General features: G+C 44.9%; 1 protein-coding gene across 1 annotated transcript; it reads left to right on the top strand.

Annotated features, from left to right (window-relative positions):
- Window positions 1–26,371: 26,371 nt before the first annotated feature.
- Window positions 26,372–68,462, top strand: pip4k2cb (phosphatidylinositol-5-phosphate 4-kinase, type II, gamma b). Its single transcript, XM_051673185.1, is given in 9 exon segments — window positions 26,372–26,383; window positions 26,688–26,837; window positions 29,496–29,579; window positions 29,582–29,647; window positions 47,962–48,025; window positions 54,338–54,426; window positions 66,704–66,968; window positions 68,075–68,178; window positions 68,379–68,462. Coding segments are annotated over 9 exon segments (918 nt in total).
- The last annotated feature ends 3,627 nt before the right edge of the window (window positions 68,463–72,089 follow it).

Below are 72,089 nucleotides of genomic sequence, written 5' to 3'. Positions count from 1 at the left end.
AAGTGATCCATAATGCAGCAGCATGTCCAGTCTTTAATGAACCAAAGAGAGCACGTTACACCACTTCTAGTCTCTCTTCACTGGCTGCCAGTTGATGCACATATCAAATTCAGATGCTGGCAACAGTTACTTGGTCTGCTCTAGCGCACCTAAAATCATTTCTGCAGAGCTACGTTCCCACCAGAAGCCTGCGGTCAGCTAATGAGCGGCACCTTGTTGTACCAACACAAAGAGGCACCAAAACACTTTCCCGGACTTTTGGTTTCACTGGTGGAATGACCTTCCCAACTCTATCCGTGAAGCAGACTATATATATTCTTTTTGCACTCTAATCAGTCTTGGATACTACCATTATGATGTTAGTGAAACTTTGTAATGCTGCACTTTTCATACCACTGTCTCCTTAAGATGAATCACTTATGATTTATTATTCCTCTTTTGTAAATAGTTTTGGATAAAAGCATCTGCCAAATTAATAAATGTAAATGTAAATGTAAGCAGAGAACCCGACTAGTAACTGTCACCTTTCATTACCAGACGAAATTAACTATCTGTACAACATGGATGCCTAATGTAGGGCATAAGAGTCCTGGAAGAACTACACACTGGCCAACCTGGAATTGTCTGAATGGAAGCCATTGCTTGCAACTATGTATGGTGGCCGGGTCTCGATGATGACATCGAACTGCAAGTAAAAATGTGTCAGTCTTGTTAAAAGATACAGAAAATGCCATACCAAGCATTTGGGAGTGGCCAAGAAAACCATGGAAAGGCATACATGTGGACTTTGCTGGGCCATGTGAGGGTCATTTGTATCTGGTCATGGTTGACACACATTCAAAGTGGCCAGAGGTTCAGATAATGAAGTCAACAACAGCAGAAAGGACCATCAAAGTCCTACAGAACCTCTTCAGTCATTACAGAGTGCCTGAAGTCCTTGTGGATAATGGACCACAGTTTACTGAATAAGAGTTTGCAACTTTCCTAAGGGCCAAACATGTGAAACATATCTGCTCAGCTCCATATCATCCAGCTAGCAATGGGCAGGCTGAAAGGATTGTACAAACTCTAAAGCAAACACTCTTCTATGGGCTCATCCACTATTCAGAGATGGCTTGAAACTTTTCTGCTAACTTATTGCAACACACCACACCCAATGACAAAGTAGTCCCTTACCCTGTTGTTTTTGGGTCGCCAGCTGTGTACACGGCTGGATGCCTTGAAACACAGTGTAACATCTACTGTGAGACTCACACAGAAGCAGAGACAGTTTGCAGTTGGTGACCCTGTGGTCGCTTGAGATTACAGGGGAAGTGAGAGATGGACACCAGGTGTATTAACTGCTCAAAGTGGTCCAGTCTCTTACACTGTGAATGTCAGAGTTTCCAAGGACTAGAGACGTCATGCTGACCAACTCTTATCTACACCAAATCAAACAGCTAAAACACAGGTGACACAACCACCTGACGCCATCTCTGTGCCCACCACTGTACAGACCTCTGTAAGTGTCACTTATCCCATGCCAGAAAAAAGGAGCAACGTGTTCCTAGAGACACACCTGTACAGTCTCAGACAACTCATAATGTACCTGACACTCTATCAGCACAGGAGAGACATTATCCTGTTAGAATAATCAAATCTCCAGACCGCCTGACATTATAGGATTATGCTGTGATCACAAATCATGCTGGACTGAATGAATTGTAATTAGTTATGTTAAGCTGGCATCTCACTAGCTGATTTTTCCAATGATTTTCAGGTGTTAGCTTAATTAAAATAATCACCAGCCAGGCAGAGGGAATCGATGCGTGCATTAGCACCTCTCAACGGGAGGTGTTAATCAATTGTCTGTCAGGACTCCCTTCTGAGTTAATGGTTTCAAGCACTGACAAAACACATCCATTTTGTTTGAAAAAATCATTCTGTCACTGAGGCTCAGATAATGATGTCAACAAGAGCAGAAAAGACCATCAAATTCCTACAGAACCTTTTCAGTCATTACGGAGTGCCTGAAGACCTTGTGGATAATAGACCACAGTTTGAATTGGTCTTGTGTTTTCCTCAAGTGACCAATGCATTTCTTCTTTTACTGAAGAACTGACAAGATGTCAACCGGACCTGAACTTTTTTTTATTGCACTCAGCTGCATATCATCACAAATGCTGATTGAAATCCATAGTGATTCTGTCACCATGCGGTTTTCCTGCCTTTTTTTCCTACACTAAAATTACATCAGAATGCAGTCACAACAGTCTGTTTTTATTGAATAAAATGTATTTTTACATAGTGAATGAAAGCTGGACATAGGTGCCTCGATGGGATAAATGCACAATCACATACATTCACAAGGTCTTCAAGATCGTGTCACTCTTTTGGATAGTGGCAGAAAAATTAATCAATTGCTTCTCTCCATTCCTCACTCATGTAGGACAGCTTCAGCAACTTTTTGACATCTAAGAATGTGGCTTCACTCTTTTTGTGTGTATGTGTGTGCAAGTGTGCAGCAAGCGAAAGAAAGCCCTGTGACCATGAGAAAAGGTACTTTAAAATGCAGAAATAATGCAAAAGCAAAATGACAGATAAAAATAACCATGACGGACATTTTACAATTTTGTGCATTTTAAAATATAAGCTTGTGAAAGCCGACCGAACCATGACAAAATTGCAACATTGTAACAATTTCAGCCCCTGTTTCGGAAAAAATTAAGCAAGCTATAGGTCTGAAAACTCCACAAATCACTATTGCAATTGTAATTTTACTTACGTTTTTATTTTGGCGAGTTCCACGTGACAGGGATCAGAGAGAGATAGTTGCTATGAGTTGTTATGTGTGTCACTCCTCCACCATTTTTAATCAGCAAGTGTGTCATACCTCTGACTGAAGAGAGCAAGATCTCAGCAAAACATCTTTTAGTGTTAAAAGATTATAGATTAACCCTCTGGGGTCAACGGACGCGCTGGCACGTTCTACTGGATTTGTTCCTCATAACAGCAGAAACAACTTAAAATACTCGGTCAGTTTTGGGCATACAGATAAGTGTAAGACATCATTAGAAACTATAAAGGGTCTACTTTTATGTGTGTACACTCACAATAACAACAAAACCTTGTGCTTTTGTAAAATAAAGAAAATAAACAGTGCGCCGCATCTTTCTGAAACACGTCACAAAAATGAATTGAAACTCCATGAATACTTATCAGACAAACATGAAACATATGTCTAAAAAAAGCTTAAAATGTCTACTTTTAAATAAAACAATTCAAATTTAAAACAAATATTCTCCTGCAATGTAATCTGTATGAAACTAAAGAGATGTACAGTTTCTCCTGGCTCAGCTAATTATCGCTAATGTGATCACACCCATGTGCAGAGGGCGCTATTCATATGGTAATGTGCTGAGACAATCTATGCAAATGGTAAATGCCCCCAACAGTGCCTTAAAAAGCATCAAGTTCGTTCACTTTCCTGCACGTTTGGAAGATGGCATGCTACACAGGTGAGGAAGCTTCTGGATAGTGATGAAGAGTTCACATTTTCCTCAGAAGAAGAGCGGGACTCCGACGATGAATGTTTGCATTTTGAAGAGTGACTTGATCCAGCCGAGGATACAATTTCGGATGAGTAAGTCATTTAGTTTTACTTACATATTAGTTGACATGCTATTTTATATAAACATGTACATATTTTTCTAGTTGGACTATTTCCAGACTTGCCAGCCAGTATTCAGAGTATTGAAATTTGAAGTATGCCCTTATAGGCAAGTTTTAGTTACATTTCAATGTTGTTTAAGCTAAAGCAGGTATTTAAATTGTATGCTGTATGATATAAATATGATATGTAATATGATATAAAAGTAATATGAATGTTTAGATTATATTTTAACTAGTGTTTAATGCTGCCTCATTATCATCAACGAAGCTTGTGCCTGCAAATTAATATATTTTAAAATGCAATTTATTCGTATAGCTGAATTTTCAGCATCATTACTCCAGTCTTCAGTCACATGATCCTTCAGAAATCATTCTAATATGCTGATTTTCTGCTCAAGAAACATTTATTATTATTATCAATGTTGAAAACAGTTGTGTACAATTTTTTCAGGATTCTTTGATGAATAGATAGTTCAAAATAACAGCATTTATCTGAAATAGAATGCTTTTGTAACATTATACACTACCGTTCAAAAGTTTGGGGTCAGTAAGAAATTGGAAAGAAATTAACACTTTTTTCAGCAAGGATGCATTATATTGATCAATATATGCAAGTTGCCAGCGTGATGTTGGGCCTCATGTATTCAGATAGAAGACAAAGGCAGGCCTAACACAAGTCGTAAAACCTAACTCAGCCCCCACATTCCATGTCGTAAATCTTACTGATAAAAATCGCGCCAAAATCAAACAAAGGGAGTCCAAAACAGACTACAAGTCCATGAAGCCTTGCTCACTAAAGGATCGAACTCTCAACTCCTATTGGGTGAGGCACACAACAGAACGTCCCTCAAACATGACATCATCAGCAGTTGAAATACCTCTGAAATGTTTCGTGAGTTGCTTCCAGCGACTTTGTTTGCAGTGTGAAGACGCAGCTCTTTGCTGCTCTCAGGTGCAACCTCGTGGCACAAGGAAGTAACGTCCGACTTGAAACTGTGGCCATACAATCTCCATCTCGCTGGACGAGTTGAGATTACTCGGTGTTCAACCAAACACTCTAACGGATCCGAAGGAGACCGCCGAGCAATTCGCATCTTCATCCATTTGCCTACAGAAGTGAAGAGATAAAGATTTCTCTTCCATCTTCAATCAAGTCGACATTTCTGAGTTCTCCGCCAGCCCGCCGAGAATCAACAGCCGTATCACTGTTTAGTTTGTAGTTGTAAGTCGGAAGTTTATTGACTGCATTGTATTAATTATTAATTGATTTTACTGCATAAATAAACTTTGTTTATATTACAAAGAGAAGTGTTTTGGTTTGTTTTGCATACACCTGTGTCATGCTGATGGGATGTCAGTGCTCGGATTGAAACCTTCATTCATTGTCTTTTTCCCGAAAATCGATATACTTCGGATGTCGATTTTCCTAAGAAAACAAGAATTATTTTTGATGATCGAATTTGAAGGATCAATATGCTAGTATTAATTTTAATGAATGTTTCATCAATGTTAACAATTAACGATTATCTTTGATAATTGTTGATTTATAGGATTTAAAAAGCTAACATTGATTCTCATCAATGTTCTATTGATTTTAATAATTAATAACTATCTTTGATAATTATTAATTATTGCTAATAACCAAACTTGCTCCTAAACGTAGCGCACTGCATTTACTGGAGCCCCATATGAGGTTTTAATGAGTTAGATTCAATTGATTAATTTAAATATTAATTAATAACTACAGAAATAATTATTAATTATTTCTGATAGTATCCCTGATCTAAACAACCAGTAAAGCCCTACAGTGACCACACACTATATCATGTTTTGGTCAGTGTGGTGATGGGGGCGTGGCCAAGCAACATCTGTGCAGAGCAAGGCCGATAGAATGAGTGCGGTATGGGTTGGCAGCTGTGGGAAATCACCTATAACAGCTGTTTTGTGTTTGCAGTGAGAGCGGAGGGTGATTTAAAGGGCGATCCAGACTGCCGGAGGGGGAGAGAGAGAGAGCGACACGCGATCCTGACTGTGTGCATGTGTGTTTGCTGGAAAGCAAAAGCTTTAGGATACACTGGAGTGGGTAGAAATAAAGATTGACATTGACTGTTCACCTGGCCCCGCTTACTCCTTTGTACAAGAGCTATAGACTTGTCACAGTGGTGTCGAAACCAGGGAATTTGTTTGGAGGAAGGAAATGTCATCATGGAGTCCTTGCTGCTGGACGAACTCTCGAAGACCCTCGCCGGCATCCACCAGGCTTAAAATCAGGTCCTGCTTGAGCTATACATGGAACAGGAGTGGCGTTTTCAGGTGCTGGTCCAGGCTCAAGTGGAGGACCGGCAGGTGTTACAGAGCTTAGTACTCCAGGAAGGATCATCTACCATGACTACAGCCATGCTCACGAAGATGGGATTGCGAGATTACTGTCGAGCTGTTTGAGCAGACAGCGGAAGCATGGAAGTGGCCGAACTCCCAGCGGGTGGTTCACCTACTGCCGCTGCTGATGGGGGAAGCCCAGCTCAAGGCCCATCATCTTCTAGTCAACAACCTCCTGGTGTATGATGATCTAAAAAGAGCCATCTTTCAGTGCGTTGGCCGTAGCCAGGAGCAGCATCGCCAGCGCTCCTGGACATTGACACCTGGGGAGCTCGGCCGCCCGTTAGCCTTCTCCCGACAGCTCTGTGATGCCTGCCGAGGGTGGATTCTGGCTGAAGATCACGAAGCCGAGGAGCTACTCGATTTGGTGGTACTGGGGCAATTCTTCGCCTGGCTACCGAAAGGCACAGCGGAGTGTGTCCAGTGCCACCAATCGGCATTGCTGGATGGGGCAGTCCAGCTGGCTGAGGACCATATGGCGGCATATCTGGTGGCCGAGCCCTCTTCTCTTTCTCTCTCTCTCTCTCTCTCTCTCTCTCTCCCTTCCCTCCTCTTTCCCTCCCCCTCATCCCGTTCCTGTTCCCCGGAAATGGGGAATTCCTGTTCCAAAATCCATTCCCCGGTCTTGTGGTATGTTCATCCCATTGGCTTCCCCTAATCCTCTCCATTCTCCCCCACAGGCTGGTGAATCCACTGTTGCAGGTGTGGGCGTGAAGTCTGGGACATTTCCTGGGAGCTGCGGGGAACCTGGGCATTTCCAGGACCGATGCCCCACGATGGAGGTGGAGTCATTGGTCAAGGTCCCGGACACACCACAGGCCACCCTGATCGAGCAGGAGCATACTGGATGCCGGTGTGGATAAAAGGGGGGTACATATCAAGTCTTGGTGAATTCAGGTTGTAATCAAACCTCCATTCACCAAAGCTTGATTCAATCCGAGGCTTTGGATACAAGCTGCCGGGTGAAGGTAAGAGAATCCCCCAGTTTAGCCAAGAAAGTCATCTGCCTTCTCTGGGGAGTCACAAACAGTCATGGTACCATTATAAACAAAACTCAGTGTGGCCGGGAAAGACATTCTGAACTTTAGGTTCCATTTCTTGAGCTTTTCGCAGACAGCATTAAAGCCCCGTCTTTTCTGCTGCACTGTCTGAGAAAAGTCCTGTACAAAGGAAATTTAATTCCCCTGGAAAAACAGCGGACCCTTCGTTTTAGCTGCATTGATGATCTTACCCTTTTCCTGGAAATAATGTAGTTTCATTATCACTGGTCTCAGACGACACCTAGGCCGCTCAGGCTGCTGCGAGCTGGGCCTACCCAGTCTGTGTACGCAGTCCAGGCGTGTCAGCTCCAACTCTCCATCCAAGCCCAGGAAAACAGGTAGCCAAGACTGAAAATAATTGATGGGATTTGCGCCCTCCAAACTTTCAGGAAACTTTTGAATGATCAGGTTCTCTCATCTGGATCTATTCTCCAAATCATCCACTTTGGCTGACAGCTCGTCTAAGCATTGTAAAGCACTCCTTAATTTCATCTTGGTCGAAGCAAGTTCGTCCTCTTCTCCCGAAACTTGGGTTTCGACTTCGTCAATACGCTCTGCGTTGTCCTGAATTTTGTTCGTGATGTCCTTCATTTGGCTTAAAAAAGTATCAAACTTATTGTCCATGGCGGCGGTTATATGTCCTGTTATTTCAGCGACAAGTTTAAACCCCTGTTGGGCATGCTCGTGAGCATGTTCGCCTCTTCCACGTGCATTGTCTCCACTAGCCCGTTGCCTTTTACATATTCGTTGTTTTACCCATCTTTTCCACATTTTGGAGATTACTAGACATTGTTAGCAATTGTTTCATATAAATTTGTCTAAAAATATGAGCAAACTATGCTTTAAAAGGGTAGTGTGAGTGGGAGAGTCGTGGATCGCTCCTCTCAGATAAGTGGCATCACATGACACCCTTTACGATCTTTTTCAAAAACTTTTCCACCATGCAAGCGTTATATTCCACTGTCCGGTGGGCACGAGCTCAGTGAGACTGGTTGTTCATTGCAAACTCATGAGACTCAAAGATGCTCGCTATCAACTAACCTTCTTTCTGAAGGAAGATGCCGAACCATCTCCCTCCCACAATACTCCTTCTGTGGCACCTAAGGGACCACATGAGGAGGTGTGCAAGGCTGGGAAACAGAGTGCCGAGATTTTGAGGAGGAATTGTTGCAGGCACAAGTCTTGCATGCCTCCCCATCTACATTTCAGGTGTCTTTGCCTGTGGAATGTGCCTGTGATGACCTTTGCACCACGGTTGGGAAGCAGGGCACAATCATGTTTGGTAGTCAAGATGGGGATGGTGATGCACAGAGTCTCACTTGGCCAATGAGCTGGCCAGTATTTCCCCCTGCATTGTCACTGACACTGAGTTGATGCGGGTTTTTTCTCAGGCAGTCGATTAACTCAGGCTTCATTGGTCCCCCCCAAGCGAGCCAGAGTGATTTCGAATTGATGAATGGTTTCTACCAAATCAGCGCGACTCCCTGTCTCACCGGCCGGTACCATTTTTCCCAAGATGTACGACCAGCTCACCAACATGTGGCATTCGCCTTACTTGGTACAAACTCACATCTCTGGTGCGGCGGCCTTCTAGATGCTCAACCACACAGAACAAAAGGGCTATTCAGTGATTTCCCCGGTTGAGAAAGCAGTAGCAGCCCATTTATGCCTCTCCTCTGCACTGGAAAGGAAAGCCTGGCTGGTGCATCCATCTAAGCTGTGTAGACTCACATCCGTGCTTGCGGGTAAGGCCTACGCAGTGGTGGGTCAGGCTGGATCGACTATGCACTCCATGACGGTGCTGTAGGTCTATCAAGCCAACCTTCTAAAGTGATTGATGAGCAAGGGCCAGACCACGTGCTGTGCTACTGACTTGGTGCTCCGGGATACTAAAATCACTGCCCAGACCATCGGCACGTTGATGGGTAGCCTGCGGTCTTTGGTGCGCCATCTGTGGTTAAACCTCAGAGAGTGGCATGACAGAGACAAATCTTCTGTTCTTGACCTCCGGTGTCGCAGAAAGGCATGTATGGTGACACCATGAGGGCTTTCACCAAAAGTTTCCAAGCAGCTAGTTAGCAGTCACAAGCAATAAAGCACATTATGTGAAGCGTGGTGGCTCTGCTGCTCAATTGACATGATTGCGTTCTTCCTCGGGGCAGTGCCCTTCTATACTAAGTCCTCCAACTGCAGCTCCTAAGCAGAACATGGAGGGAGCGGTTAGGCCTTAACGCCCGTGGCCTAAGTGTAAGGTTCCGACACCAGACCTGATTCCTTCTGTGCACGGTACAGATGTCCCTTAACAGCCAGCCAGAGCTTAGCACACTACATCTGTCCGCTGGTTTTATTGACAAGATGACGTCATCTGTCGTAGGCCGCTTTCGACCAATGGCGTTTGAGACTGGGTCCATGGGCGGGACTTCGCATCCAGTTGTGAATTTGTGAAGGATCCTGGGAAACTGAGTTCAATGTCTCTCCTTTGATTATAGAACAACGTGCCATGAGGTCTCTGCTGCCATTTTGAGTGGGCCAAGGCCCTACACCACCCCCCCTTTGGTCATAATGTTGGGGTTCCTGCCACAGTCCTTGAGAGCAACCCAAAAGTTGAACAGTTCAGTCCTTGAGGACAACCCAAAAGTTGTACAGTCCATGTGTCCTGGGTTTGCATGAGCTTAGTTCCTGGAAACATTAACAGTTCATAAAGGCTTTCGACACCTGGGCAGTCATAGTAGGTAACATCTGGGCAGATGAATTCTAACTAGGCTAACTAACATAATTTCTATCAAAACATAGCACTTCACATCAGTAAACACATCAAACATTGCAACAACCCTTTGTTATCCCTGAGTTTTCAATGATTATGAAAAGGAAAATGGTAAAGATTGTTACAGTTAGTATAACTGTTCCTAGGCAGAGTTAGGAGCAGTCAGTGGTAGAGGGGTAGACAGGAGCTTGAAAAGCTGTGGAATGAGTATCATAGCATCCAGTCTAGTGTGTAGTGTTTGGGTGTGTCTGTACATGGCGTATGCTATACCTGCCATGATGATCCAACCACTGAGGAGCCCAATTGCAGTCAAACTGATGGGGTGTTCTTGATAAGCCGATAATTTTCCTATATGATTGAGAAATGTAGTCATGAGCCCAGTCGATTTGAGACTGAACTTTACTAATTTGGTCCCTTCAGCTAGAAGCTGTTGTTGAAGGGTATCATCAATAGTGAGTTTGTGGCCTCTGAATGCGTTCATCATCTCAATCTCTGAATTGTGTCTCTCTGAACTGAGATGGTGGAGGACAATGTTGGCTATATGTACAGTGGCCCCTTGTGGGACCTTCAAGAACACCGTTTGGTTTGGGATTGTTAATTTAGTGTTTGTGTCATGACGGTCGTATGACATTAGGATCTTGGTGGCAGGAATACTGACAAGCCATTGACTACCAGCTCTTTCTACCCTAGATTCTGTCCCTTTGTCTTTATCAGACATACTAGCCTGGCATTTTTGCTCTGGGGTGTCAGCCCTCAGACCGCACAGGTGGTCGGTTATATCTCTGATAAAGGGGTTGCTGGGGCAAACCCAGTGTATGTCCTTGGTGTTCGTACACATGCTCAGATTGGGAATAAGGTAGAGAGAGGGGTCATCATCGTGGTAGGCGAGCACAGGTGGTGTTTTGATATGTACATGTACATTATTCTTCCAAAACCCAACGTTCAATATGGATTTTAGTCAGTAAATGTTCTGTTACTCTATAATGGGTAAGTTAAGGATGAATCCTATCTCTAGGTACTGAGGATTTACATGAATGGGGATTGCACTGCCAAGGCTGAATGCCAGATGTATCTGAGAAGTTTGCACAATGGTGGTAGTGGCCGATCTAAGGATTTGTTCAACCATGTTTAGGGGAACTAGGTAGGATGGGATCTTTCCACCACTCAGGCTGTTAACTGACGTGCCAATTTCCCTCACAAGGTCATGCAATAGATCTCTAACTATTCGCACATATGTTATGTCTGACCTCACAACTTCTGACAAGGCATCCAGAGCATGCAAAGTGTTATTTAGAATTGCAGAATGCATGTTTACAGTTAGTATGGTACCCTGCAGGGTTTTACCCAGATCCTGTAATTGTTCTTGTTGTAACAGGAGTTTCTCTTTGTCATACCTCTGTGCCAGGGCGGCGCTAAGGCAGTGGGAGGAGAAGCTCACCTCTAAGTGAAACTCCTTATCCTTGTCTGGGTAGGCAAGGCAAGGGGCTGAACAGAGCTTTGCTTTCAGTTCTCTGAAAGCCTGCTCTTGAGGGTCTCCCCATTCAAAGACCTTGTCTTTCTCGAGGAGCTCGGTAAGGGGCCTGGCTATCTCCACATAGTCACCACTGACCCTTGGAGAGGGCCAGCTTGGCTCCTGTGCTGGAAAGCTGGCTGAGTACGTATTGTATTTCGGTCAGGTGTGCTTCAAATGTCTGACTTCGCATGAGGATGTCATCCGCATAGATCAGGTTGCTACAGGCAGCAGCATCACTCATGGCTTTGTGCAAGAAGATATGAAACTCAGCTGGGGAGTTTGAATATCCGAATGGGCATCGGTTCCAAGTGAACTGTCGACTGCAAAAAGAGAAAGCCAGCTTGTACTGATCCACTGGGTTGACTGTCATTGTCCTAAACCCATTGGACACGTCGACGGTCGAAAAGAAACTCTTTTCACTTTCACAAGTTCCTGATCCAGGTGGATCATGGGCCATCATGAAAGAGGGACCTGTTTGTTCAGTTGTCGATAGTCAGTCGTCAAGCGCCACTTTCCATTTGGCTTCAACACCGGCCACAATGGTGAGTTGTATGTGGAGTTACACTCCCGAATAATGCGTTTCCTCAGCAACGTGTCAAGTATCTCTTGGATTGACTCGTAGATGGCTAAAGGAATTCTGTACTGGCGTACGAATGTGGGTGGTGCATTTGGGTCAGTTGGGATACGAACTGTATGTAGTTCGGTGATTCCACAGTCGTTGGAATCCCTTGAAAAGATATGTTGGAAGTTCACCCGAGTGAACAGCGAGGACATACACAATCATGTCCGTTTCCGTGCCCAAGGCAGTACTGCAGATTTCTTTATTGTGTAGCACCTCATGACAAGCAACAGTGATCATTTTGTTTGGGAAGGTGAGAAGGAGGGGTTTGAGGTTCTCCCCCCTCATCAAGGATGGAGACAGCTCTCCAATCACAGGCACTGTCAGCTCGAAGTCATGAAGTGAGCTGTCGATCAGCAACCCTAATGGTCTACGTGCCGTCACAACAATTGGAATGTTTGTTAGGTTCTGGACAAGCAAGTAAGCTGAGCGGTTGTTGAGCTCAAGCAGAGGTGTACCACAGATGGTCAGGCTGAGTTCCCAGAAGTATGGCAAGGGTTGGAAGAATGCCTGTGAACCAGTATCATCTGTCCCTTGAGGATCATGAGGTGGACAGGGGCACCTGCAGTTCTAGCTGGGATAGTCAGGTCAAACTCGCTTGCTGCCTGACACGCTTGAGGGATGGTCTGATCAGACAACATGTGTTCTGGATCAACTGCAGCCAGATGGTTTTCAATGCTTGCCTGAGACCATAGGACCTGGTTGACAGTGTCCAGCAGAGCACCTAACCTAACAAGGATATCGGCCCCCACGAGGAGTGAGGGGTCAAGCTGGGGAATCACACTCATGAAGTACGTAAACCTCTTCTTTACAATTTGAATGGAAAGAGCACATATCCCAATAGCCTTAATGGGCCTCTGCGGTGACTCTGCAGAAAGAAGGCGGTGACTTTTGTGCACGAAAGACAGAGAGGAGCTGTTCTGACACAGCTTGTCGTACAAAGCTTGACTAATGGCAGACTTTTCAGACCAGAGTGCGACAAGCACATCAGGTACCGAGATACCATTAGCATGCATGCCTCCATCTATGCAGGGGCTATACAAAGCTGGGTTTGAGTTTTGTAGTGAGCAAAGGAATGATTTGTGGGTGCTCACGGGTCCGCCAAGCTGCGGTGTCGGTGGAGTCACAGATGACTCAAGAGGCTCAGAGCCAAGATGAGTCTGGATGTCTGGGTAATGACAAAGCGCTGACTCAAGAACAGTGTCACAAGTGGTCTCTCCTGACTCTTTGATATAAGTGACTCGGTCGTCTGAAGCGTGATGGCTGTGGGCTAGACGGACTGGATTCAGGGTTGCGACCTGGGCCCACATGTGCCCGCGAAGGCAGTTGATCAGCGGGGCCAGTCGGTCCAGCAGGTCGTGGCTGATTAGAAGTTGTTCTGTGTCGAAAGCACAGATGTAGATGGGATGATTGAGGGTCATCTCCTGGAAGGTGATATCAAGCCAAGCGCACTTTTGTGATGGGGGCTCTGTTTTGTGTGTAGCTGACAAGGCTCACATCACAGGGACCTGTCTGCAGTGGTTTACCAAGAGAGAGCATTGCCCTGGTGACTTCTGCAAAAGTCTCCTCGCACATTAGGCTGATTTCAGACCTAGTGTCCTGTAACGCATGGATGTCTATACACCTTCCTACCAACACTGAGGTGTATATGTGTCTGGCATTACCCTTGTCTCCCAAGGTCTCCCAAGAACTGAAAGAGCGGAGCATGGGTATTGGGCATGACTTCCACTGGGTGCGTCTGGGTCTTCCCTGTGTTCTTCTCCCAGCCTACAAAGTAGACTCTGGGGGAAGGGGGGAGTGTATGGCCTAGTCACGCTGACAGACTGTCACCATCTGGTTTTTTGTGGCCATCGTCTGGCCCTTCGATGTGCTTTGTCACGTCCGCTAGGCTTTTCTGGATGAGGCTGAGCTGATGCTTCAGATCACTCTTTCCGGGAGGCTCCGAATGATTCCCTTTATTTCCATTCCACTGTCTGGGGTTTTTCACAAACCCAACATTCCTTTTCTTTGGAAAGGGATTCTGTTTTTTCTGTTTTTTCTGACCCTGGGAGGGACCCTTGTGGTCATTCCCTTGGTTCCTCCAATGCCCTGTGGGTGGTTGGGCAAGTGTTTTGGGGCTGCCGCTTCATAGCTTACTCTAGGTTGAGGTATTTCATAGCCCTCGAGCCCTAAGTCTGCCCTCTCTGAAGACTGGATGTCTAGGACTCTGACATTGTCTTCTGGTTTTTCAGTCAGACACACGACTGTTTTCCAAGTCATTTGGGCCATCTTTCTAATTCCCTGCATGGGTAACGTGGGTTTGCACGCAGGGGTGGAGGTTATGGAGGAAGAGAGATCTGAAACATCGCTCTTCTTCCAGACCTGGCTCATTACTTCCTTGGAAGTATGCATTCCTTAAACGCCTGTAGTACTCCCTAGGAGGCTCCAACCGCTTCTGTTGGAGGCAGATGGCACTGAGGGTGGCTGATATTTCATCAGTATATGGCGAGTACTCCTCGCACAGAACCCTGCAAAGCCTCGGGTAGCTGTCATGAATGCGCAGTGGTTGAGTCTCGACGAAAGCGTGGATGCTTCTGGAAGTTGTTTTGCAGATTTTCAACTTCTCACACGCCGAGGCATGAGGCAAGTCGGCAAGATAATGTTCGATTTCCCTGAGGTAATCGCTGACATTTGAATCTCGGCTTGCTGGGTCAAAATGTTCTATGTCCTTTGCAAAGGAGTCAAGCTGGCGCATGCGTAGACCTGTGTCTTGGTCCCGTTTGTATCCATCTGACTCGTCAGAGGATGAGTACCAGTGCCTGCCCCCATTGCCATGGCGTTGGGTGAGACCACTTCCTCCTTGTGGTGAGGAAGGTGTCCTGCTGGGGTGGGGCCTAAAAGATGCCTGAGGCCCCGAAATGTGGTGGACTCATGTTTCGAACAGGGATGCGCTCTAGCTCCGGGAGTTGGAGCAATAGTTTCGAAATACTACCTGAACCAGGGGTGGGGTATTTTGCCATCAGTGCCATCCTCTGAGTCCTCTGCCCCACTCTGGTCAAAGGTGGGGTAGCGGAGAGCTTCTTGAGCTTTAGCCCGTATGTCTCAACTCTCTTGCCGGACTCGGTCATCAGTGACCTCTCGGCTTTCTTTTTCAGCTGACTGGAGTCTTTATACACACTCCTCCAGCATAGTATTTGTAGTCTGGAGGTCTCGGTGTAAAGCGCGATTGCTTGCATCAAGCCGACTTCACTGGGCTGTAAGTGTCTTTACCTCATCCTTGAGTGTTGCTATTTGCAACTGGGCCTTGTGGTGGTAGAGTAGAAACAGCCTACCAACTACCTCCTGGATAGTGGTTACCTTCCCTTGAGGATCGTGTGCATTATCTACCACGGCAGCCATTTCAGCGTCACACTGAGATTGTGTGTAGCTGTTAAGCTCCTCCCTTTCTTCTCTAGAGACAAGGAGGAGGTCAGCGACCCAGTTGGACAGTGAGGTTTCCTCACCTGACCTGGGAGCTTCAGCTCCGGATGCTGATGGGGACTGGCAACTCATATCTCCCTGGTTAGACAGGTGAGAGGGTGATGTCCAGTGGAACCCTATAGGAACTCTTTATGAGTTAACAATTCTGAAACCTTAGCTGAGTTTTCAGGGTGGTGACTTACGACACCCGTTGCTCTGTGGGAAACACTGACGCACCAGTCGTTATCCCGAGAAAAGAATGCACAGGGGGAACCACTTACCTGTCACTCACGAGCAACTGAGTGACAGGGAAGTATTATTAACTGTTCCTTGAGCTGCTAATTTAGGTGTTAATAATCACAGTATGACTATCAGTACGTCAGACTACTTTGTTAGTATCTAGCGACTGAATCTCTCAAACACAAACAGAAAGAGTAATGAATTAGTACCAAACTAGCAACCACTAACACAACACTTGCAATGATTCACAACCACAACCGGCCTTGTGCCTTTGCAGTTTGAACTCCCTGGAGAAAAAGGAAGCCAAGAGGGGAAACCTTTGGCTACTCTAAAATATTTAGGAGTTATTTGCAATAATACTGGAAACAATTATTATGTAGGTGCTACTGGTTGTTTAAATCAGTTTTACTATCAGAAATAATAAATAATTAATTGTTATTAATTATTGAATAATTAAATAATAGAATTTAACTCATTAAATTCTATTCTCAGGGCACCACTCAAGAGAAAAATGATAGAAAGTTACTGATCGAGTCTCATAAAAACAAAATCTACCCTGAAGGTATTGATACAGTGATATATTTTAATTTTTGACAATTTTATTTGTTCAATTAATATGATCTTCCTAAAGAAATTCAGTTATTTTTATTTATTTATAAACCTATTTCCCCTATCACCTTCTTTAACATACACTTTAATTGTAATAATTATTATACCGCATACGTGTACAAATTTCCTATATGCTGTCAATTTACTTTTAGGATCACTATCCAAATAGTGCCAAACCACAATAACAGCTACTTTTTCTTAGATAAGATGAATCCTTATTTCTTTATTTTATTCTTTATTCTTTTTTTCCTTCCAAGTTATTTTTACTTGGCACACAAAGAATGAAAGATTATTTTATCACCCTTCATTTAGATAAATCATTACATTTAGAAGATGAATGTATATCTTACTATTTTAATTTATTTCCTACTACAATAATCTGTAAAGCCAACAATTTTTCTAATTTCTTTCACCTTCACTTTTTAATACACAGCATTCATACAAGTCCCTTTATTATTTTGTGGGGCTCAAATTCTCATACATACATGTCCCCTTTTTTGGGCTCATACACTCATTCTTTGTCCTTTTACTTAAGGCTCATTCTCTCATTCTTTGCCCATATTATTATTTAGGGTTCAATCTCTCATCCACTCCTCTCAAGTATGACAATAATTGTGCCCTCTGTTGAATCACACTTACATGACAGTCCAGAAAGCACCCACTGTCCACAAGATACAGAGTTTATTTTCTCATACAGCCACAGTCACAGATATACTCACACAGACACAGACTTAGTCACAGACACTTATATATACACTTTTTACAAACACAAGGCATTTATAAACACAGAGCTCTCAAAGAATACAATACAATTCTAAAATGCAACTATTCTACCCCCCTCTTAGGTGACTTGCAGGATTTGCCTTTCTTGCCTTCCTGGCTTTTTTTTTTTTTGATTTACTGAAATTCATCATGGCCCCCTTAACAGTAAAAACAGATAATTACAGGATTTGCCTACCTGGTCAAAAACCTGTCTCTCTGTTGTGGCTTCTGCCGCCTTTATGAAGAATCACTCTCAAAGTCTTAAGGTTTTGATGCCAGAAGATAGACTTTATTATCAGAGATAGCAAAGCCGAGTCAGTCTGCAGACTCCAGTAAATGGGTTCCTTCCCACTTATATATGATCTACCAAGGCATGGCCAATACATTCCATACATGTCACCATTATACATCGTCCTATTCTTTGACTCCAGTCCATTTATTTTAAGAAATGGACAGGAGCCACCTGTGAAGGAACTTCACCATATATTTTCTCAGCAGTCATGAGAGCAGTTTTACCCTATGTGAGCACATTCCATTACTATACGGGCTGCTTCATACACACACACTAAAATTCATGCTTAACCTTCGGAAATAATTGAAGAATAAAATGGCTATATTTACATTGATTATACTTGATTAATTTATACTCAGCTTGATAAAAATATTCTACATATCCCCCCTCTGAGACTTAAATAAGTCTCACCTTCACTGTCCTTATTTAGAGTGCAGTCTCATAATTCAGTCGCCTCAGTTATGCTATCTAGTGACTAAGTTAAGTCACACAGCCTCATTACCAGTGACCAAATTATGCAACCGCACTCTGGTGGAGATTACAGAACCAAACGTCTCCATTCAATTTTGATTAAGAACGGAGTAAAAGATTCTGTTCCCTTATATTTTCATTCAATAATTGAAACATTTTAGCATGTTATAAACATGAGCATGCAATTGGTTCAGCCTTGCCTGTGGTTGTCACAGTCATGCAGAGTATATCAGACATAAAAACAAAATATTCATCATAATATTAAGAGTTCTTTTTTGTAGTGTAGATATCTTCAACCCAGATACTTTGCGCATCGTAGAGGGTCACCCTTTGGGGAGAGGTTAGGCTAGCACTTACACCCAGGGTGTGGCTCATCATTATTCATCTTCTTCATCTTCATTTGAGGTACTTGAATCCTTATCCAATGTTTGTGAATCCCAATTTTGTTTATACAACCAATCCTGATTATATACACTTTGGTTACCCTCTAAAATCACTTTCCCATTATCTTGACATCTTAGCATTTCCATTTGCTTAACCATGGCTTTGATAACTAGTGACCTTAATAAAGGAAGTACACAACAAAACGTCATGGTTACTTGTGTAACCTCCATTCCCTGATGGAGGGAACGAGACGTTGTGTCGATGTAATGACACTAGGGGTCACTCTTGGGAGCCCGAGACACCTCTGGTCTTTGATAAAAGGCCAATGAAAATTGGTGAGTGGTATTTGCATGCCACTCCCCCGGACGTTACACAAGTAACCATGACGTTCCCTATCTGTCACTCACTTGACGCTGTGTCGATGTAGTGACACTAGGAGTCACTATACGTAATGCCACAATTGGCTGAACTGTGTTACATGAACTGGCGGTGTGTGGTGGGCAGACTACTGTGTGCCTCATAGCCAGCACACCAGGTCGACACGTAACCTCCCCCAATATAGTTATGAGTGTCGAACAGCCCTTTGGGGACAAGTCAACTACCCAAAAGATAGACAGGCTAAACCAGTCGTGGCCTCTTTTCCCCTTCTTTTTTCTCACTCTCTAAAAAAGAAAGGGGATTATCCGACTGGGCCGCCAGGTCTAGTCGGGGGGTGTCCCTCCCAAGGGGAAGACACCATGAAGACCACACCTCGCCCAAAGAGAGGGGGATATTTAAGTGGAAAAATACGTCACATGGTCTTTCCAACCATGTGGAGAGTCTTCAAGGTAGATCCTACCCAACGGGGAGGAGTTACTACAAACATGGAGACTGGGGCAGAGGGGCTCTGCCCAAGGAAGACGCAGTTTGCCAACAGGGAAACGAACTAGTGGAAGATATATAATCGCATGGGGTTAGCCTTACAGGGAACAGCCATATGCGGAGCACCTACCCCAGAACAGGACTCTTAGTTAGCACGTGTACTGGGCCAGCAGCGAGTCTCTCCGAAAACTCGACTGCCACAGGGCTCGGAGGAAGTCAACCAGGGAACAAACTTGAGAACACTACTGGGAATTAATGCCGCACGTCTTCAGCTCAAAAGGAGGTGGAAGGCGCTATTTGCAAGCGATACACCCGGCCGGCTATCCCGGGCTTATCCGCTTGTGTTGCGTGCCACTACCAGGGATGAAACCGGTTCCACCCGGAGGTTGTAGAACCTTGCAAAGGTGTTGGGTGTTGCCCAGCCCGCTGCTCTGCAAATGTCTGTTAGAGAGGCACCCCTGGCCAGGGCCCAGGAAGCCGCTACACCCCTGGTAGAATGGGCTCATTGCCCTACCGGGGGCGGCATGTCCTGGGCGTGTTATGCCATAGTTATGGCGTCAATGAGCCAGTGGGTGATCCTCTGCTTGGAGACAGCGCTTCCTTTCCGCTGTGCACCAAACAGACAAAGAGCTGCTCAGAGATTCTAAAGCTCTGCGTGCGATCCAAATAGATGCGTAAAGCGTGCACCGGACACAGCAATGACAGGGCTGGGTCTAACTCCTCGTGGGGCAGTGCTTGCAGGTTCACCATCTGGTCCCTAAAAGGGGTGGTGGGAACCTTGGGCACATAGTCCGGTCTGGGTCTCAGGATCATGTGAGAGTAGCCCGGACCGAACTCCAGGCACGTTTCGCTGACAGAGAATGCTTGCAGGTCTCCTACCCTCTTGATGGAAGTGAGCGCAGTCAGGAGGGCAGTCTTCAAGGAGAGTGCCTTAAGCTGGGCTGACTGCAAAGGCTCAAAGGGGGCTCTCTGTAGACCCTGAAGAACTACAGAGAGGTCTGATGAGGGAACGAGGCGTGGTCTGGGGGGGATTCAGCCTCCTGGCGCCTCTTAGGAACCTGATGATCAGGTCGTGCTTCCCTAAGGACTTACCGTCGACTGCGTTGTGGTGTGCTGCTATGGCGGCAATGTACACCTTCAAGGTGGAAGGGGACAGTCTCCCTTCCAACCTATCCTGCAGGAAGGAAAGCACTGATCCGACTGCGCATCTCTGGGGGGTCTTCCCGTCGGGAAGAACACCACTTAGTGAACAGATGCCACTTAACAGGCATACAGGTGCCTCGTAGAGGGGGCCCTAGCCTGAGTGATCATGTCTACCACCGCAGGCGGGCCAGTAGGGTGCTACCAGGATGACCTGCTCCTCCTCCTCCCTGACCTTGCACAGGGTCTGTGCAAGTAGGCTCACTGGGGGAAACACATATTTGCGCATGCCAGGGGGCCAGCTGTGTGCCAGCACGTTTATGCCAAGGGGGGCCTCAGTCAAGGCGTACCAGAGCGGGCAGTGGGGAGGATTCTTGGGAGGCAAACAGGTGCGCCTGTGACTGTCGAATCGACTCCAAATCAGCTGGACCACCTGAGGGTGGAGTAACCTGTCGTGACAGCGCATCCGCTGTAGTGTTGAGGTTGCCCGGGATGTGAGTGGCTCGGAGACGGCGGGCGAGTTGTGACATACAACGAGAGCCTGTCTGTCTGAACTAACATGTGCTTGCCCTGGATCAACGGCCGAAACCTCCGCAGGGCGAGCAGAATTGCCAACAACTCGAGACAGTTGATGTGCCAATGCAGTCGCGCCCCAGCCCATTTTGGAGGTGTCCGTCGTGACCACGATGCACCTGGAGACCAGTTTTAGCGGAACACCTGCCCATAGAAACAAGAGGTCGGTTCAAGGGCTGAAAAGACAGTGACAGACCGGTGTGATGACCTCACGATGTGTCCCGCGGCGCCATGCCCATCTCGGGACTCGAGTCTGAAGTCAGTGCTGAAGCAGTCTCATATGCATCAACCCGAACGGGTGGCCACCGCTGAGGATGCCATATGCCCCAGGAGCCTCTGAAAAAGTTTCAGTGGAACTGCTGTTTTCTGTTTGGATGCCTTCAAACAGACCAACACCAACTGGGCGTGCTTGTTCGTGAGGCGTGCTGTCAAAGAAACTGAGTCCAACTCCAAACCGAGAAAAGAGATGCTCTGAACCAGGAGGAGCTTGCTCTTTTCCCGGTTGACCCGAAGCCCTAGTCGGCTGAGGTGTGAGAGCACCAAGTCCCTGTGTGCGCACAGCATGTCCCGAGAGTGAGCTAAGATTAGCCAGTCGTCGAGATAGTTGAGAATACGAATGCCCACCTCCCACGTCTGTACACGTCCTTCAGGTCTACCGCCGCAAACCCATCTTGATGCCGGACGCTCGCCAGAATGCGTTTTTGTGTCCGCATCTTGAACGGGAGTCTGTGTAAAGTCCAGTTCAGTACTCACAGGTCCAAGATTGGCCGCAACCCACTGCCTTTTTTTGGTACGATGAAGTAGGGGCTGTAAAACCCCTTCTTCATCTCGGCTGGAGGGACAGGTTCTATCGCGCCCTTCTGTAGGAGGGTAGTGATCTCTGCGCAAGGTAGCAGAGTTTTTGTCCTTCACCAAGGTGAGGTGGACACCGCTGAACCTGGGTGGATGCCCGGCGAACTGAATCACGTAGCAGAGTCGGACAGTCCGGACCAGCCATCGCGATGGATTGTAAAGCGCAAGCCATGCTTCCAAGTTCTGCGCAAGGGGGACCAAAGGGTCAACGTCGTTGGACGTACTGGCAGGTGGGGCCTCATGGTGGGGCGGTGCTCGAGGCAAAGTCCTTGATGGTGTCACCGAATAGGCCAGCATGGGAGATGGGGGCAGCAAGGAATCGTGTCCTGTCGGCCTCACCCATCTCGACCAGGTTGAGCCAAAGCTGGCACTCCTGGACCACTAATGTGGACATCGCTCATCCTTCGCTCGGAGAGCGAAGTCGGTCGCGGAGCGCAATTCCTGCATCAATCCCGGGGCGGAACTACCCTCGTGCAGTTCTTTTAGCGCCTTGGCGGACTTGCAGGAGAGCCATGGCGTGCAGGGCGGAGGCAGCTGTCCAGTGGCACCATAGGCCTTGGACGGGGGCTTTGGGCACCCGTGCCAGGTGGCGGCACTCTGCGGGCATAGGTGCACTGTGAGCGCCTTTATCCACCGGGGGATTGCTGAATAGCCCTTGGCCACCCCACCATCGAGGGTAGTGAGGGCGGGGAAGCTGAAAAGATCGGGACCGGGGCAGTAAAAAAGTGCCTCCCACGACCTTGTCAGCTCTTCATGCACTTCTGGGAAGAAAGGAACAGGGGTGGGGCGTGGCTTTGAGTGGTGCTGCGAGCCCAGGAACCAATCATCGAGCCGCGAGGGTTCAGAGAAGAGCAGAGGGTTCCACTCTAGCCGACACTCACGGCTGCCAGGGAAAGCAGGTCGTCTTCTCTGCATCAGCCTGTGACTGGGCAATCGTCCCCAAGGGAGGAGCCCATATGAGGCTTCCGCATCCGACTGGACGAGCCCGCTCTCCGATGCTGCGCTCGAGAGCTCATCACTTTCACGGGCTCCGAATAAGAGATCGAACTCGCCGTGAGACGAGCCGGCGGACTCATCCGGAAGCCCGATCGGGGCAGACGAGCATGCTAGGGAATGGGAGGTCCGCAGGGGGATACCCGGTGGAGGCGGTCCCATTGGGGTCCCCAAATCGGCCCCAGTGCTAGCCGCACTGGCCTCATACCCATGGGTAAAAGGACCGAGGCGAGGAGCCTCTGGAGTGGCTTGCTTTCTTACGAAGGCGAGCCGCGACCGCATCGTTGCCATGGACATGTCCTCGCAATGAGTACATGACCATCCACGAATGCTGTCTCCACGTGAGCAGTGCCCAGACACGGAAGACAGTGATTGTGACCGTCAGAAGGCGAGAGATAACGAGCGCAACCAGGAATAACACACAATCGGAAAGGCATCTTTAAAAAGACGTGTCTTTAAAAAGACGTTCCGTGTGTGCTGCTCTTTTAGAGAAATATACTCTTATTTCTGCCGAAGCGCCCAGGGGCATTCTCTGCAGTGCACCAGAGCAGAGGAGGGAGAAGCCGCTGAAATGCGCCGTCAGATCCAGCAGAGGTGAATGAACAGTCGTGGGAATTCAGCTTAGTGAGCATGACCGTTTGGCTCCAAAGAGAAAATCTGAATGAGTGGTTGCATACCAGCTCCTTTTATACCCGTATGTCCAGGGGAGTGGCATGCAAATACCACTCGCCAATTTTCATTGGCCTTTTATCAAAGACCAGAGGTGTCTTGGGCTCCCAAGAGTGACCCCTAGTGTCGCTACATTGACACAATGTTGAGTGAATGACAGATAGGGAACAAGGGCTTAAATACACAGGGGCAAACAAGGGAATGAGGAACACCTGTGGAAACAATCAGGGGAGAACCAATCATAAAATGAAACTACAAAGGACTACAAACTAACAGGAAACAGGAACATGGGAACTAAACAAGAATTTCAACATAAGTCAAATGCAAACACAGGGAATACATGACAGAGCCCCCCTTTTAAAGAGTGGATTCCAGATGCTCAAAAAAAATTTGTCCATGGGGTGTGGGGGAAAACAGGCAGTTCGAGAGGGCTCAAGGGGCAAGGGGGGCAGAGGGACTAAGCAAAGAGAGGGAGGCTGAGGTGGAGCTGGGGGCTCTGAAGACCGAGGCAGAGCTGGTGGGAGTGAGGACCATGGAGACAGAGCAGATCAGGCGGATGGCCAGGAGACCGAGGAGACCAGAGCAGATCAGGCGGACGGCCAGGAGACCGAGAAGACCAGAGCAGATCAGGCGGATGGCCAGGAGACCGAGGAGACCAGAGCAGATCAGGCAGATGGCCAGGAAACTGAGGAGACCAGAGCAGATCAGGTGGGCAGCCAGGAGACCAAAGAGATGACCTCAAGGTGAGAACTGGGTCAGGAGTCCTGGTAGGTGGCCGCAGGGCCGAGACAGGGTCAGGAGGCCTGGGAGTTGGCCGCAGGGCTGTGACAGGGTCAGGAGGCCGGTGAGGTGGCCGCAGGACAGGGATTGGGTCAGGTGGCGGAGCCACTGTAGGTGGAGTCTCTGGGGGTGGAGCCGCTGAAGGAATAGTATATGGGGGCAGAGCAAATAGTCTCTGGGGCGGATCCACTGGAGGAATAGTCTCTGGGGCTGGAGCCGCCGGAAGAATAGTCTCTGGGGGCGGAGCCAGGAGAGGCTCGCGGGGCGCAGCCATGGAAGGTGGAGTTGTGGGAGGCTCGAGGGGCGAAGCCAAGGAAGGTGAAGCCATGGGAGGCTTGAGACAAAGAGTCCTGGATGACTGGGAAATGACCTCCTTGGTCACGAACATGGGAAGATACTCGGGAACAACCTCTGTGGTCGTAAACACTGGCTGAGACTCAGAGATGACCTCTGTGGTCGTGCGCATGGGAGGAGACTTGGGAACAACCTCCGTGGTCGTGAGCTTGGGCAGAGACTCGGGAACGACCTCCGTGGTCGAGAACATGGGCAGAAACTGAGAAATGACCTCCGTGGTCGTGTATATGGGAAGAGACTTGGAAATGATCTCTGTGGTCGTGGGCATGGGCAGAGACTCGGGAACGACCTCTGTAGTCGTGGGCATGGGCGGAGACTCAGGAACAACCTCTGTAGTCGTGGGCATGGGCGGAGACTCGGGAATGACCTCTGTAGTTGTGGGCATGGGCGGAGACTCAGGATCGACCTCCGTGGGTATGAACAAGGGCAGAGACTGGGAAAAGACCTCCATGGTCGTGCACACGGGAAAAGACTTGGGACCAGAAGCCTTTCTTCTCCTACTCCGGATGGCCGAAGTTGACAACGCTGGCTCTGGGTAGGACGGACGAGGCTGGCAACGCTGGCTCTGGGACGGACGGACGAGGCTGGCAACACTGGCTCTGGGACGGATGAGGCTGGCAGCGTGGGCATTGGCTCATTGGCTGTGGCAGGCGTGGGCGTTGGCTCGTTGGCCGTGGCAGGCGTGGGCATTGGCAATTTGCGAGGTAGGGTGTTCATGACCCTACGCACTGACATCAGTGGCTGATCATTCAACTTGGAGACAAAGGCCATGGAAAGCTTGGAGCAAGGGGCCGTGGAGGGCTTGGATGAGGGAGCCGAAGAAGCAGGTTTTGGCCCGGGGTTCCCACCATAATCCACTATGTAGGGGGAACCGCAGAGTTCCAGAGCCTTCTCCACCTATTCTCTGAGTGTCCAATGAGGATCAGCCAGAGGCATCAGTTCCTTCAGTGCACCATTCAGACAGGCCCGGAAGAAAACCACCAGAGAGCGGTCTGTATAGTGCACTGAATTCGCTAATTTGAAACTCACGGACATGATCCTCAATAGGACAGTCCCCTTGTTGAAGAAGCAGAATTCTGACTGCCGCTAGATCCATGAGAGGTCAGTCTTTCTGTAACAAGTCAGGAGAGAATGGAGGATCTAAATGCAGAGTCTTTAAAAAAAGCAAAAGTAAACCAGGTAACTCGGAACATAAAGAAACAAAACACAGGGAACAAACGTACAAAGCACAGAGCTCCAAAAAGGACATAAAGGCAGCATAATCCATACCTTCTGAAGCAATACGATCACTTCAAATAAGAAACAGACCAGAATTCACTTATTCACAATAAATCTTGACATCCGGTCCAATTGGAACACAGTGCAGGCATCAAGATGTTGATTCTTTGATGCTACAAGCATCAAGTCCTTAATGCCCATATCAGTACATCAATAAACCGTTGCTTTTTTATTTTCTAGTGTTTACCATCAACCTTTTGGTGACTGCAGTACATATTAAAAGTATCCCAAAAAGCCCACCCCACAACTCTTTCATTTTAACTTGTGTATGCATTTTTAAAATAGCCCAACTGGGCATGCTTTGTGTACAGCGCTGTGCGCATGCGTCAAGTGTGTGGAAGTGTGTGAACAAGCTTCTCTCATGAACGCGCTTGGAAGACTGCGCATGTCATGATTTATAGTGAATAATTTTTCGGCTGTTTTTCACCAAAAGCAACCGTATCGCTTCAAAAGACATGGATTACACTACTCAAGTTGAATGGTTACTTTTATGTTGCCTTTATGTTCTTTTTGGAGCTTGAAAGTTTTGGTCACACAACCTTCAAAAAAAAACATTTTGTTTCACAAAAAAAAAAAAAAAAAAAAAAAAAAAATAGAAAAAGAGTTAGAGACAGCACTAGGGTGAGTAAATTATTAGAGAATTATAATTTTTGGGTGAACTATTCCTTTATCTGGCAGCATTTTTGTGGACAAACCACAATGTTTTGGTATGTTAGCCAAGGTTTGTAAAAATGAAACTTTACCAAAACATTGACAACCTTGTCATAAAGTAATGTCCTGCTAACTACTACTAACTGGTTATGTCATTTGCTGCTGTATAGTTATGTCAAGGTCTTTGCACTGAAATTACACAGAGTTTCATAAAATGAATTTTATGTATTGAAACTAGTGTATTGTATTAAATATTTATGCACAGACATGCACTAGAGTATGAGATACTCCTGTTAATGTGTATGGTATGGATTTGATATGTTGTTATTTAACTGGTTAGATTTAACAATTGTGTCCAAATTTTATATCTTCAGGTTTCTCTAACGCGAAGTCCTCCAGCGAAGGATGGTGATGATCAGGAAGTGGGATTGTTGCTGACATCATATGATCACACACTCATTGTCAAAAAAATCTCCCGTGAGGAGGTGGAAGACATGCACAATATCCTTTCAGAATACCACCAGGTATAGTGTAATTTTTCAAAAGGTACACACAGAGGTACACACTTATTTATGTGTGTTTAGATTTCGATTTACTGTATAATGGTACACTCAGTAATTGTTTCCTCATTATAAATGTTTTACAAAAAGAAATGAATACAGTATGTTTAAAATAATGTACAGTCACTTTATATGAAGACCCTATTCATATCAGTAGCCAAATAACCCAAATTTCCCCTGTTATCGGGAAATAAAGGAATCATGTCTAACTGCGAATAGCAGGTTTCTACAATTGCATCAGTAACCCAAAATCTCTTCTCTTGTGTGATGCTGCATCCACACCAATAGGTGCCACAATCCAAGACAACATATCGGACAAGGAAACGTAAACACAAAATTACTGAGTGCACCTTTAAAGGACTAGATCAAGTCCATATAATATATCATTATAATGTCATTTATGAACAGGGAATGGTTAGGAATTGAAAGTGCTTCTGGCGTGACTACATTTTGATTAAAAATTAATACTTGAATGTGTGAAAATAAGTGTAATAACTGATATAAATTAGCAAAAATTGGTTGGGTGTTTTTTTTTTTTTTTCTCTTTTGTTGCATATTTAATTGAATTAGTCTAAATGTTTGTCTGATGCTTGCATCTCGTGAAAATGCAAATAAAAATAGCCAGTACGAAATCTGACTGACTGGTAAAAAAAAAAAAGCCACCTTGGCTGGCAGGCTAAAAAATTAATTTCGGACCCCGACTGTAATGTACAGTAACTTGATTGTTCCACGCTCGACAGACCAGTGCGTTTATTTCCCCTTTCTTTTTTTTAAGGAAATGTACAGCCAAAAATGAAAATTCTGTCATCATTTACTCACCCTCATGTCGTTCTAAACCTCTATGTCTTTCTTCTGTGGAACACAAATGGAATTTTAAGAGATGGCCTGATTTCAATACAGTTACAATTGATAGTAACTCACTTTAATGCTTAAAAAAAGTGTTATAAATATAGTCTATGTGGATCATCCATCACTTTCCAAGTCTTCTGTAGACATACAATTGAATTTTTTTTAATGCTTTCTTTTTTATATTATTAATCACACTAAACTAAAGCATTAAATAAACAATAATTACAAATAATTACAAATAAATAATTTTGTCTTTTTCCTCACCAAAACCCATCGTCTGCCTTCAGAAGAATTGGAAAATGATGCATAAGTCGCATGGACTACTTTTATGTCTTATGTCTAATCTGTTTATTATTAGTCATTTATTTATAAAGCATGATTAAAAACAACAGACTGTTGACAAATGCACTGTACAATAATCAAATATGAATAAGATATATTCAAAATATGAGACATAAGACAAAAAAATAAGAAATAAAACAAGATACAACAGGATAAATGAAAATAGCACAGACAAATATCAAAACTCTAAAGCCAGAAAGAAAAGATGGGTTTTTAGCTGAGATTTAAAAATGGATAAAGTTGGGGCTGTTCTAATGTACAGGGGTAAGCTGTTCCAAAGCTTCGGGGCAGCTACCGCAAAAGCATGGTCACCCCTCAGCTTCAGTCTGGAACTGGGAATGGCTAAAGTCCTCTGATCAGAGGACCTAAGACACCTTAGTGGCTTGTGTATGTGCAAGAAGTCAGAGAGTTAAGACAGTACTAACCCATTCAATTATTTAAAAACAAACAATAAGATCTTTAAATCAATTCTGTAGTGGACCGGCAGCCAATGAAGAGAGGCTAAAATAGTGGAAATGTGATCTTGCTTGCATGTACTTGTCAAGAGCCTAGTAGCAGCATTTTGAACCATTTGTAGACGAGACAATGACGACTGGCTGACCTATGTAAAGGAACTGCAATAGTCTTGGTGTGAGGAAATAAACAATTTCAAAATCATTAAGAGAAACAAAAGGCTGATCTGTTTGACAAATTTGAGGGTGTTATCAAACATTACACCTAGGTTCTTCACCACCGGTTTAAAATTAGGGGCCAAAGGGCCTAGCTTCGAGGAATCAAGGACATCAGAAGCCCCAAACAAGACAATCTCGGTTTTACTTTCAATTATATTTAGAAAGTTTAAAGACATCCAGGCTTTAATGTCATCCAAGCAGACCAGTAAGGTTTCTAAAGCACTCTTATTTTTCACTCTTATTGCGGACAGTTATTCCATCAATGTGCGCTACCCCGACGGCTTTCGCTGTTGCGTACTGTCTACGTGATTATATCCGTGTCTCCCGCTGAACGCGTTTAGATGCGCTCTACGATATGGAAATGCCTTTATGTGGGCCCCCCCCTCCGGGCCCCCTTTAAACCCGGGACAAAAGGTCCAGTTGCCCCCCTTATCAGCGGCCCTGGCCATTGTATTGAAATCAGCAAACGGGACATGACGTTCTTCCTTTTGTGTTCCGCAGAAGAAAGAGACATATGAGTTTGAAATGACATAATTCATTTTTAGTGAACTATTCCTTCAAGTGATATTTTTGGCAATTTGTTACTTTATTAGATGGGAAAAATAGGAGAGGGAGACAGGAAACAACAAGGGAGAAAAAGGGGAACAAGATCGAGAAAGGATCTTGGGTCAGCACTGCTTACAAGGATACACAGCTCTAACATTTCTTTCCCTTTTCTACCATATTATAAAGCCAAATATATGTACTCTTCACCCCTCAGCATATCGTAACATGTCATGGTAGCACACTCCTTCCTCAGTTCCTTGGCATGTACCGTGTGACTGTAGACAATGAAGACACATACTGTATCTTGTAGTCATGAGGAATATGTTCAGTCATCGGCTCAATGTCCACAGGAAATATGACCTCAAGGTACGTTTAATTCATTTATTGTGTATCCTAGGGATGTGCCAACATGGCCGACTATTTGATTAGTTGTTTAACAACCGACAAGTCGATTAGTGGGGTCGACAACAGTGATGTCAATTTTCAGACATTTTCATAATCGATAGTCGTGGAAATTAAAGATCAATTCAGGGGTGCCATCACATATGTCAAAAAAGTATTGCCAAATTTTAACGCCAAGGCATATAATGCTAAAATAAGTGGCTGGGCTACCTGCTATAAAAGCATGTTTTTCAATTTTGTTTTAATTTAATGTTCCAAAGCATATTATTACTGCATATATATATATATATATATATAATATGCATGTAATGATACATACATTTTAAGATACGATACGATGCAAAGCCTCACGATACAATAAAATAAAAAATAAAAACTGAGCCCACAAATGTTTCCCTCAAACTCATTCAAGGATTCAACATAAATGTCTTTTAAATCATATGTCTGACATTGGCAACAAAAAGCAGAGCTCTATAATAAAGTAACATAAACAATAGCACTGCATTTATTTTGTTTGATTGTAATGAGAATTGAATCGTATTGAACCGTGAACGTCATATCGTACGATATAATACGATACAATATTTTTTTAAACCCCTAATATATAGTATATTTTTATGAATTTACTGTCTGTTACTTAAATCTCTTTGCATATACATGTTATCAAGGGCAACTGCAGGATTTCATTTCAGGGTACACACAGGTGTAGTAGGTGTAAGTGTAGCCTTACAGAAGTGTAGGGCATGCAACCCCTGGAGAATTTTTTGCAAAACCAACCCCAAAGCGTTCAATTCTGGTGACTCTGAGAGAAGCACCTTTATGTTTTCTTCAGTACGTGTACTAACATTTATGTAACTATTTGCTACAAAGCATTTCTAAAATACTCGTTCATGTGACACAGCACTAGTTGAAGTTTCTAAACATTACCTCTCAACTGATTGTAGATAAATATCCACTTCATCCAGCGCTCTGTATATTCTCTGTGTTCTAAATTCTACATTAGTCATTAATCTTACAGCTCATGCAAAATCTTTGTTTAAACACTGACTCTGAACACTTAGTTTAAAATTTTTAAACCATGACTTGCACTGCACACAAATAACTAATACTGGCATTATATTCATGCTGTTTAGCCAGAGGGGAGCTGGCCCCCACAGTGAGCCTGGTTTCTCCCAAGGTTGTGTTCCTTGCCACAGTCACCTTCGGCTTGCTCACTGGGTTTCTAAATACAATTATTATTTAACTATTTACTTATTTATTTTTATACAAAATTTACAATTACACAATGATGACTCTAAGACTTTATAGATATTACAGTTTCATTTTCTGTTAAAGCATGATTCCCTATCTGTCACTCACTCGACGTTGGTGTCAATGTAGTGACACTAGGGGTCACTCTCATATCACTGTTCATTCACCTCTGCTGGATCTGATGGCGCATTTCAGCGGCTTCTCCCTCCTCTGCACTGGTGCACTGCAGAGAACGCCCCTGGGCGCTTCAGCAGAAAAACTAGAGAGTATATTTTCTGAAAGAGCATTTTTCCCCTCTAAAAGAGTATATATTTCTCTAAAAGAGCACACACACAGAACGTCTTTTTAAAGACGCGTCTTTTTAAAGATGTTTTTCTGATTGTGTGTTATTCCTGGTTGCGCTCGTTATCTCTTGCCTTCTGATGGTCACGATCACTGTCTTTCGTGTCTGGGCACTGCTCACGCGGAGACAGCGTTCGAGGATGGTCATGTTCTCATTTCGAGAATATTTCCATGGCAACGTTGCAGTCGCGGCTCGCCTTCGTAAGAAAGCGAGCCACCCCAGAGGCTCCCGCCTCAGTCCTTTTACCCACGGGTATGAGGCCAGCTAGCACTGGGGGCGATTTGGGGACCCCAATGGGACCGCCTCCGCAGGGTATCCCCCCACGGACCTCCCATTCCCCAGCACGCTCGTCTGCCCCGATCGGGCTTCCGGGTGAGTCCGCCGGCTCGTCTCACGGCGAGTTCGACCTCTTATTCGGAACCCGCGAAAGTGATGAGCTCTCGAGCGCAGCATCGGAGAGTGGGCTCGTCCAGTCGGAAGCCTCAGCTGGGCTCCTCCCTTCGGGGTCGATTGCCCAGTCACAGGCTGACGCAGAGATGACAACATGCTTTCCCAGGCAGCCGCGAGCGTCGGCTAGAGTAGAACTCACTGCTCTTCCCTGAACCCTCGTGGCTCAGTGATTGGTTCCTGGGCTCGCGGCGCCGCTCAAAACCACACCCCGCCCCCGTTCCTTTCTTCCCGGAAGTGCATGAAGAGCTGAAAAGGTCACGGGAGGCACTTTTTACTGCCCGTTCCCGATCTTTTCAGCTTCCCTGCCCTCACTACCCTCAATGGTGGGGTGGCCAAGGGCTATTCAGCAATCCCCCGGTGGATAAAGGCGCTTGCGGTGCACCTATGCCCGCAGAGCGACACCACCTGGCGCGGGTGCCCAAAGCCCCCGTCCAAGGCCTGTAGGTTTACGTCGTCTCTGACGGCCAAGGCCTCCGGTGCCGCTGGACAAGCCGCCTCCGCCCTGTACGCCATGGCTCTCCTACAAGTCCGCCAAGGCGCTAAAGGAATTGCACAAGAGTAGTTCCACCCCGGGATTGATGCAGGAACTGCACTCGGCGACCGACCTCACTCTCCGAGCGACGGAGGTCACGGCGCGGTCTATCAGGCGGACGATGGCCACACTAGTGGTCCAGGAGCACCACCTTTGGCTCAACCTGGTCGAGATGGGTGAGGCCGACAAGACACAATTCCTTGCTGCCCCCATTTCCCAGGCGGGCCTATTCAGCGACACCGTCGAGGACTTTGCCCAGCAGTTTTCAATGGTAGAGCAGTAGATGGATGCTAGCCGGCATATCCTGCCCCGGCGCGGCTCAAGATCCCGCACCCCGTCTACTCATCACCAAGGGCGTCCCCCTGCGGTGACTGCACCGGCTCCGCCGCAGCCCGCCCCATCGGCCCGGCCCCCGGCATGGAACCCACCACAGGAAGCAGACGCCACCCGTCTCACGGCCGCCCAGAACCCGTGAAAGGCTTCAAAGCGCCCTTGAGACGGGCGACCCAGGGACAACGAAACCCACTGCTCTGGAGCTGGTAAGCAGATCTCCATCTTATTGTTATCTTTTGCATTTAATTGTGCTGCATGCCCAAGTGGCTGCAGTACTCAAGAGATCAGCAAGAGCAGTTTCCTTGTTCCCTGGGTCACATATCCAGTGTGTACGGCTGTCATCACGACCACTGTCCACCACTCTATTTGGCAGGTTTGGCGCTCCAGCGGCGGTCTCCCGCCCCTGAGCACCCAGCTGTGGCACAAATCCGCCCCCGATGTGACAGTCTCCACGGGTCACGAGGACAGGCCTCTTCCTCCCCCATCCTAGGCTGTTCCGGGGGTGGTCACAAGGAGCCAGGTAAGTGCTTCGATGTCCTTAGACTCAGCACGGCCACGATGTGGTGTGGCACCTCGTGCTCCACCCCGCCTCGAGGCCCCACCTGCCGGTACGTACAATGACGTTGTCCCTTTGGTCCCCCTTGCGCGGAACTTGGACGCATGGCTTGTGCTTTCCAATCCGTCGCGAGGGCTGGTCCGGACCGTCCGACTCAGCTGCGCGATTCACTTTGCCGGGCATCCGCCTAGGTTCAGCGGTGTCCACTTCACCTTGCTGAAAGACAAAAACGCTGCTACCTTGTGCGGAGATTGCTACCCTCCTATGGAAGGGCGCGATAGAACCTGTCCCTCCAGCCGAGATGAAGAAGGGGTTTTTACCGAAAAAAGGTGGTGGGTTGAGGCCAATCTTGGACCTGTGAATTCTGAACTAGGCTTTACACAAACTCCCATTCAAGATGCTGACGCAAAAACGCATTCTGGCGAGCGTCCGGCATCAAGATTGGTTCGCGGCGGTAGACCTGAAGGATGCATACTTCCTTGACACAGACCCTTCCTGCGGTTCGCGTTCGAGGGTCAGGCGTATCAGCACAAAGTCCTCCCTTTCGGCCTGTCTCTGTCTCCTTGCATCTTTACGAAGGTCACAGAGGCTGCCCTTGCCCCGTTAAGGGAGGTGGGCATTCGTGTTCTCAACTATCTTGACGACTGGCTAATCCTAGCTCACTCTTGAGACGTGTTGTGCGCACACAGGGACCTGGTGCTCTCACACCTCAGCCGACTAGGGCTTCGAGTCAACTGGGAAAAGAGCAAGCTCCTCCCAGTTCAGAGCATCTCTTTTCTTGGTTTGGAGTTGGACTAACGCTTACGAACGAGCACGCCCAGTCGGTGCTGGCCTGTTTGAAGGCGTTCAAACAGGGAACAGTGGTTCCACTGAAACTTTTTCAGAGGCTCCTGGGGCATATGGCATCCTTGGCGGTGGCCACCCTACTCGGGTTGATGCATATGAGGCCGCTTCAGCACTGGCTCCAGACTCGAGTCCCGAGACGGGCATGGCGCCACGGGACACACCGCGTGGCTATTATGTCGGTCTGTCACCTTCTTTTCAGCCCTTGGACCGACCTCTCGTTCCTACGGGCAGGTGTCCTCTAGAACTGGTCCCCAGGCGCATCTTAGGGGAAGCACGACCTGATCATCAGGTTCCTAAGAGGCGCCAGGAGGCTGAATCCCTCCAGACCGCACCTCGTTCCCTCATCGGACCTCTGTAGTTCTTCAGGGTCTACAGAGAGCTCCCTTTGAGCCTTTGCAATCAACCCAGCTTAAGGCACTCTCCTTGAAGACTGGCCTCCTGACTGCACTCACTTCCATCAAGAGGGTAGGTGACCTGCAAGCGTTCTCTGTCAGCGAAACGTGCCTGGAGTTCGGTCCAGGTTACTCTCATGTGATCCTGAGACCCTGACTGGGTTATGTGCCCAAGGTTCCCACCACCCCTTTAGGGACCAGGTGGTGAACCTGCAAGTGCTGCCCCAGGAGGAGGCAGACCCAGCCCTGTCGTCGCTGTGTCCGGTGCGCGCTTTATGCATCTATTTGGATTGCACGCAGAGCTTTAGAATCTCTGAGCAGCTCTTTGTCTGCTTTGGTGCACAGCGGAAAGGAAGCACTGTCTCCAAGCAAAGGATCGCCCACTGGCTCATTGACACCATAACTATGGCATATGTCGCCTAGGACATGCCGCCCCCGATAGGGCTACCAGGCCATTCTACCAGGGGTGTAACGGCTCCCTGGGCCCTGGCCAGGGGTGCCTCTCTAACAGACATTTGCAGAGCAGCAGGCTGGGCAACACCCAACACCTGTGCAAGGTTCTACAACCTCCGGGTGGAACCGGTTTCGTCCCAGGTAGTGGCATGCAACACAAGTGGATAAGCCCATTAATTCCCAGTAGTGTTCACAAACTTTGTTCCCTGGTTGACTTCCTCCGAGCCCTGTGGCAAAGACTCGCTGGGCACAGGGCTCGGAGGAAAGGTACACAACTAAGAGCCCTGTTCTGGGGTAGGTGCTCCACATGTGGCGGTTCCCTGTAAGGCTGGTAAACTGCGTCTTCCTTCGGCAGAGCCCCTCTGCCCCAGTCTCCATGTTTGTAGTAACTCCTCCCCCATTGAGCAGGAGTGGAAAAAAGAGAAGGGGAAAAGAGGCCACGACTGGGTTAAGCCTGTCTCTATCTTTGGGTAGTCGACTTGTCCCCAAAAAGGGCCGTTCGACACTCATAACTATGTTGGGGGAGGTTACATGTCGACCTGGTGTGCTGACAATGAGGCACACAGCAAGTCTGCCCACCACACACCGCCAGTTCACGTAACACAGTTCAGCCTTGTGGCGTTTCGTATAGGGACCCCTAGTGCCACTACATCGACACCAGCGTCGAGTGAGTGACAGATAGGGAATGTCATGGTTACTGGTGTAACCTCCATTCCCTGATGGAGGGAACGAGACGCTGTGTCCCTCCTGCCACAACGCGGATACACAACGCTGAACTATCCGCTGAAATGGCCGGACCTTATATCGGCTCCTCAGCATAAAACCTGAATGAGTGGTTGCATACCAGCTCCTTATACCCGTATGTCCAGGGGAGTGGCATGCAAATACCACTCGCCAATTTTCATTGGCATTTTATCAAAGACCAGAGGTGTCTCGGGCTCCCAAGAGTGACCTCTAGTGTCACTACATCGACACCAACATCTCGTTCCCTCCATCAGGGAACAGAGGTTACACCAGTAACCATGACGTTTTCTGTAAAGATGCTTTGAAAAGCGCTATACAAATAAAAATAACTTGACTAAATTATAGTTTTACTGCATGAGAAACAATCTCACCTAAATCTCACAGGGGGCTATTTTTCTCAATTCTTACCTCCATTTTTATTCAGATGGAATAATTGTTTAAGTATACAGCCTAAATTATGGCCCTTCTCTTCAGTCACTTTTTTCCCCAGCAAGACTTAATGAAGTCATGTGCTGACTTACATTTATATTGTTGTTCTTGGCAGATACCTTTAACAAAAACTTAAACAGGTAATTAAAAAGTTCACACAAAAATGTAATTTCTGTCATCATTACTCAACCTCATGTTGTTCCCCACATGAATTCCTCTCTTCTGTTCAGCACAAAATAGATGTTAGGCAGAATGTCAGTCTAAGTCACCATTCACTTTCACTACATCTTTTTCTACATACAATGAAAGTGAATACTGAGACCAACATTCTGCCTAACATCTCGGGTGGCCAGGAGACCAAGGAGACCAGAGCAGATCAGGCGGACAGCCAGGAGACCAAGGAGACCAGAGCAGATTAGGCGGATGGCCAGGAGACCGAGGAGACCAGAGCAGATCAGGCGGACGGCCAGGAGACTAAGGGGACCAGAGCAGATCAGGCGGGCAGCCACGAGACCAGGGAGACCAGAGCAGATCAGGCAGATGGCCAGGAGACCAAGGAGACCAGAGCAGAACAGGCAGATGGCCAGGCGACCAGGGAGACCAGAGTAGATCAGGCAGACAGCCAGGAGACCAAGGAGAAGACCTCACGGTGGGGACTGGGTCAGGAGTCCTGGGAGGCAGCTGCAGGGCCGAGACAGGGTCAGGAGGCCTGGGAGGTGGCCGCAGGGCTGAGACAGGGTCAGGAGGCCTGGGAGGTGGCCACAGGACAGGAACAGGGTCAGGCAGTGGAGCCGCTGTAGGAGTCGTCTCTGGGGGAACGAGCGGATCCGCAAGAGGAATAGTCTCTGGGGGAGCGGGCAGAGCCGCAGGAGGAATAGTCTCTGGGGGAGCGGGTGGAGCCGCTGGGGAAATAGTCTCTGGGGGTGGAACCGCTGGGGAAATAGTCTCTGGGGTGGAGCTGCTGGGGAAATAGTCTCTGGGGGCAGAGTCGTGGAAGACTCTGGGGTAGAGCCATGGAAGACGGAGCCATGGGAGGCTCTGTCAGAACGACCTCTGTAGTCGTGGGCATGGGCAGAGATTCGGGAACAACCTCTGTGGTCACAAACATGGGCAGAGACTCGGGAATGACCTCTGTAGTTGTGGGCTTGGGCAGAGATCCGGGAACGACCTCTGTGGTCAAGAACATGAGCAGAGACTCAGAAACGACCTCCGTGGTCGTGAACATAGGATGAGACTTGGGAACGACCTCTGTAGTTGTGAACATGGGATGAGACTCGGAAATGACCTCCGTGGTCGTGAACATGGGATGAGACTTGGGAATGACCTCTGTGGTCGTGGGCATGGGAGGAGACTCGGAAACAACCTCCGTGGTCGTGTACATGGGAAGAGACTTGGGCACGGAAACTTTTCTTCTCTTCCTCCTCCTCTGGATGGCTGAAGTTGGCAACGCTGGCAATGCTGGCTCTGGGATGGACGAGGCTGGCAACACTGGCTCTGGGACGGACGAGGCTGGCAACTCATTGGCTGTGGTAGGCATGGGCGTTGGCTCATTGACTATGGCAGGCATGGACACAGACAATTTTTGAGGTAAGGTCTTCGTGGACCTACGCACCGACATCAGTGGCAGATCATACAACTTGGAGACAGGGGCCGTGGAAGGCTTCGAGATGGGCCATGGGAGGCTTTGAGACAGGGGCCATGGAAGGCTTCGAGACTGGGGCCGTGGAAGGCTTCGAGACTGGGGCCATGGAAGGCTTCGAAACTGGGGCCGTGACAGGCAGGTTTTGGCCCGTGGTTCCCGCCATAATCCACTGTATAAGGAGAACCGCTTAATTCCAGAGCCTTCTCCACATAATCGCCGAGCGTCCAGTGAGGATCAGCCAGAGGCATAAGTTCCCTCAGTGCACTATTCAGACCGGCCCGGAAGAAAACCACCTGAGAGAGGTCTGGATAGTGCACTACGTTTGCCAGCTCTAAAATCTCACAGGCGTGATCCTCAACTGGACGGTCCCCTTGTTGAAGGAGTAGAATCCTGACGGCCTCTAGATCCATTTCTCAGTCAGTCTTTCTGTGACGAGACAGGAGAGGAATGAGGATCTAAATGCAGCCTTTTTTAATAAAACAAAAGTAAACCAGGTAACTCAGAACATAATGAAATAAAACACAGGGAACAAAGCACAGCATAATACAGATGAAGACTGACAAAAAACAGGGGAAAACAAGGGCTTAATAAACAATTTAAGTTTATATTAATAACGTTTTCCTCCTGTGTAATGTATGTTCTTTATGAATGATTGTTTGACTTCAAATATTCCTAAAGATTACTTAAATCATTAAGAGCCTAATGAAATAAAAACAATATCTGTTATGGAGTAGGAAAAAATGTGTTTACTAGCACAGTCCCAACTCAGTAATGTGGTCTATTCATGGCTACAGTCAAAAAAATGATTCTAGTCTCATAACTAATCTCATATAAATAATGTGTTATTTAAGTTTAGTTTGATTTCATATAGCACCTTAAAGTAAAAAAATCTGTGTCAAATTCAAAATGTTACAGATGCGTAGATGATGGAAAATAAGTCAGGGTACTAAAATACTTCAGATACCTTAGAGTATAATTTAAATAACATAGTTTAAATCAAAATACCATGGTAGTACCATCACTTTAGCATGGTACTGTCACAGAAAGCTACTTTAAAAAAATAAATAAATAAAAAAGGCCATTGTGAGAAACTTCAGTTAGTGATGTCATGTAAATACTTTAAATCTAGAGATGCATTGTATCCCATATTTAAATTCAAGCTACACAAGAAACTGTAGAAATGCTGCTCCCAAACTCATTCAAATCACATGTTTTGGTCTTGTTCTTTTAAAAAATTAACTTTTACTTCATAGGTGACTCATGAAAGACAATAAGGCTAGAAACACCCCCCTTTGTGGAAAACAAAATATAATGCACAGTACATAGTTTTTATTTCTATGCATTCAAAGCTTATGGTTGGATTCTAGCCCCTGATGTTTTGGCATCAGCCCCTGATGTTTTCAAATCCTAGAGACTCCTCTGCTTAAAATAAAACTAGTATTGCCATGTCAGTACTGTCAATACTGGCAACGGCGGCTATGTATTAATTAATCTATTAATCATAACGTTAATACAGCAAAACACACTTGGAGGACAAATAATATGTGCATGTTAGCCTACTGTTTAAATATAATGTAAATTAATACACTTAAGAAATGCAAGTATTGGAATTTTTTTTATTTAAAAATTCTTAGTTCAGTGTATTTTAATACATTTAGGTAATATAATATAATAATATGTTTAGTAAGAATGTGTGAATTGTTTAATTACTGTTAATGAATTTCTGTTCATAATAACTTGTATACGAGACACATATTTGAGTTCATTGAAACTTCACGTTGTGGATCGTGGAATATTTAGGAATCTAGGACTTTTTATTTATTTATTTGAAATTAAAGGGGTCATGAAATGGAGAATCAAAATTTCCTTTATATTCCTATATATATTATAAGAGGTAACTGTACTATAAAAACATACTGTAAATTTCAGAACTCAAAACTTCCTCCCCAGTCTAAAAAGAGCATTTATAGTTGCCACCCTGTTGAAACATCTTGTTTTGAAATCTGTGTAGTCATGACATCATGATACATTGCTCATTTTTATTTACACATTCCACAACATGCGTCATTGAACCCTTGGCCCCGCCCACTGGAACGCATTTCAAGTCAAGAGAGCATGCCTTCCATGGCTAACTATTCCTAACATAACCCCTAAGGGGACCTATCTGGACTTTTGGATTATTTTTTAATATATTATTTCACTACACAGACATCTTTGACCATTTGATACATATCTCGTGCCGCTTTTAAAAGACGTGGTGTCAAGTTACAACTCTGAAGAGGAGAGGCAATTCTCTTTCATTCAGCTGCTGCCTGTGTTGCTTTGAGCACAAACATTTCATGGACGCGTTCTTTCACCCATCTGCACTATTTTTAATTGTTGGTGTATGTAAACATAGGACGTCTTTGACGATGGATGTCTTTGACCATTTCGATGTGTTTCCATCGATGTACACCTCAGTATGTGTGTGCGTAATTTCACCATTCTTTGGACTATGTACTGTATGTGTGGGGGGGTTTTCGGCTCATGTCAGCATGGATTGCTTGTGAACAGTCAAAACACGGTTCAAGCTTTGCAAAGGAACTGTTATTGAAGATTGGGGCAGTTAAAAACGCTTAAAAAATGTAAGTAAATCGTTTCATTCATTAATATTTCAAATGTCATGTCTGTTTGATAGTTTATGGTGCGGAGTCTTAATGGTTGTGCTTGAGATTAACAGTTTAATATATTCAGATGCAATGTGTTGGATGTGCGTTATGTGAAAACCCAGACATTTTGTGTTATAATGTTCTTCCGATTGAGTTTGCTGAATTTGAGGGGCTGCATGATATTAGCCAATCAGAACAGTGGGCGTTTACGTTGAAGTTTTAAGAAGGTGCTTAGGCAAAACTGAGCGTTTCAGAAAGAGGGCCAAAAACAGGGTGGATAATTATCATATATTACCAAATTGTGACTGTTTTGGTGCAAAAAAACATTCATAACATTATCAGTGGACCTCAGGGAAGATAATACAATAATAAAAATAGCACTTCATGACGCCTTTAAGTCAGATCATAACACACTGCGTAAACACAGTAGCCTGCATAATGCAACATACCGTTTCTCTGGTGCTGATGAGATGTCAGCTGAATGTGCCTTGGTGCTTTCCTAGCGATCACTGGTGTAGTTGTTGTTTGGAAGACCAACAGATCAACAGTGCTTCATGTGCTTTAACACATTATTACAGTGTATGCAGAAAACATTATGTTCATTTAAAGAGAAACGCTCCAAAACTAATTACTTTGAGCATGTGTGGTTCTTCTGTGATGCGACGAGATGTGACACGCAGAGCGCAAGTGCCCTCTAGTACCAGATGACTGTATAGTCAGCCCCAGCAACATCTGCTGGCATGATTACTGAATGCATTTGTTCTGAAATTAATTAATGGATGATCGATAAGCTTAATCAAACAAATTACTTGAACTGATGCCAGCACCAACCATCAGACGTGGAATACTTCACTGGACACTGCCTGAAATTTGGACTTAAGAAATTAATCTGCCACAAGCTTACAGTCGAACTTCAGTGCACCTTACTGACCTCTGCCTGCATCACCTTGGTCAAAGGATGGACTACACTCTTAAAATGGAATACATAGAAAATAAATTAATTGCAGCTTTCATCAGCCAAATAACAAATGACAATGCATCTGTTTGCACTTGCGCAGTTAATTAAGAATGTAAATTCTAAGACTTTAGTCATTAATCATACTGTTAATACAAAAGCTTTTTGTTTAAACATTGGCCCCTAACAATGTTTTTACTTAGTAACTAATTTAAAATTTTGACATGTACTAAACATAAATAACTAATATTGGCATTATATTCATGCTGTTTTTTCCTTTAACCAACATCTTATGTAGTTTTGTGTTCCTTGCCACAGTTGACTTAAGCTTGCTCACTGGGGGTCTAAATATAAATATAATTATTTTATATTATTTATTTTAAGGCCCAATTTACAATAATGTTTTTTTATTAAACCACACTATTATGATTGGAAGACATTACTATGTTACAGCTTTTTCTGTTAAAGCATAATTAAAGCAATCATTTTCTGTAAAGCTGCTTTGAAATGATGTGTGTTTGCACTATACAAATAAAAATGACTTGACGCATGACATATGAAATATTCATGAATTAAATTGTTTACTTATGTATTTGCAGTCCAATAGTGTTTTAGCTACACCATGAGATAGTCTGAATACACAAATGTAAACATTCCATGGTGGTGCCATTGGGTGCTTCAACCGACTTCATCAGGCCACAGCAGAGATGCTGGTCTTCAAATCTCACATCTTCCGTGTTTGTTTACACTCAGGACTGCATGTGTTTCTAACTGTAAGTGGCTGCAGCAGAATGAAATGCATTTTTAAAAGTTGCTCTTGTACCATTCTTAAAACGCAGCGCATATTGCAGGTGTTGTTTGGAATTGCATCAATACAATCAAACACGTCCATGTTAACAAAATAAAAATAGCACAGATGAGTGTAAAAAAGGTCCAGGATGCCTTCAAAATAGCACAACAGCATAACAGTGCAGCTGAATGAAACACAATGGGGGTCTCCATATTAGAGTTATAACTTAACATTGCTGTAGAGGGGTTCAAATAGGAAGGACACGGGAGCCGGTTTCATAGTCCACGTGAGTCAACTTTTAATGCAGTTGTCTTCAACTTCACAACAAAGTATTGGCTTTTCAGCTTCACAACAAAGTATTGGCTTTTCAGCTTCACAACAAAGTATTTATAGAACACACATAGTGTCTCTGGACTCTCTCTGTCTGTCTGTCTCTCTGGCAGCCTTTTAAAGCCCGTCTCCATCGTCACTGAAATAAGACACATGTGTTTAGTGTTAACAATCACCAGGTGATGGCCCTTACCGCTTCCTCTCTTTCCCCAGTGACAGACACACGACCACGTCCACGTCCCGCTCCAAATACCCCCACCGCCTGACTCAGGCCCGAGCCCCGTCCGGCCTGCTAACCCCCACCCATTCCTGGAGAGGAAATCAGCCACAACCATCTGCAGCCCCAGCCTGTGGACCACCTTCAATTTTAAGGGCTGAAGTGCCAGGTACCAACAAGTGATCCACGCATTGGTATCCTTCATGCGGTGCAGCCACTGAAGCGGGGCGTGATCTGAGCAGAGGATGAAGGCCTGCCCCAGCAGGTAATAACAGAATGTTAGGACCACCCACTTGATGGCAAGGCACACTTTCTTGATCATGCTGTACTTAGTCTCCCTCAAAGAGAGCTTGCAACTAATGTACAGCACAAGCTGCTCCACCCCCTCCACCTCCTGCGAGAGCATGGCCCCAACCCCCTCTCTGATGCATCCGTCTGCAAAATGAAGGGGAGAGAGAAGTTAGGAGCATGTAGAAACGGTCCGCCACAGAGTGCAGGTTTCACTCTCGTAAAAGCCTGTTGGCACGCCTCTGTCCACTGGACCGGATCTGGTCTCACCTCCTTTTTGGTCTTGGGACATGGGCAGGCCACTATCGCCGTGGTCTTTTCAATTTGAGGCCGAACCTGCCCATGACCAAGTGGAAGCCCAGATACCATACTTCCACCCATCCAATTGCGCAAATTTTGGGGTTTGCCATGAGCCCCACCCACCTCAGCGACCTCAGGACGGCTCTCAGATGCTGCATATGCCTCTACCAGTCGTTACTGTATATGATGATGTCATCTAAATAGGCAGCGGTGTATGCAGCGTGCGGTCAGAGAATCTTATCCATGAGGTGCTGGAATGTAGCGGGAACCCCGAACAAACCGAACGGGAGAGTGACGAATTGGTGTAATCCAAATGGTGTGGAAAATGTTGTTTTCTCTCGGGATAATGGAGTTAAGGGGATCTGCCAATATCCCTTTGTTAAATCAAGTGTTGAATAAAATTGAGCCGCACCCAACCGATTGAGCAGTTCATCAATTCTGGGCATTGGGTATGCATCAAATTTAGACACCATGTTGACTTTCCGGTAATCTACACAGAACCGGACTGACCCATCACTCTTAGGTACAAGAACAACCGGGCTGGCCCAATCACTGTGCAATTCTTCTATTACCCTCATCTCGAGCATTGCCTCCAATTCATCCCGAATCACTTTTTTCTTATGTTCGGGCAAGCGGTATGGCTGACTACGCACTACCACTCCCGGTGGTGTCTTGAAATGGTGTTGTATGAGGTTAGTACAACCGGGAAGAGGAGAGAACATGTCTGCAAATTCTTTTTGCAATTTGGCCACCCCCGTGAGCTGGGACGGTGAGAGGTGGTCTCCACAAGGGTGAAAGGATCGGCTTTGAACTTCACCTCCGGCCCAAGCTCCACCCTCTCTGGAACTACCGTCACCATGGACACGAGGACCGCCTCGCTCCGTAATTTAAGGAGGTTGAGGTGGTAAGTGTGACGTGCTCTGCCTCTATCCATTCGTTTAACCTTATAATCGAGATCCCAGACTCGCCGTGTAACCTCAAAGGGCCCTTGCCACTTGGCTAGTAAGTTTGAGCTCGATGTGGGGAGTAATACAAGTACTTTGTCTCCCGGTGCAAATTCCCATAGCTGGGCACCCCTATTATAAAGCCGGCTTTGTGTCTCTTGAGCTTGGAGCAAATTTTTGTGTGACAACCGACGAGGTGTGTGTAGCTTTGCTCAAAGATCAAGGACATATTGAATGTCATTTTTGCTTTAGGAAGGTCCTTCCTTCCACGCCTCCTGTATGACGTCAAGCACCCCATGGGGCTGACGTCCATACAGGAGCTCGAAGGGGGAAAACCCCCGTGGAGGCTTGCAGGACCTCCATGACTGCAAACAATATGGGTTCCAGACATTTGTCCCAATTTCTAGCGTCCTCGTGTACAAACTTGCAAATCATATTTTTCCACCAGTTTGCAGGTGATAAACGCTGGTGCGAATCGATTTAATCCCCAGCCATTCATAAAGTTCACACAGTGTACGTGACATAAAAGTTGTACCTTGGTCGGTGAGTATTTGTTTCGGAATCCCCACCCGGGAGAAAATTTATGCCTACACAACACTGCGTGCTGAGATGCTGCGTAAAGGCACCGCTTCCGGATATCGCATTGCATAATCCACCAGGACTAATACAAACCGATATCCACGTGCTGAACGCTCTAATGGCCTGACGTGGTCCATACCAATTATTTCGAAGGGGGACTCAATCCATGGTAATGAGCGCAGTGGTGCTCTTGGGGTGGCCAGTGGATTCACCAACTGACATTCGCGGCATGCCGCACACCATCTGCGTCCATCCCTGCGAATGCCTGGACAACAAAAGCGGGCCATTAAACGGTGCAGTGTTCTCTTGTCCTAAGTGACCCACCATCAGATTATGGTGAGCTGGCTGGAAAAGTGTTTCCCGACGGCTCCTCAGGACTAATAACTGGGTTGTATTTTCATGCGTTTGAGTGTCCTGCATCACTCGATACAACCGGTCCCTAATAATAGAAAAATACAGATATGTGAGGGCGACATCAGGCTGGAGCTGCTGGCCATCGATTACTCTCACTTGGTCAAACGCGTGCCTAAAGGTTTCGTCATGCGATTGCTCTAGAGGGAAATCTCCCACTGGGAACTTCCTCAGGATGGGAGTGCCGGAGGATTCACCTCCTGCATAATCCTGATGCTGAGCAAACGTGGATGGCACCAGCTCCGCCTCCCCAGCCATTGCATCACACATCACACACTGAGATTTTGGTTTGTAGGACCCATCCACACACAATGCTTTTAAGAATATTTTAAACCCTGGCCAATTGGTCCCAAAAATCAGTGGATGGGTGAGGCGGGAATTAAATGCAGCCTCCACTCTATGCTTTACCCCCTGAAATTGAAAGACAGTTGTCACTACCGGATATTTGTGAACATCCCCATGCACACACCTCACCATCACCTTGTGTTTGTACCCAAAGCCCCATCATGAACCAAGCCGTGGTGGATTGAGGTTTGATTACAGCCCGAATCCACCAAAGCTTGGTATGTATGCCCCTTATTTTTTGCCGGTATACGATATGTCCCTGCTCGATCAGGGGCAGTCTGTGGCATGTCGGAGACCCGGATCCACATCTCCACCTCCATTGCTGGACACCAGTTTTGGATGTGTCTCGGCTCCCCGCAACTCCGACAGACCGGCCCAGGCTTCCTGGCTGCACTCGTGGCGGCAGAGACATCAACCTGGGAAGGACGACGGAGAGGGGAGGGGGCCGGCGCATAGTGCAGCTCGCGAAGGTGGGACGCCGTTTGGGTGGAACCACTCCCCGTTTCCGGGGAGAGGATATAGGGTGAGAGGGAGGAGAGGGAGGAACAAGAGGAGGAGGAGCAAGAGGGAGAGAGAGAGAGATCTGGACTGCTCGCCGGCTTCTGGGTAAGCCGCCATGTGGGCTTCGGCCAGCTAGACGTCGTCATCCACTGACGTGGGGCGATAGCACTGGTACCATTCCACAGTTCTTCGTGGCAGATGAACGCTCAGCTGCTCCAGCACCATCAGTTCAATAACATCCTCCACGCCACACCCTTCCTCGGCTAGCACCCATTTTTGGCAAGCATCACGGAGCTGCTGGGCAAATGCAAACTGGTGGCTGGCCTCGCTCAGGGTGAGGGAGTGGAACCACTGGTGGTGTTGTTCTGGGGTGCGGCATCTTTTAAAAGCGGCACGTGATGTATAATAATGGTCAAAGCCTTTCGTCTAGTGCACGTTTATGTAGAAAAACTTTTAAATCCAGATTAAGGTGTTCTGTATAAGTCCAGTGTAACACAGCTTCACAGGAGAAGGGAAGGAGAACACAGGGAAGTGGGTTTTCCAGGTTCAGGTAAGACTTTTAATTGGCCACTTGAGTGCTTTACAACTTCACAAACTCAACAGCTTCACAGACATGTAGTCACTCAAACACATCAGCTTCACAGGCACGTAGTTACTTAAACACATCAGCTTCACAAACACAATAGATTAAACGCAACAGCATCAGGAGCACTGTGGCCTTCCTTGTGTCAGACTCTCTCTCTTCTCTGCTGGTGGCGTGGCTGCTTATATGACGCTTTCCCCATGCTCACTGGAATTAGAGACAGGTGTTAAACATAATCTAGCTCAGGTGCAAGCGCCCTTACCACTTTCTCTCTCTCTCCGGACAGACGCTTGACCACGCTCCCACTGCCACATCCACTTTGAATGAATCTCCCATGACAGGCCCATCTCTCACGTGTGTCTGACTGAGCACCACTAGGCGGGGCCAAGGGTGCAATCATGAAAATTAAGCATTGATGTCTTGCTGAAGAGGCAGTCATATGCAGATGTATTTGGTCCTTGTGACATCACAAGTTCCACAAATTTCAAACAAGCCAATTTTGCAGCTTGGTTTAAATAAATGCTCTTTTTCTGTTAAGGAGGAAGTTTTCAGTTCTGTAATATACACTATGTTTTTATAGTTCAAAGACCACTTATATGTCAAAAGATCAAGGACATTTTTATTCCTCGTGTCATGACCCTTTTAAACAGGAGTTGCAGTAAAAAAGGTTTAAACTGTTGGATGTTGTGAACTAGATGTTGTGGACCCGCAATTTTACAGTTATGCACCTTTTAATGTGCAGTGAGGATCGCCCTGAAGCACTCCATTTACACTGATGTGTGTCATTATGCATTCAGGATGCGCATTAACTGTTTTTATGTTGTTATGTATTGTAGTCTTTCTTATTTCTTACTTTGATAGTTTTGTGCAATATGGTGTTAAAGTTATTTAGACTATTTATTTGTTGAATATCCTTTATGTTGAAGTGCTGCACTTAGCGTCTACCTGTATAAATCCCTCTGAAACGCGCCTTAAGTCTTGTGAAGATTACTGAGCCTAATGAAACATGGGTTCCTTAACACAAAGTTCAGACAACCCACCGACTAGTCGATTATGAAAATTGGTAGTTATGAACATGTTAATGTTCCATTTTGGTGAGTACATTAGAGTCAGTGTGTCAGGAGTTCAGTGTGTCATTCAGGACACTGCAGGATAATTAACTAGCTTATTAAAAATTACCCTAACAATCAACTGAGGAATTAAAATTACAATATTGACCAGTGGTTGATCACCAATAGACTTTGTTTTTATGGTGACTATCTAAAAAATTTTGCTTTTAAGTTACCTTTTCCTTGATCATATATGTAGTGCTACTGTTTCACCTTAATGTAGAACAGTTATTATTTTGTAAAGTTTTTTATCAATTATTGTGAAGTATATGAATAAATAAGGTCAGAGGAATATTTTATTTTACAGGGGTCCTTGGTTTCTCGAGAAGCTAGTGATAAAGAGAAGATAAAAGATGAAGCAATCATGGTGAGTCTCTCCAAAACCTTTACATTTAAACTTGGCTTACAACATAGTATGGCCTTGAAAGCCAATGAGAACACCAAAAAACAAAAAAAACAAAAAAAACAAGACAAGAGTAAAAAACAATTGAGTTTAAGGTTCATCCTCAGTAAACGGTGCCATTTGAGCCAGAAGTTTTAATTTTATTAAAATATTTTATTTGAAAAAGTTGCAGTGAACATTCATGAAATCATATTTTCAACCTTGTGCCCAAAATACCAGGGCCATAATTGGTACTAACCACCATAATCATTTGTGGACCTTAGGGGTGTTGGGCCTCATGTAGTCAGATAGAAGACAAAGGCAGGTCTAACACAGTCGTAAAACCTAACTCAGGCCCCCACATAAGTCATAAATTATACTGATAAAAATCCCGCCAAAATCAAACAAAGGGAGTCCAACACAGACTACAAATCCCATGAAGCCTTGCTCACTAAAGGTTCGAACTCTCAACTCCTATTGGATGAGGCACACAACAGAACGTCCTTCAACCATGACATCATCAGGAGTAGAAATACCTCTGAAATGCCGTACCGCCTGCAGACAGAGCGAGGAAACGGCCTCCCGTCATCACCCAAGCCTTGAGGAACCGAGTCTGAGTTAAAGGACGAATGAACACACATTCCACCTGCATCCTCATGTGATTCAAGTAAGAGGTTTACGTCTGGGCAGAGATAGAATATTATAGTGTGTTATTCTTGTTTCAATGTTTTTGCTTGTACAGTTTACGGACTGCCATGTCCGCTCATTATTAATACTCAGGGTATTAATTATCATGAATTTGATTTGCTGTATTGTAGTCCAAACAAATTGGACTGTTGTGCATTTTCACCATCGCGGGTGAGACAGGCAAACTGAGTTTATCCATTAAAGAATCAAAGAACGCGGGACTGTTTACGAGCTGTCCACCATTTCTCTGAGTGATAAACTAACAGCTGCTTTCTCTCCCACGATCGCAAAATCGGCTTTGGGGCCGTCACTTAATTTTCTCTCTCTCTCTCTCTCGTACTAACCACATACACACGCGACCCCTCACAAACATTCTGGCACACATTTTTGGCTAGTGGATAGCTTTGTGATAAAGCTCAGCTTTGTCCCTAAGCTATCATACAAGCGGATACACGCTGTAACTGGTAGACGCCATTGACTGGTTTCTCTCTGCCCACATTCGCAGCCATATTCCCTGGCCGGAAGTCTCGCGTGACATACTCTCCACGAGAGTCACGTCCGCCATTTTGTGCGCATCCCTCCTCACACACACACACACACACACACACACACACACACACACACACACACACACACACACACACACACACACACACACACACACTCGCTCTCACACACACACACCCTCATGTGTTATAGGATTGTTTTGATTTCCATATCTAATCATATCACTGTTTAGTTTGTAGTTGTAAGTCGGAAGTTTATTGACTGCATTGTATTAATTATTAATTGATATTACTGCATAAATAAACTTTGTTATATTACAAAGATAAGTGTTTTGGTTTGTTTTGTATACACCTGTGTCATGCTGACGGGATGTCAGTGCTCGGATTTAAGCCTTCATTCATTGTTTTTTTCCTGAAAATCGATATTCTTCAGATGTCGATTTTCCTAAGAAAACAATCTAATATTGAGACTATCTGGTTATTAGTCCATGATTCCAGGGTGGTGCCCTGTCAATGTTAATCCTTATTAATATTCTATTGATTTTTGATAATGGATAATTATCTTTGATGATTGTTGAATTTGAATGATCAATAAGCTAGTGTTAATTTTAATTAATGTTTCGTCGATGTTAATGATTAGTGATTATCATTGATAATTGTTGATTTAAAGGATTAAAAAAAGCTAACATTGATTCTCATCAATGTTCTATTGATTTTAATAATTAATAATTATCTTTGATAATTATTAATTATTGCTAATAACCAAACCCGCTCCTGAACGTGTGAGGTTTTAATGAGTTAGATTCTATTTTTTAATTTAAATATTAATTAATAACTAAATAAATAATTATTAATTATTTCTGATAGTAACACTGATCTAAACAACCAGTAGAACCTACAGTATACAATACACACAATATAGAATATTGTACAGTATAAAATACACACAATATAGGATACACATTATACAATAAAAATAGTATATATAGTATATATAAAATATACAGTAGGTTATATTGTACTGTATTGACATTCAGGCTGTCGGTTGATAGTCAGTTGCCAGTGTGTTGTTAAGAGAGAATATAATTTTAGACAGTCCAGTGTGAGATAATAAAATTAATAAAGTGCAGTGCTGATGTATATTGATCGTGAGAGATCAAGAGTTCAGAAGTCTGATTGCTTGGGGGAATAAGCTGTCATGAAGTCGGCTGGCACGGGTCCTGACGCTGCGATACCACCTGCCTGATGGTAGCAGTGAGAGCAGCCCATGGCTTGGGTGGCTGGAGTCTCTGATGATCCTCCGAGCTTTTTTCACACACCGCCTGGTATATATGTCCTGGAGGGAGGGAAGCTCACCTCCGATGATGTGTTTGGCAGTTCGCATCACCCTTTGCAGGGCTTTGCGGTTGTGGGCGGTGCTATTTCCGTACCAGGCAGTGATGCAGCCAGTCAGGATGCTCTCTACAGTGCTGGTGTAGAACCGTGTGAGGATGTGGTGGTTCATTCCAAACTTCCTCAGCCGTCTCAGGAAGAAGAGGTGCTGATGAGCCTTCTTCACAATGGCCTCAGTGTGGACGGACCATGTGAGTCCCTCAGTGATGTGGACACCGAGGAACTTGAAGCTGCTGACTTTCTCCACCGGTGCTCCTTTGATGGTGATGGGACTGTGTTCTCTGTCTTTTCTCCTGAAGTCCACCACAAGCTCCTTTGTCTTGCTGACGTTGTGGGAGAGGTTATGCTCCTGACACCAGCATGTCAGAGTGTGCACCTCCTCTCTGTGGGCCATTTCATCATTGTCAGTGATCAGTCCTACCACCGTCATATCATCAGCAAACATAATGATAGCACATTGGAGCTATGTGTTGCCACACAGTCATGTGTGTACAGGGAATACAGGAGTGGGCTGAGAATACAGCCCTGCGGGGCTCCAGTGTTGAGGGTCAGTGATGACGAGATGTTGCTGCCCATTCCAACCACCTAGCGTCTGCTTGACAGGAAGTCCAGGATCCAGCTGCACAGCGAGCTGTTTAAGCCCAGAGCCCGGAGTTTCACATAAAGCTTGGAGGGCACTATGGTGTTGAATGCTGAGCTGTAGTCTACAAACAGCATTCTCACATAAGTGTTCCTTTTTTCAAGGTGGGAGAGAGCAGTGTGTATTGTAGATGCAATGGCATCATCAGTGGAGTGGTTGTTGCGGTAAGCAAACTGCAATGGGTCCAGTGATAGAGGCAGCACAGAGCAGATGTAATCTCTGATAAATCTCTCAAAGAATTTGCTGATGATGTGGGTCAGAGCAACATGGCTCCAGTCATTAAAGCAAGTGATTTTGGATTGCTTTGGTACAGGCACAATGATGGCCGTTTTAAAGCATGTGGGGACCACAGACAAGGAGAGGGAAAGGTAGAAAATGTCCGTAAAAACACCAGCCAGTTGGTTCGCACACGCTCTGATGATGCGGCCTGGAATGCCTTCTGGACCCGTGGCTTTACGGATATTCACCCGTCGGAAGGATCGGGTTACATCCGCTACAGAGACAGAGAGTGAACTAATCTCTGTAGCTTCGGCAGCGAGAGCTCTCTCCGTGAGGGCAGTGTTATTTCCCTCGAAATGAGCATAAATAGTATTTAGCTCATCCGGGAGAGAGGCGGCGGTGTTCATGGCAGAGTTTTTATTCCCTTTAAAGTCCATGATGATATTAATTCCCTGCCACATGCTTCTAGAGTTGGTGGTGTTAAACTGTCCTTCAATCTTGTCCCTGTACTGGCGTTTGGCTGCTCTGATTGTTTTGCAGAGTGCATTACTGGCTTGTTTATGCTCCTCCGCATTCCTGGAATTAAAAGCTGAGGTCCACGCATCAAGTGCAGCGCGAACATCACTATTTATCCATGGCTTCTTGTTGGGGTAGATCCGTATTGTTTTGGTCGGAACAACATCCTCTACGCACTTTCTGATGATACACGTTACGCTATCAGCGTACACCTCGATGTCGTCATCAGAGGCGGACCGGAACATCTCTCAGTCCGCGTGATCAAAACGTGTCTTGTCGCGTAGAATCTGATTGGTCCGACCAGCACTGGATCGTTCTGAGGGTGGGTGTTTCCTGTTTCAGTTTCTGCCTGTAAGCGGGCAGAAGCAGAATGGAAGAGTGGTCTGATTTGCCAAATGGTGGGCGGGGGAGGGATTTGTAGCCATCCCGGAAGGGAGCGTAGCAGTGGTCCAAAACCCGGTCCCCTCGTGTGTTGAAACTGATGTGTTGGTGGTATTTTGGTGCAACTGATTTAAAATTGGCTAAAAAGTCCCCGGTCACAATGAACGTGGCCTCAGGGTGCGCGGTTTCCTGCTTGCTTATAATCCCATACAGGCTTGTGGAGGGATGTACACAGCAGCGATAATGACCACTGTAAATTCCCTTGGTAGCCAGAATGGTCGACACAGAATCATGAGAAATTCCAGATCAGGAGAGCAGAAAGACTTGATAGAATGTATGTTCTTCTGATCACACCAGGATTTGTTGACCATAAAACATACACCACCACCTCTGCTTTTACCTGAGAGGTCTTTCGCTCTGTCCGCTCAGTGCACAGAGAACCCCATGGGTTCGATAGCTGAATCTGGAATCTCAGCAGACATCCAAGTTTCCGTAAGGCAGATAATGCAGCAGTCCCTCGTCTCTTGTTGGAAAGAGATCCACGCTCTCAGCTCACAGAGCTTGTAGTCCAGAGACTGAACATTTGCCAGTAGAATACTGGGTCGATTTACGCGACGTCTTACTCTGATGAGAACGCCGGCTCTATTTCCCCTTTTCCTTCTGAGTTTCCACGGCTGGGCTGCCCAGACAAAGGGTTCCGCTGGCGTGTTTGTAAACAGCGGGTCGGCATTGAGGAATTTAAAGTCCGGTTTTCGGTGTGCTGTTGCAGAACAAATGTCCAAAAGTCCCCAATATCTGTCATAGACAATAAGGCAGATAACATCCAAAACAAAAAAAACATAGAATTGTGAACAAAACAAACAAAAAACTGCAGTGTTGTGTCGGAGCTCGCAACGCAGCAGCCATACTCGTTGCCAACTTGACTCAGATAAATAAGAATTAGAGCAGAAGTAATCCAAAAGTTATTTAAAAGCAAGCAGATTAGATTACTTTAAAATGTAATCCAATAAATGATGTTACTGACTACAGTTTTAGTCATGTAATTTGTAATCAGTACCAGATTACAATTCAGAAGTAATCTACCCAGCACTGGGTACAAGACTCTGTACATGTACATACTGTCTTTAACATGTACATACCATCTTTAGTAAGTTGAAATAACATAGACTGATGGCTTCAGCAGTAGCATATGCCTTGAAAATCACTGTAGTTCTGTCTTTAACAACACTGTGGCAGGGTGGAGTGCGGGCCAGGCCGTGATGCTGCACACCTGGCCCCTAATCAGGCTGATCAAGCCCGAGAGGGATAAAGGTGACCGGAGGCAGCAGTTCGAGAGAGAGAGAACTACAGGCAGCTGCCCTGTATGTGTTTGTTTTTGTGTTTTAGTTTTATTAAAAGATTATTTATATTTCATGCCGGTTCTCGCCACCACCTTTCCATTGAACTTTGTTACACTGGTGCCGAAACCCGGGAATGAGGAGGGATGCGCCGTAGTAGAGTCCTTGCCACTACCATCCACCCCAATGGAGCAGCCATGGCCATCCGCCGGGGGACGGAGGAGCCCGGCCGCCTGAAAGCGGAGGAACGGCCGCCAACCACGAGGGGAGGAGGGGCTCCTAGCCGACTGCGTTCTCCACCTCTCTAGGGCTGGGGAGGGGGACGAGGGGAGGGAGAAACAAAAAAAAAATAAAAACAATTGGAGAGGGAAAGGGCAAAGCGGTGTGAGAGAGAGAGAGAGAGAGAGAGAGGAGAGAGAGGAAATACCTGGTTCGCCGGCGCCCAGATACGCTGTCGTTTGGCCCTCAGCCACTCCCCAACCTCTTGCAGATGACAGCTCGCTCCTCCCCCGGTGGACGGTAGTGGGTCCTCCGGCCCCGGGCAGATGGTCATGCTCCTCTCCCCCTTTTTCTTTTTATTCTCTATTCTTATTCTATGGTGGGGGGTGGGGGGAGGGGAACAGCAGCGTGCCTCAGATCCAACATGCAGCGAGTGTATATCAGTGAAGAGGAGAAAGAAAAGCTTTTAGATAAACTACACAGGGACGTAGAGGTGAGTAGATTTAACATATCTTTTACAAATGATTACTTTCACTCCTTCACATTTACTTTTAACCTGTTATAACTGCCCCACTTTTTAAGCACAACCCGGAAAAGGACATACTCAAACAAAATGTCTGCAGTTCATAAATGATGTGATCTAAGGAGTGTTTGAAAAGCGTTAGAACACTTTATTATGATGTGTTACATTCATACGAGCAGACAGAGGGCGCTTTCACACTGTTACATGTATGAAAGGTGGATATAACTTGAGAAACTTTCCCTTTAAGAGTTTAATAGAGAATCAGGCTCAGTTCTTCACAAAAAACAAGTTCACGATTACTCATAAATTAAAATGCACAATAAAAAATAACACGTATGACACATTCATGAAATTTAGCTTATAATTAGTTTTATTCACAAACTTTACCAAAAATGGTTTAAAAAAATAAGATAAATGTAACAAACTATGCTTTTCTTTTGGGAAAAAATGAAATAAAATTGTAAAACAAAAAAAGATTTAAAAATAACAGCAAAACTATTTGCTCTCAACCGGAGCTTACATAGAAACCAATACTGACGGCATTAGGGTAACGCACATATATAAACTCTTGAGTCTTCATAAAGACTGTCACATTTTTGTAATTTCAGTTGTTATTATTCAGAAAAACAAGGGGTAAAAGTTGGCTTTTTATAAATGCGCTTTGCTGGTGTTCAGAGATTTCACATACAGTACACACATACTGGTCTGATAAGCTTCCGAGTTCCTCATATCTTTCCCCCATAAAAGCAGATCCTCGTCTGTTGGTTTGTATGACTCCAACAAGAACTAAATACAAAAGAGTAGAATTCAATATGAATCAAAGTATTATAAGTATTGCCTTGTAATCAGGGTTTGAAATTAACATTTTGGCTCACCGGCCACTATGGCTAGTAGTTCCCCAGGTCACTAGCCACTCAGCATTTCCACTAGCCAAAATCCCCCACCTCGCAAAAAGTGATAAAGTTAACTGGAGGAATTGCATGCATTTGTTTGGACATTTTATTTGAACGAGAATGATATTAGTTTAGCAGGACACTGGCGTAATGATTTAAGTCACCTTTAGGATATCTGAAGGCAAACATGGCCGGTTAGATCAGGAGTATGAAAAAACAGGTCAATAATTTGTCCATAATTCATGGAAGTTTTAACCCCTTCATTATATTTACAATTGTTCTAGCATTGCTTAACAGTGGCAATTGTAGTGATAAGGCCATTGACACAGGTAAGACCATGGATGGCTCCACGTTACTGTGGTTAGGTTAATGTTGATAGTCTTTTCTACAAAGTAAACTATAGTATTTGTTATAGAAACCTTTAAACTTTCACAGTTGCAATAAAAATATAGTCTCATAGTTTCGCCCCATACAGTATATTTAAGATGAATTCAGTAGTTTGTATGTTAATGTTATCTTGTGTTGAAGTGGTAAACATATTTGGCTTGCTGTCCGTGGAGGGTTCGGAACTCGAGACTCAACTCGAGTCCTGATTACCCCCCAAAAATGTGTTAAGATGAAAGATCGGTACCATGACTATGCCAGGAAGTATTTAGAACAGCGAGCTGGCAACAATTCTATTTGGTAAATTGGCTTGGTGGATACTTCTGAATTGTGCTTACCCCCCAAAAGCTGTATAGAGGGAGCGCTTTACATGTTTGTTTCGAAGCGCTGAGTGGAATTTTCCATTCGGATGCAGAGTGGACCCACGTTTGGATGCATGCTGGGCTTACCCGTTTGAACGCCGAGCCAAAATAGAGCAATCTCCCATTCGAATCGCCGCATGAGCCCTCCTGTTCGAACGCAGTGTGAGCCAATTCTCTCAATTGCAAGCTGTGTTTACTGAATGGTAACCAAGGCAGAGGGTGGTTAGGCATTTAAGATATCGATGGTTAGAGGCATTCCGGTGCCCGAGCGTTTAATGAGCAGAAAAAAATTGGGGTTTTGATTGCTGGGGCAGACTTGCCGAAGGACGCTGCTCGGATAGCCTTTGGTGGTATCTAATTAAATATCTTTGAATTGATTTAGGAAATGAATGAAATGGTGAAATGGATAATATGTTGTGGTAGAACCATTATGAAGTGCAATATATATATATAATCCCCCAAATTGGGTGAAGGTAACGCCAAATCAAGGGCTGACAAGAAGTGCTAGATCATGGTAAATTGCATTGGAATAGCTTTCAGATCAGCCTCGTGCGAGGGCCTGCTCTGGGTGGAAAGTTTGGACGAAGGACCTTGATGCGGCTACTGTACTGTTGATATTTGCATCTAATCAGCCAGTTTACGGGGGCAGCCTTATGTAAGGGCCTGATCCGGGTGGAAGGTTTAGATTAAAGGACCTGTGTACAGCTGTAGGGAGTTGTAACATAGGTATACGGTCAGATCAGCTGGCTTGCAGAGGTAGCGTCACTCAATAGACTACCCATAGATGGGGAAATATGGTGCTTTGAGAAGAACAGGATGAGGTGGTGACCGCCATCTCCTGTAATGCTCGCTGCAGCTGCTGAGAAGCGAAGACAAAAGGCTTCGGCGGAAGCATGGTAAAATGATTAAGTGGGCCTTCTGCAGGAGCAGAGTTTAGAGTACTGTTGCCATAGTGGATTGAGTATTTGGGGGCATGGTAAACGGGCTCCTGCTGTAGATGCACATCTAGAAATTTATGGAACATAAGAATTGAAAGTGCCTGTGGTTAAAATATTAATAACCATGTACACACATTTGGCATGGGTGGGGCACTGTTGCGGCAGTGTCAGGTGGGGCACTGTTGATGCGGTATCAAGTAGGGCACAAATGACTTTATTAGATTTATCAACACCTGTAAGGGAAGCAAAGATTAGTTTTGTACTTACCTGTAGGGGGAGCAAATGGTTAGTTAGGAATACGTAAATGTATAACCTTTTATAAACGTCTGTAAGGGAAGCAAATGGTTAGTTATGGAAAATGTGTTAGTTATGTTTATATGCAGTTTTGAGGGAAGCAAAACATTTTTATTACATTTGTCTTGGCAGGGCACTGCTGCGGCAGTATCAAAATGTGAAAGGGGTGCTGCTGTGGCACAATCCAGAGTATGCGGGTAATGCTGCGGCAGTATTGAGCGTGAGTGGGTGCTGCAGCACATTATCTGGTGGGGCACTGTGGCTGCAGTATCAAATAGGGCACACGTGGTTTTATCACATTTAGGCACAACTTATTGTGTTTCAGGCTCGTTTCAACCATGAGCAAAGGAAATGCCAATGCGAAGGTTAATGGGAAAAGCTAAAAGGCTTTTAAGATTACTGCACCACCACTGCGCTCGAACGGGAGAGCTCATACTGCAATCGAACGGGAGAACCTGTGGCCCAAATTGCATAGGTTCACACTGCATCTGAACGGAAAAGCCTACACTGCATTCGAATGGCAGGTGGTGCCAAGTACAGAACTTTGCAGGGTTGTGGTTTGTGATGTGTATATATATTTATGAGCTACGCCCCCAGACTTTCATAAGAGGAAAACAAGCCCATGAATGCAGTGCTTGGACAGTGCATTTGTGCCTTTTGCAGCAATGATGCCGCAGTTGTGGCACCTGTACAGCATGTTTGTGCTACTTTGCAGAGTCGGGTAGCTGTCGTAAGGCCCGAAATACACCGCAGTTGGCACATGGACAGCCCATTTGTGATGCGTAGGGATGATATGAGCCAATGGTAGAAGCACCGTGGTTGTGCTTTCTAGCAACTTAAATGATTGCCATCTTTGGCTCCTTGGAATGTAACGGTGAAGTCTTGGTGAAAGCAAGAGGAAAACCTGTGAACAATCCCGTTGAAGGGATTTTAGATGGGCTCTCGTAGAGACTTGGTGGAAGTAATATTTGTGAAATCCTTGCGGATGGCGCAATTTCAGGCGTTTCTGTAGAAACTACAAAATATTCATATTTAGGTGAAACTTATACACATTTCATAGAATTTAGAATTTAGATCCATGTCCACTGGAGTGTAACCTCAGGCTGCTAATGCTTATTTGAGAAAAAAAAAAGGACTGCTAATGCTTATTAGAGGGAAAAGCATCGAAGTTTCCGGGACATGAGTCTAGAGAGAGAGAGAAGAGAACATAAATATTAGTAACATTTAGAAAAAATGTGACCAGCAGCATAAATTATCTATGAAAAGAGAGTTGCAGCTTTGCAATGCATACGGAAATGCAGGAGAAATGTGCTGGGAAATACAGTACATCTAAATAAACAATGTGAAAAAAACAGCATAAAATGATCTGAGAAATAAAAGAGCTTTGACTCTGTACTGCATACAGATATGCAGGAGAAATGGACTTGCAATCATCATTGATGGATTCACTTGAGGCCATTCGCTCCTTAGGAGTATGACTGTCACCTGCAGTACAATATACGTCTTGCATAGGAAATGCATCGCATAGCAATAGGTGTGAACAGCATGAAATTATCTAGGAATACATTGAGTTGCAGCTCTGCACTGCATACAGAAATGCAGGAGAAATGTGCTGCACATGTGTACCTGTGGAATGGTCAGAGCGAGTGCTACGCGGCAGCATAAAAATGTCTGCGTTTGGCCTGAAATAAATAAATATTTCAGAGAGCTGAAAAAGATATGAAATTGTACATTAACTATTTTACAACTTTAGATTTAGGTTCCAAACAAAAACAAAGTATCTACAAAATTGTTGATGATGCAGTTACACACTTCTTTAATTTTGTCTGATTTCACAAGAACTCGAGTTAGCATTAATAGGATAGATCAATATTTTGCCTTCTTGTATTTTAAAAATTTGATAGTTCTTGCTAATTTTTAAACAACTTTTTTGTTTCAAGAGTTTGGATTTTTATTTGAATTTTATAGTACATTCAAACCTAATGCTTTATTTTAACAGTGTTTCTTTTTATTTTATTACAAAACAACATTTTAACACTGGACATTTCACAAAATGTAAACAATACTTTTAATCAGCAAATGTTTACAATCAATACAGTGTATAACTTTGGTATTTCACTCAATGGGTGAACTGTTTTTAGTGACATTATGCTAACAGCTCACAAGATGGTCACAAGATTAACTTCTGGATAAATTAGGTAAAGTTTAACATACATTTAACAATATGTTTGTAACGAAGGTTCTTAAGGTGGGCAAGGAGGAGGCGGTAACCAGCTGAACAGTCAATGTAAAACTTTAATAACCAACTGAACTCAAACATAACATAATCTGCGAAACAAAGAAAGACGCACACACAGCTTTGTGCATCTTTCTCACTCTCTCTCTCTCTCTCTCTCTCGAACTGGCATCTCCGGCCCCCATTTTCTCTCTCCCGCTGATTAGTCAACTCAGCGCCAGGCATGCATCATCACGGCCCGGCCACGCCCTCCTCCTCGTCATATTCCTCCACCACCAGATTCAGGCCAGGGAGACCTCCTGCCTGACTTATTCCTCCAGCGGCTCCGCCCCCAGGATCTTCCACGGCTCCGACCCCAGGGTCTTCCACGGCTCCGCCCACTCCCGCAGAGACTATTCCTCTAGTGGCTCCGCCCGCTCTCCCAGAGACTATTCCTCTAGCGGCTCCACCCACTCCCCCAGAGACTATTCCTCCTGCGGCTCCAGCTGCTCCCCCAGAGACTATTCCTCCTGCGGCTCCGCCCTCTCCCCCAGATACCATTCTTCCTGAGGCTCCGCCTGCTCCCCCAGAGACTCCTCCTACAGCGGCTCCGCCGCCTTTCCCTGTCCTGTGGCCGCCTCCCAGGCCTCCTGACCCTGTCTCGGCCCTGCGGTTGCCTCCCAGGACTCCTGACCCAGTCCCCACCTTGAGGTCATCTCCTTGGTCTCCTGGCCGTCCGCCTGATCTGCTCTGGTCTCCCTGGTCTCCTGGCCGTCCGCCTGATCTGCTCTGGTCTCCCTGGTCTCTTGGCCATCCGCCTGATCTGCTCTGGTCTCCCTGGTCTCCTGGCCATCTGCCTGATCTTCTCTGGTTTCCTTGGTCTCCTGGCTGTCCGCCTGATCTGCTCTGGTCTTCCTGGTCTCCTAGACGCCCACCTGATCTGCTCCGGTCTACTTGGTCCTCCGAGCCTGCAGTGTCGCCCTGGCTCTCCATCCCTCTGGCTCCGCCTTGGTTCCAAGCCTCCCTGACTTTGCCTTGTTCCTCTGCTCCCTTTGCCCCTTGTCCCCCCCTGAACTACCTGTTTTCCCCCACACCCCATGGACAATTTGTTTTTTTGTTTTGTTTTTGGAGCGTCTGGAATCCGCTCCTTAAAATGGGGGCTCTGTCACATATTCCCTGCATTTTTGCTTAGACTTTTATGTTGAAATTCTTGATTAGTTCCTTTTTCCTGTGGTTTTGTAGTCCTTTGTAGTTTTTTCATGATTGGTTCTCTCTGATTGTTTCCCCATGTGTTCCTCATTTTCTGATTGTTTCCCCAGGTCTTCCTTGTCTTCCCTTTTGTATTTAAGCCTTGTTTCCCCTGGTTAGTTTGTCAGTCCTTACACGTGTTATGTTCTGTGCTTGGTTTCCCGTGTTTTGTTTTTATATTCTGAGTTTCTTTGTTTATCCTTTTGTTAATAAAGCTGCATTTAGATCCTCATTCCTTGCCTGCCTCGTCACAATTTGTGGGATTTTCATTAGCTACATAAAACATAAAACATTTAAAAAAATATAAAAAATTAGATCAAATTGCCTCAAAATAAAACTTTAGACACCTCACGCAAATATCTCATGGATCAGGAAAATTTTGCAGTGTATAGTGACAAACAGGTGTTTAGGAAAGTGCTGTGGTAGTTTTTGTTGCTATTTAGTGTTTTGGGAGAAAATAAAATCAAAGGAGCCTTTTACCCCGTGGTACCCTGATATCCATCAATAATTCAAAACTGCTTGTGAATACCAGAAGGAATTCTGTTTTGAATAATTTATGTATAATGGGTTATAATATTAATTTTGTGATTGATAAAACATAAATTTGATCAATTTAAACAGGATCAATGTGATTGGTACCACTTTGAGATTAACAGTACACAAACAACAGTAGGCAAAACAAAATTAAAAAAAACTATCAAACCTTATAAATCATCTATAAGTTATTAATTAAACTGTGTCCTGTCCTATATGACCTGTCTTGCACGTAAAAGGATTCTTGTGTTTTGCAGCTGTTGAGAAAGCCCCCAATGTTCACAGTGCTGGTATTTTGAAATTCTGCTTTCTTCCTGGTTGTAATACAGCATCTTTATCATGTGACCTTGCACATCTATGATGTATGCTGGAAAACTCGATGACATAGGACTTCGTGGGATTACACGTCGATTTAACATGTATTATTCATGAATTACACATGGCTTTGTAGGTGTTTAGGTCACCATTATATGTGTAATTAATTTTATGCAAATTTTCAAGTTTTCTAGTTTGTCATTGGCTAAAATATGGAAGCCTGTACACAAAATTGCGTGTTTAGACACAATTACGCATACACACGCTATGTTGTCTGTACACGTTACGTGTAAAGATAAATTTGATCAAATGGCATACCATACGGTGGTCACAAGAAAGCAAGCTTCATTTGCCCCTCACAGATGTGCATGCAAATTATGAGAGGCATGAATACCATTAAATTTGCTTCGGCAGCGCAGCTCCATGTTGCCGAATTTCATAGAAATTTCAATGCAGAAAAAACCTGAAGTGGTTAGTAAGAGTGACAGAGTTACCTGGATTTGACGGGTTGGCAGGTGTTAATTTCAAAATTGTAATAAATTTGTTTATTTGTAATAAATTTGGCTTTGCTTTAGACACACAGACGCCATAATATCTTCCTCTCTCATCCAACACCTTAACAACACACGGATCCATAGTGCCCACCAGTGAACTCAATTGTAACTGTGAGATGTGCTGAGAGCTTCAGAGGCAACAGTATAATTTATGGAGGACCGAATGTGACAAAATTAAAAACTAAATATATAAATATACTTGCAAAGAAATGTAAAAAATGACAAAAGTGTACTTAGAAATAAATAGATTAATGTTTAAATCAAGCATAAATTATTATTTAATACATTTATTTGTTATATTGTGTTGATTTATTTCCTTATTTATTTAATTATACATTTTTTTATTCCCACATTTATTTATTTATACATTTGTTTATTTCTACATTAATTTATTTCCACATTTATGTATTTCTACATTTCTCTGTCCACATGGTAATGAGGGGGTGTGTTTTCTTCGCAATCAAGCTCAGAGTGCTCCAGAGTGAAGCTGTCAGGATCCTGCATTCAGTCTGGTTTATTTCTTATACTCTATTGGCAGGATCCTGACACCTATGTCTGCATTCTGTTGTGATTTGTTGTTTGGACTTCTGTTGTATTTTTTCCCATGTGCTTCTCCACCCTGCTTTTTTCTGTTCCCTGTCTGGCCCCGCCCCTTGTTTCCCCCTATTATTAGTTCATTTACCTCTTGATTTTTCCCTCTTTATATTCCTCTTGTGTGTCCTGTGCTGGATTCTTTCTCTTGTTTCCCTTCAGTGTGGTCGTGGTTTCCTTGTCAGCTCTGATAGTTCTTGTTTTCTTGGTTTCTTTCTAAAGTTTGTCTGTTTTGTTATTTGGTTTTTGTTTCCAGTTTTGTTGGCTTAAGTCTGGGCTATTTGTGTTATCGTTTTTGCCCAGTTTTGTGTTTTGTATATTTCCCTTTCGTAATAAAGGAGCTTTTGAGTTAAGACTGTCTGCATTTGGGTTCTTCCTGACAAAAACCTGACAGAAGAATCCAGCCAGAACTGAACCCAGCAGACAGTCAGTTTCATTATGGGTCTGTTCCTCCACCCAGCTTCTGTCTGGCAGGAATCGGTTTCCCAAAGCACAGCTCCTAGAACCTAATGTAGGGCTTTACTGGTTGTTTAGATCAGTTTTACTATCAGAAACAATTAATAATTATTTCTTTAGTTATTAATTAATATTTAAATTAATTAATTGAATCTAACTCATTAAAACCTCATATAGGGCTCCAGTAAATGTAGTGCGCTACGTTTAGGAGCGGGTTTAGTTATTAGCAATAATTAACCATTATCAAAGATAATGATTAGTTATTAAAATCAATAGAACATTGATGAGAATCAATGTTAGCTTTTTTAATCCTTTAAATCAACAATTATCAAAGATAATCGTTAATTGTTAACATCGATGAAACATTAATTAAAATTAACACTAGCTTACTGATCATTCAAATTCAACAATCATCAAAGATAATTATCAATTATCAAAAATCAATAGATTATTAATAAGGATTAACATTGACGGGGCACCACCCTGGAATCAGGGACTAATAACCAGATAGTAAAACAGTCTCAATATTAGATTGTTTTCTTAGGAAAATCGACATCCGAAGAATATCGATTTTCGGGAAAAAAACAATGAATGAAGGCTTGAATCCGAGCACTGACATCCCGTCAGCATGACACAGGCATATGCAAAACAAACCAAAGTTTATTTATGCAGTAATATCAATTAATAATTAATACAATGCAGTCAATAAACTTCTGACTTACAACTACAAACTAAACAGTGCCTTGATTAGCTATGGAAATAAAAAGAATCCTATAACACATAAGGTGTGTGTGTGTGTGAGTGGGGGGGGGGGTTAGTACGAGAGAGAGAGAGAGAATTAAGTGACGGCCCTAAAGCCGATTTCGCGATCGTGGGAGAGAAAGCAGCTGTTAGTTTATCACTCAGAGACGCGGTGGATGGCTCATAAAAGTCCCGCGTTCTTTGACTCTTTAATGGATAACTCAGTTTGCTGGTTTCACCCGCGATGGCGAAAATGCACAACAGTCCAATTTGGTTGGACCACAATACAGCAAAACAAATTTGTGATCATTAATACCCTGAGTATTAATAATGAGCGGACATGGCGGTCTGTAAACTGTACAAGCAAAAAAAACATTGAAACACAAGAATAACACACTATAATATTCTATCTCTGCCAAGACGTAAACCTCTTACTTGAATCGCATGAGGACACAGGTAGAATGTTTGTCCCTCCGTCCTTTAACTTCAACCCGGTTCCTTGAGGCTCATGTGATGACGGGAGGCCGTTTCCTCGCTCTGTTGGCGGACATGGCTGTTGATTCTCGGCGGGCTGGCGGAGAACTTCAGAAATGTCGACTTGAAGATGGAAGAGAAATCTTTAATCTCTTCACTTCTGCAGGCAAACGGATGAAGATGCGGATTGCTCGGCGGTCTCCTTCGGATCCGTTAGAGTGTTTGGTTGAACACAGAGTAATTTCAACTCGTCAAGCGAGATGGAGATTGTATGGCCACAGTTTCAAGTCGGACGTTACTTCCTTGTGCCCCGAGGTTGCACCTGAGAGCAGTGATGAGCTGCGTCTATGCACTGCAAACAAAGTTGCTGGAAGCAAATCCCGGAAGCATTTCAGAGGTATTTCTACTCCTGATGATGTCGTGGTTTGAGGGACGTTCTGTTGTGTGCCTCATCCAATAAGAGTTGAGAGTTCTATCCTTTAGTGAGCAAGGCTTCATGGGATTTGTAGTCTGTTTTGGACTCCCTTTGTTTGATTTTGGCACGATTTTTATCAGTAAGATTTACGACTTGGTGTGTGGGGGCTGAGTTAGGTTTTACGACTGTGTAAGGCCTGCTTTTTTCTTCTATCTGAATACATGAGGCCAAACACTAATTTTTGGGCTGCTGTCAGGGTGGTCGGCCCATTTTGAAGTATGCCATCGCTCTTCTGGATGTGGCCTAGGAGCTGTGCTTGGGTGAGACTAGTCTGTTCCTGGATGGTCTTGATTTGGGGGGGAAATTTGTATGGTCTTATTGGGGAGTGGTGAACCACATCTGCCAGATTAGAGATATGGAGGTCTGCTCAGGGGAAGGACTTCTACACTGGATAACACCACCTCTTTGTCCGTGCCCCACCTTACCTTTGGTTCACCACAAGCCAAGCGTCGCAGAAAAAGGAGGACTGCTGCAGCCCCCAAGGAGGTCCCCACCCTCACCGCTGCAGCCCCCCTGGAGATGCCCGCCCTGGCTGCCGCTGTTCACCAGGAGGCGTCTGTCCTCGCTGTTGTTTGCCAAGAGGAGCCCGTCCTCGCCGCTGTTCACAAGGAGGAGTCCACCATTGCTCCTCCCACCACTGGCAAGAGGAGGAGACGAGCCCGCTTCAGTGTCCCCGGAGGGGCCCATGTTGCTGCAGCTCCCCTGCCGCTGCTAGCGCTCCCCGCCGCTGGCAGTGGGGTCCAAAACTTTCAAGCTCCAAAAAGGCAGCATAGAAGTAATCGATACGATTCAAATGGTTTAATTCATGTCTTCTGAAGAGATATGATCTTTTGGTTTGGCTGAAAAACCGAACAAAATTTAAGTCCTTATTCACTATAAATCTTGACATCCGACCCAACTGGAACACAGTGCAAGATGGTGATTCTTTGACACTTCACACGGTCTTGTAAATGTTTGCCCAGCATATAAGGGCCTTTATGACGTCAAAATTGTGGGTTGGTCTATTGAAAATAGATCTTTTGCCTTTAATTTTTTGAGTATTGTGGAGGTGAGGGCATGGTCGAGTGCCCGTCTGGGGAGAGAGAAAGCGGTAAGGACATCCACCTGAGATGAATTGTGACTAATTACCATTTCTATGTTCACAGTGAAAGTCGGGGGAGATAAAAGATGGCCAGTCTACAGAAAGAGGGAGAGAGATACAGACCAGAGACTTTGTGTGTGTTCAAGAGAGTGTTTTGTTTGTGTGCTGGAAAGCCAATACTGATGTGTTTGTGTGCTGAAAAACCCCTCTGTTGTTCTAAAGCTGAAAAGCGATTGAACAAGTATTAAAAGTTGACTCACTTGGACTGTGAAACCGGCTCCCACTTCCTCCTTAACCATCATACAACGAACTTTGTTACAGGTATATTTAAACATTCTATATGCAAAACATGCATCGAAACTACTGTATTTATGTCCTTTTACCTTCTATGTACAAGTGGACTAATTATTTAGTGTGTGTGGGCAGGTTTGGGTGGTTTACGAGGAAAGATTTGTAGGTTGCAAACTGGTAATTACAAGGGTGTTATGCTATAAATGTGGTTTATGAGGACATTTCTAGTGTCCCCATAATTCAAATTGCTTAAAAAAAATTGTTTTTTGTGAGGGTTAGGTTTAGGGTTAGGGTTAGGAGGTAGAATCTATAGTTCATACAGTATAAAAATTATTATGTCTATGGAGAGTCCTCATAAGGATAGCAGTAGCAACAGGTGTGTGTGTCTGTGTGTGGTGCAGTTTCTTGTGCATTTAAAGATCATGGACTACAGTTTGCTGCTGGGCATTCATGATGTCGGAAGGGCAGAGTGAGAGCAAGATGGAGAAATGAAAGATTCTTGGAGTGAAGAGGAAGAGGAAACAGAGAATAACCTGTCCCGTTCAGCTGTGGGGTCTCCCGGTACCTCCTTGGAGGGTATTGCCGGGTACATGAACTCTTACAAACCTCTCAACCCGGGAGAGTTTGATCCTTACATTGGTAAGTATGCCATCCAGAGTGCAGCTGGTGAGCAACACTCCAGCCTTTTACACTTGTCAACATTATTTGCACATTTCAAGCTTTAATTGAAAATATTTAAATACATATTGCATAATTTTTGCAAATGGATTAAAACAACAACAAAACTTTGGTAGAGATAACAGTTCCCAACCCATAAACTTTACTTCCATTTACTTTTTTCACATCATGTAGGGATTACTGTAACTATGAGTTTCTGATTCCAAATGGTAAAAACTTTACAGTTGTGATGTCATGTAAATAGAACTAATCTGGCAGCGACCTCAGCAGTTAAAGATAGGCTTATTTTGCACATATGTGATACCTGGTATGCTTAGTAAATGGTTTGCAAGAACATATAGAGGTGAATAGATTAATTTAAATAGTTATTGTTGTAATGTCAACAACAAAGCCCCACATGTATTCATTTTGCCATTATGAGTGTTGCCATTGAAACTAATCATTTCTGAGTCTGTGGACATGAACAACTCCTCATAGAATCAGAGTTGTCATCTTGTAATTTCAGTAATTCCAACATAGTGTCAATGCAGCATAATGAATAATTTAAACAATGTGTGGTCACAGGTGTATGTATATCTGCTATTCTACAGCAACTTTTAACATGACTCATCCAGTCAGATTTCAGAGTCTGAACTATCCATTTCATAGTGTTAATTGTACTGTTTTGAGTCTTTTTTTATTTTATTAATTTAGTTCTAGTGTTATATAATGTGAGACTCATTATTCATTTATGATTAATATTATCTTTTGGTTTGTGTCCATCAAGTTACAAATAAAGAGAAGATAATAAAAGAGATGAAGTACCTTTAATTTGTAAAGTATACTTAATTCGCTGGATTTTCAGAATATAGACATTATTACAATGGTTATTTTTTTTTAATTTCCGGCAATAATAACTATATCGGGATGTATTTAGCCTTACCATGAAAATGACTCATACCTTAATTTTAGTCAAGAGTCCTTTGTGTATTAAATTGCAAAATCACATTCAGAATCAAAAATCAAGTTATCTGTTTGATAAAATCCTAATTACAAAAAAAGGTAAGTGGGTTTAAAACATGGCATTCATCAGTCTTGTTTCTCCCCTGATTTAGGTGCCCCACAAAGAGAGGTTTACTTCATGGGCCTTATAGATATTCTGACCCAGTATGACACCAGGAAGAAAGCTGCCCATGCGGCAAAAACAGTCAAGCATGGAGTGAGTGACACTTCATTGTTTAGTTCTTTGAATAATTGTATCATGTTACAGTTATTGATTGATTGATTGTAAAAAGAGCAAACCTAACTTAAAATACCTTAATGGTCAAACTATTATAATTTATTACATGCTACTAATTTTTCTGTTGCTGCTAATATGTTGGTTCTGATTTTTTGCATTTTCACCATTTGGACATAAAGGCTGGAGCAGAGATTTCTACAGTTCATCCTGAACAATATGCCAAGCGGTTTCGAGATTTCATCGCAAACATCTTTGCTTACTGAAAGCATTTCAAAGAGAAATCAGAAGCTCTTTCAGATCTATCTGACAAATAACATACACTCACCGGCCACTTTATTTGGTACTCCTGTACAACTACTTATTCATGCGATTATCTAATCAGCCAATCATGTGGCAGAAGTGTAATGTATAAAATCATGAAGATATGGGTCAGGAGCTTCAGTTAATGTTCACATCAACCATCAGAATGGGGAAAACATGAAATCTCAGTGATTTAGACCATGGCATGATTGATGGTGCTAGACGGGCTGGTTTGAGTATTTCTGTAACTGCTGATCTCCTGGGATTTTCATGTGCAACAGTATTTAGAGTGTATAGAGAATGGTGTAAAAAAACAAAAAACAACCAGTGAGCGGCAGTTCTGTGGACAAAAACGCCTTGTTGATGAGAGAGGACAACAGAGAATGGCCAGACTGGTTCGAGCTGACAGAAAGGCTGTGATAACTCAGATAACCCCTCTGTACAACTGTAGTGAGCAGAATAGCATCTCAGAATGCACAACATGTTAAACATGTTGAGGCAGTTGGGCTACAACAGCAGAAGACCATGTTGGGTTCCACTTCTGTCAGCCAAGAACAGAAAACTGAGGCTGCAGTGGGCCTACCATTTGTGTACCTCAGCAGAAATCCAGATTTGTCAGACCAGGCGATGTTTTGCCAATTGTCTACTGTCCAGTTTTTGTGAGCATATGCCTACTGCAACCTCCGTTTCCTGTTCTAAGCTGACAGCAGTGGTACCCGGAGGGGTCTTCTGCTGCTGTAGCCCATCCGCCTCAGTGTTCAATGTGTTGTTTGTTCAGAAATGATTTTCTGCATAGCACTGTTGTAACGAGTTTATTTGGGTTACTGTCACCTTCCTGTCAGCTTGGACCAGTCTGGCCATTCTCCTCTGACCTCTGTCATTAACAAGCAATTTTTGCCCACAGAACTGCCGCTCGCGGGATGTTTTTTTGTTTTTCGCACCATTATCTTTATACTTTAGTGACTGTTGTGTGTGAAAATCCCAGGAGATCAGCAGTTATAGAAATACTCAAACCAGTCCGTCTGGCATCAACATTCATGCCATGGACTAAATCATTGAGATCACACTTTTTCCCCATTCTGATGGTTACGTGAACATTAACTGAAGCTCCTGAACCATATTTTATACAATACACTGCTGCCACATGATTGGCTGATTATATAATTGCATGAAAAAGTAAATGTACAGGTGTACCTAATAAAGTGGCTGGTGAGTGTAGATTCATAACGTTAAGATTTCTTCATTAAATTGTTAAATATAATTTATTTTAGCAAATTTTTAAAACTGTCATGAAATTGTTAATCAGAGCATTAAACCTATAGTTTTTTAGCTTTTAAATTGGCCCTTTAATTTCTGAGTATTGTTTGCTATCAACTCAAGACAATCTGTGTGTTAAATATGTGTTTTGAACTCTTGATCTCCCACGATCAAAATACATCAGCACAGCAACAGCCACAGGTCGAAGCCTCTCACCTGTGCGTTCGTGTTAGCATTATAGAAACTGTAAAACTACAAGCTATCAGAGCCACTGTGTCGCAAGAATTTGTACTGCCCCAGTAAAATGAGTCACCAATCGCCCCGCGTGACTGGAGCTGAAGCTCCACAGAGGTTAGTCGACCCAGCGCTGCAAGATGTGGTCGCTGCTGTCCTCCGTCTCTCCGTAGAGGAGAGAGATAACCTTAACGGCTACAATATTAGTCGTTGTGATGAGGCATTGCAGGAACTAGTTGATTATGTCAATAACCCGGTCGGGAAGCCAAAGCGCACAATCCCGGACCTAGTGGGCCAAATGTTCCTCCTCCATCACCGCAAAACCCAACTGCAAACTGCAGAGCACCAGGCCCAGCTCGCCCAGCTGCAGAGCAGCTACCAAGCGGTGCAGAGGGAAAATCTCAGCCTGTACTAAGACGTTAGGTGCACCCAAGCTGAGAAAGTCCAGGCACAGGAAGATAATGCCCGGATGCAGGAGGAAAACAAAATCCTGTGCAGGCAGCTTCAAGCTGCCCAGCTAAGAGTAGAGTCAGATCAGGTAAGTGCAGCTGAAACGCACAGCACAACATCTGACATAGAAGAGGGCCACCTTTTTAGCGCTATGCGTAGAAATGTCCCTCTGAGAAACCCAGGGACACATGCTAGGAGCCGAGCTGCCCCTAGTGGTACAGTCTCTGACTTCATCCTCCAAGACACCTTTCAAAATCCTCCAGCGGCCCGCTGGTTGGATGCAGGTGCCCCTCCTTACAGTTGCCCTCCTCAGTCAGTTTTCAGTCACGCCACCGTGCATTTCAAACTGACTGATTCCACACCATGGAGGGGGGACAATTATTTCCAAGCCCAGAGTGGTGAAAGCGGCTCGAAGATCCCATTAGCCAGGGAACCGTATGCAACCCGGGGTCCACCCCCACGTGTCGACTGGACTCCTTCCCCACCATGAAGGGGAGGAAGTCGTCCTCATCGCTATAGTGGTCCAAGTGACTATGGTGTTTTGGATGACTCAGACGACCCGTGGTCATACCAACACCAACGCTTGCGCATCCGACAACTCGAGTCCCTCACAGGGGACATAGAACGCTTTGACCCAAGTAATCGAGATTCAAACATCGACAATTATCTTAGGGAAATTGAGCACTGCCTGGTTGACTTGCCTTACGCTTCGTCGCGTGAAAAACTCAAGCTCATATGGAAGACCACGGTAAGGAGTGTCCATGCGTTCATGGAAACGCTACCGACTGGTACACGACACCGCTATTCAGTTCTGTATAAAGCCCTACGTGAGGAGTATTCGCTTTATATCGACGAAGCCTCCGCTACCATAGCTGCTTTCGCCATCACCCAGTAGAGGCACGAGCCTCTGCGTGAGTATTACAGATGCCTGAGAACCACGTACTTCCAAGGAAGTAATGCACCAGGTCTGGAGGAGGAACGAGCTTTCAAGTCTCTCTTCCTTCACAACCTCCACGAGTGCGTGCAATATGACGTCACGATGCACTGCAGAATGGGCAACCCCACCATGCAGGAAATCAGAAGGTACGCACAACTGGCATGGGAGACACGCGTGCGCCCTGCCCGAGGGCACGAAGGCGATGCCAGAGCCCTGGGGATCCAAGCCTCACAATATGCAGACCTAGCACTTGAAGGCAAGGAAATGCCTCGTGTTAAGGTGAATGTTAGAACAGGACCCCAGAGGTGCCGATCACCCTGCCAGCAGGGTAGGCAACAGAACCAGGGGGATGGTAACCAGACACACCCCCAGGGTCATGGCAGGCCTAAACAAAAAAATTTTCACCGTCCGAAAGGAAATACATGGTTCGAACGCAAACCCAAACAAGAAGGTGAGTGGGTAGGCAAGGTTTCAAATCCCCTCAGAGAACAAGGTTTGAGAAAGGAAATGGAGGATGTAAGGAGATGCTTGACTGAGTTAGTAACGAAGCTTGATGTGCTCCGTTGTTCACCAGGTCCATCGACCTCCTCAAAGGAACACGGCACTGAAACCCCGTCAGTATGACTAGATGATGTACCCCCTCCTGTTAACCCCAAAGTTTATTTTGTAGGTCAGGAAAAGGGGAACAGGGTCCAAGTTGCTCCCCAAAAGA

The sequence above is a fragment of the Myxocyprinus asiaticus genome, chromosome 35, assembly GCF_019703515.2.
Source record: "Myxocyprinus asiaticus isolate MX2 ecotype Aquarium Trade chromosome 35, UBuf_Myxa_2, whole genome shotgun sequence".
Lineage (NCBI taxonomy): Eukaryota > Metazoa > Chordata > Actinopteri > Cypriniformes > Catostomidae > Myxocyprinus > Myxocyprinus asiaticus.
This window is presented reverse-complemented; position numbering and strand designations above follow the sequence as displayed.